General features: G+C 42.9%; 3 protein-coding genes across 3 annotated transcripts; 2 read left to right on the top strand and 1 right to left on the bottom strand.

Moving 5' to 3' along the window:
- Positions 1-5,612: 5,612 nt before the first annotated feature.
- On the bottom strand, positions 5,613-6,917 carry LOC308285295 (uncharacterized protein; the record flags this gene model as incomplete). Its single annotated transcript, XM_080726011.1, has 1 exon — positions 5,613-6,917. The coding sequence occupies one exon, from the start codon at positions 6,915-6,917 to the stop codon at positions 5,613-5,615; it is 1,305 nt and encodes a 434-aa protein (XP_080582137.1).
- Positions 6,918-7,603: 686 nt separating this feature from the next.
- On the top strand, positions 7,604-8,593 carry LOC308285294 (tRNA methyltransferase 10 homolog A-like; the record flags this gene model as incomplete). Its single annotated transcript, XM_080726010.1, has 1 exon — positions 7,604-8,593. One exon carries the CDS (start codon positions 7,604-7,606, stop codon positions 8,591-8,593), a length of 990 nt encoding a protein of 329 aa, XP_080582136.1.
- Positions 8,594-43,818: 35,225 nt separating this feature from the next.
- LOC308285293 (nitric oxide-associated protein 1-like) lies at positions 43,819-54,733 on the top strand (the record flags this gene model as incomplete). Its single annotated transcript, XM_080726009.1, has 4 exons — positions 43,819-43,825; positions 44,310-44,391; positions 46,165-47,211; positions 53,638-54,733. 4 exons carry the CDS (start codon positions 43,819-43,821, stop codon positions 54,731-54,733), a joined length of 2,232 nt encoding a protein of 743 aa, XP_080582135.1.
- Between the last annotated feature and the right edge of the window lie 17,356 nt (positions 54,734-72,089).

Raw genomic sequence — 72,089 nt, 5'->3', positions numbered from 1 at the left:
ATGCACTAGGTCCCAGAAAATATGCAAGTCGAAGTCCGGCTTAAATACACATCAAAGGGCCTGCCTCAGAAACAGCTGAAACCTAGAGCCAAGCACACGACAGTCTTATGTGGTGTGCAGAGTGAAAGCCATTTTGTGAACAACCTGTGTCAGCTCATTTTGTGCTCCAGACATGAACGGGTTAAAATGTACAGGCTCCGTCCGCGGCCAGTCTCTTATTTTGAAGGCCGGAAGTCGATTGCGCAAACAATTCCTTCTTGATGTCATTTACTTGACGACCGGAAGTGATCATCGTCCCATGTGGGTGCAGTAATGGCGGATCGTTGCCTTTCAGCTTGTGCTATTTTAGCGAGAATCCAATGCCATCCTTGGCTTCAAAAGTGTTTTTTGGAGAAAATGGACATCAAAGATGAGATAGACTGTCGGCTTCCATGTTAAGGAATCACTATTATGTGCACATGGATGCGCGATGATGATGAATCGGCGAGTCCATCCGTGCCAGCACTTTCCAACGGACCGTACGGTAAGCTTGCCAGCTTTACTGTATATGGGTCAGTGACGTGACGCCCCAAAAAATGTGTTTTTAAAAAAACTTTAAATTGCAGGCATAAAAGTTATTTACTTTTGTTCTACTCACTCTCAACCTTATGGAAATACATTTTGTTTTTAGATATTTTATTGGAATCAGACTTTATTCAGCAGTTTGTTGTACTTGTGCCTAAAATCATCATATGGTGTGACATGAAAATAATTGTTCATAAAATGAAAATGGAGTACATCTTTCTTAAGTTACTCACTTTATCAAAGTCCTTTATCATAACTAACCAGTGATCCACTATAGTTTTTTGAAAATTAATTATATCTGTATATTCTTTTCATAATCGACACTCTGTGTGAGGCCCATGTTCATGATCTTACAACATATTTTAAATGTATTCTGTCAAAACTTTCTCTAAAATTACACAAATATTTGTGACTCTTCCTGATAATATTCTCTATGTAATCCATAAACATTTTTTTGGTTTAATCATTAATGAAGGTATGATTTTTCACTATTTGGAATGTCACACCAAATGATTTAGTGTCACACCGTATGATCATATCTTCATGTGTCAAAGCAAACTGTGTTTTAACCTACCTATTAGTGAGTACTGAACTTTACTGATTGATTAAACAATTACCCAGGATAACATGGCCTTAATATTTCTGAACAGGATATTATTGTAGAGCTTTAACATGGGATAAGAAAGAATTGTAGTAGTAGATGGATGATGAGGATGTGCACAGGAATGCTACGCACACCTAAGTCTTCTGCCGGCCCACGGCAGAAGGATCCTAAAGAGACAATAAGGCGCATAGCCACACTTGGAGCCAAGGCAACATTTTATTAACACCAATTAGTGGAAACAGAACTCAGCATTCAGGTAAATTGCTTTTTTCCGAAGTCTCCTGAACTTGAACACAGCATTTTGTGTTGAACAAATGTAATTAGGAATCATGACATTACACCACATCTCCACTAGCTAAAGAGTGCTGGGTTGCTCAACTCCGAAAATAGCTGATCTACAAGCTCTCGCAGCACAACGTGTTGAGAGCTTGTAGATCAGCTATTTTCGCTAGTTTTGTCTCGGGTCCTACCTTAACACTGTCCACTGTCCAGTCCAGTGAGTGAAAGTACAAAAGTATTAGATCAGATTAGATTATACATTTAGACTGTATTGTACATCAGCCAGTCGTATTTGGTGAGGGTAGCAAACCGGCTGCCTTGTTGTGGTTCTGCTATGCCACAGACAACCTCCTGCTCTTCGTAGAAAATGCAGTCTCGCCCCTTTGGCTCCTCTCTCCTTGCTGGGTCATTGTTTAGTTTCTCCCTGTACTTTCTCGTTCTCTCAGCACTCATTTTCCAGCTGACAAAAGAAAATGGAATGTATAGTTTAAGACAAAGAGAAAATATTGTTTAGATTGAAACAATATGTTAAGGTTTCTGTGAAGGGGTTTCTGCTCTGTCTGATGAATTTGAAGTATCACTGAATGAAGCTAAATTACATTTTATGTAAAAATGTTTAAAACAAATGTTTAAATGTACAAAAGAAACATGGAACTTTGTTATTTATTGTTATATCTGTAGTTAAATACAGTATAAATCATATGGTGTGACAATCAAGTCATATGGCGTGACAAGCAGACATGTCACACCATTATGATTAAGTGTCACACCATATTACGTTTTCTGCATTTAGGTTTACCTTGAGGCTACTATGTACACATTAGCATGCTAACAGCATGCTAGCTATAACAAAGCAACCTAGATCTACATGGAAATATGACCAAAACTTCAAATAACTTAAGCTTTTTTTAATGAAAAGGTGTCACACCAACAGACATCCAAAGTGGTGAGTTTGTCAAAGTTTCAACAAGATGGCATTTCATGAAAATGTTAAAATCATAACTCACCTCAGACACCTGTCTTGCAGTTGTGCTGGGAGTGCTGAATAGCCTTACAGAAGAAGGACCTCTCTAGCCAATAGGTGTCCAAATAATTGCCTGTTTAATTTGTCCAAACTAGTGTCACACCAAATGATTTTGGTTTGGGGGACAAAATGTTTTTGATCAGAAATGACTGAAAACATTATGCTTTGAATTTGAAAAGATATAGGCTCACAAATAGACATTTTTTTTAGCCTAAATTCATTTTCAAATGATTTTTAGCAATTCTTTTTCTTAGTTTTATTCAAGTTCCCACTTTGAGAAACAAGGTCAGGACAGTCACACCATATGAGTTTTGCCATGTTTGGTTGAAAATTCTGAAGAAATGAGGAATGAAATGTTTTAATCTTGAGTAAGTTCACATAAAGCTTAATGTCCTGCACAATATTCAGAAGGTTTTTGACAAATATATTTTTTATTTATACATGTTTGACACCGAGGACAGCGAAAACGTTACGTCACGTCACCCACCCATATACAGTATATTTCGCGAGTATTCGCAGGATCGGCACTCTAAATACTCGAGTATTTTTCACGAGTATTCTCGGGATCGGCTACAAATGGGTTAAAGTCCCTAATGACACTGTCTATAGGACTGAGCAGTAGACTCACATCCTTGTATGAAGTGCGATGAAATGGTGTTTTCTTTCTGAAAGAAATAAAATAAAATAAAAATAATTATGAGGAATCATGCCAGGCATGAGTATCTACACTCTAGGACAGTGGTTCTCAAACTGTGGTAATGAGAAAATGATATAACACCGTTGAGTTTATGTTAGCTTTTTTTTCTTTGTGTTTCTTATTATAACAACTTTGATTTAAAATACATTTTTATATACAGAGGATACCATCCCAGTCGAATCCCAGAAGCTCCACATTTATACGAAGGCAAACATTCCGTTAATGTTGGGTAAGTGCGAACTTTGCAAATAGCTGGAAATCACCTGAAAATGGGAGTTAGATCTTAAGCCTTGATCAAATGCTATACAGAATAAATATATTCCTTGTTTTCAGCCTCATTGGATAAGACATTCCGAACAAAGGACTTCAATCTGGTTCAGGGCTTGATAGCAGCCCACATCATAAATGAGGTCGGCCACCGTCCCTCAGTGTTTGAAAATCTCACACCTGAAGTCGTCCTGCACGCAGTCACGCCGATGACATTTTTTTCAGGTTGAGTCAAGGTCGATTGCTTGATAGTCTTCACACAGTTAACTTCATGTTATATCTACTCATAGTATGTATGACTTGAGAGAACGTTTATTTAAAAAAGTTCATAACCCTGATATTAACTTAATAGAGTATGAGAATGGTGTCCTAACGACATTTTTCGATTATGTATTTGTATTTGTGGAATATCTTTTTAAAGCATGGGATAGGAGGAGAAGGGTGACCTATAGAATAATTTAAATGTTGACCTTGTTGTGCTTTATGACATGTGCAGGCCATATGAAGTCATGTATTCTTTGTATTTAGCTGTTGGCGGAATTTGCACTGGAATGTCCGTGTTTGTTTACATGTACAGTATGTATTTGATGTGTCTGATAATCCCATATGGGATGGGTCAAATATTTGTCCAGACACGGAAATAAAACATTCATTCATTCATTCTTTCATTCATTCATGACCACTTTTCAAGAATAAATTATACTCCTTTTATTACGACCGAAGGTCGCAGTATACCATGAGAAATGTCGTAGCTTGTCTCTGTCTGTGTCAGTACAGGAAGTGATGTCACGTGACATCACCTATTAAAGATCTTCAGTCAGTCCTTCAGTCAGTACAGGAAGTGATGTCACGTGACATCACCTCATCAAAGCTCAAACCCTGGATATCCATACTGTGTCAGTCAGTCAGTCAGTCAGTCAGTACACATTTGTACAGTCTATGGGTTGGTTCCTTTGTCACATCACAGGTGATATCACAGGTGACATCATATATGTAAAAGTCCACATATGGGTATCTCTTTTATGCCCATATATGAAGATCCCTGATGTCAATGATATATATCAACGGCCAGATGGCAAAAGCATGGCCCATATATGTGTGGCCACTGGCTGGTTCAGATAGGGATCTCCATGTATGGGCATAACATATATTGTATGTATATGGATAAATATTATTATTATTAATAATAAAGGATAAAATAACATAAAATGTCCATATATGGTCATTCTCAGAAGGGTGCATGCTTATGCACAAATATGGAGATCCCAAGGCATCAAACCCAGGCCCTAACTCACCATGGCCCTGCTTGGCTTTACTAATTAACATACGTTTGATGCCCATATATGGAGATCCCTGTCCCAATGTTATCAATATTAAGGATATATCTGGGAATGCCCATATTTGGTAATGCCCATATATGGGCATGTTTTGATATAACATTGTTGACTATCATGCAGGGGTCTCCATATGAGTAACTGGTCCCATATACTTCACTGGCCAGATCCAAGAATTGGCACGACCTCGAGGTTGCATGTCGCCCTGAGGCGTCTTACTAGTTACTTTGTCCTTGAGAAAGAAAAAGGAAAAATAAAAACTTTTGAAGATACTGTAAGTGCTTTTCATCTGGCAACAGATATTTCCTTTATATATTTATTTGCAAAGCAGATACAAGTGGATGTGGGCCTGTAGGGATAATTATTCAAGTTTTCACTAAACATTTAATGCAATTCTCCCATTCTAAACGTTGACACCTTTATCCAACACGGCAACTTGATTGAATTTCACCTTCCAACTTTCAGTGATTTCTCATGTGTTCATCTTATTTTATGTTCTTCTGTTCTTTAGACATTGTAGAATATTCATATTAATTACTACTCCAGAGGTACTGGTTTCTAGGATTAGGACCCGCCGCAGTGGTGTCCGGTAAGAACTCAACCGAGATGTCAAAACCCTCATGCTTATGAGATATCTGAATTGTAATGGAGTTATAGGTTGTCTGGGTCCAAATATGGGGCTTGTGACTGGTCAGACTTGGTGAGATATGTGTCGGTTATCTCCATATATGGAGATTCAACATTCAACAGGTAACTATGGCTACCTAACGACTAGCCACGTGACGTGAAGGTGAGTGAGGGTCTTTGTAACATACATAGACCAGCCAAGACCACACTCTCTGGTCAGTTTCTGCCTTGTCGGAGTGAAGACAAGATGAGAGGCAACAAGTTGGGGGCAGGCCGGTGTTCCTGTACCCCAAGTGCCACCAAAACCCCTGTTAGCAGTGTGGTCACCCTGGGCAAAACTGGAGGCTGAACCTGCATCACCTTTTCAACTTTATGACAATGTATGAGTCCGTCATGCCCGACGTAAAAGGTAGAGAGTGCATCGTATGTCCTATAGAGGTGAGATTTGTCCTTTCTGTAGAAACGCAGCAGAAGTGTGTGGACCGGCAGGCCTTTGATCCTCCAGCGAGCTTTCACCGTCCCATCCTCCATGTGTTTAGTCAGCTTCAGAACCTCCAACCGGACCTCTGCGTAGTAACAGAGACACAACAACCGCCAGACGGACAGCATCAGCTGGTACGTCACACGGCCTCTGGTCTTGGTATTGATAAGCCCGTTAACGAATTCCACATTACTGGAGTACATGGAGTAATCGTGACTCTTCAAAAAGAAATTAGGAAGCTCTATCCTTAGCTTTTCATATAACAAGGCCAGTTTCTCCTCTCCTTCACTCTCCTTTTCGTTATGGCCACCCTCGGCTCTCCCTGCGTGGCTACACAGCAAGGTAGACAGCAACAGAGACAGGTCTGTGGATTTGTTTTCAAGTCCAATAATATGTTGGGATATGGTCCCACAACCAGGCGGATTAGGTGCTTTCCCCGGGCAGTGAAAGCAATAGAAACTGGAGCCATTCATGAAAGGTGCCGGGCACCCTTCTGCCTCGAAAAGGCTTCTGAAAGAACCGTGTTCTCTCGCCACAATGTCACTATCATTTCCGTGCGGGCGGTTCACTTTCATCCCGACACTGATGTCGTCCTCTGTGCTTCCGTCCACAGTAGTCAGCGGGAAGAGGAATTCCATGGGCTTATTGGCCCCCGGAGCGAGAAGCTCTCCCAGTTTGGTTTGGCCAAAAAGCGGAATCTCCACCAGCGTGTGCTGGCCGTCAAACTCCCCGGGTCGCACCAGCACACGCACGCTGAGCGACTCCTCCCAATCCTCCTCAAAGAAAGTCGCTTTCTGCAGCTGACTTGCACGTTGAAAGGGGTGTGAAAGGGCAGGCTGCTTTACACCTTGATATCTCAAGCTGTTATGGGGGACCAGGGCCCACGTCACGCTGCTCAGAAGCCGGGTCTGTCCAAGGCTAAGCCACTGCCAATCAACTGCCTGTGCAAGAATCCATCTCTGCTGTTTGAGGGGTTGAATGCAGCCATGGCTCCGGACATATCCCACCCAGAATGGTATTCCACATCGACACACAGCCATTCACATCAGGGGCAGGGGAAACCCAGTCACCAATTAACCATCACCAACCTCACAGATACTCCTTGTTGTTGTTATCTATTTGTTTTTTCGGCAGAACCCAGTGCACGCTATTCAAGCACCGTTCCACACAAGTGAAAAGTAGGCGATTCCTCCAGAGTGCAGTCCTTGTACAGAGATCCTTGGTGCGTTGAAGTTAATTAACAAGCTAACTTACACAAACGTCATTCCATCCCCAGATGTCCTTGCCTTGCCTACACTGGCGTGTGTCTGCTGCGCGTGACTAAGAAACATGTCACTTCCCGTCTTAGACTTCAAAATAAAACTATTTATCAGAATGTATTATGTATTACACCTCTGACCTCACACTCATGTCACCATGACACAGCCATAACCATATAAGGAGTTTTGGTTGAACAAGCAACTTCTCTCAAGTTCCAAGTATTTGTTTATGTTTTATATCAGTCTGACAATTATTAATACTTCGATTATATAAAAGTGATTCAGTGATTGAGCGACTTTAGGACGTGCAGGAGTCTAGAGAGGGAGAAATCTGTCCTGTTTGTTTACATTTCATCATCATCAGTACCAGGCTGTTAGCTGACCAGCTAACAGCTATAGCTACAGTACAGACAAGTGATTATTATTATTATTAGATATTTAGATTGTTTATTATAATTTAAAAACAAATGTCTGGTGGTGAGAGAGTAGAAGCTGCTCCATCGCCTCGGGAGGGGGAAGAGAAGGACAGTCATGGACAGAACAGGACCAGTAATGGACCAGTAACTGCTACCAGTGATGGGGGACGAGCAGTGACTGGTACCAGTGATGGTGGACCAGTAGTAACTGGTACCAGTGCCACCAGTAGCAGTGAAGTGAATGGAAGTGCAGCAGCAGCTCTCTCCAAACGGCAACGCAAGAAGCTCCTGAAACACCAGAAATGGGAGGAAGAGAGAGAACTCAGAAAACAGAAGCGTAAGGAGAGGAAGCAGCAGCGCAGGGGGGACAGACAGTCCAGGAAAAGGTTCCGCAGGCCTCTGGAGACCAGCTCTCTACGCCTGGTGGTTGACTGTGGCTTCGACAGCCTCATGTCGCTCAAGGACATTCGAAAGCTTCACAAACAGATCCAGCGGTGCTACGCCGAGAACCGGCGGGCCTCACACCCAGTTCAGTTCTATCTGACCAGCGTGGGCGGACCGGTGAAACAGCACATGGACGACAACGACAAAGGCTGGGTCAACTGGAAGGACATCAGCGTGAAGACAGAGCACTACCACCAGGTCCTGTCCAAGGAGCAGGTGGTCTACCTGACCTCTGACTCCCCCAACGTGCTGACCCAGCTAGACCAATCCAAAGCCTACGTTATAGGAGGCCTGGTCGACCACAACCACCACAAGGGTATGACCTTTGAGAAGGCCATGGAGCTGGGCATCGAACACGCACAGCTTCCACTGAGCAGCTTTGTCAAGATGAACAGTCGTAAAGTGCTGGCTGTGAATCACGTGTTCGAGATCATCCTGGCCTTCCTGGAGAAAGGAGACTGGCAGGAGGCCTTCTTCACCGTGCTGCCTCAGAGGAAAGGAGCCACGCCGCTGGAGCAGGACGGCCAGCCCGCCATGGACAAGGACTCTGACACCGAGGCAGCCGCCTCAAGACAAAGACTGACAGTGACTCTCTGACACCGAGGCAGCCACCTCAGAGGCTGCAGAGGCAGCCACCTCAGCCCCCTCAGGACGAAGACTCTGACAGTGACTCTGACACTGAGGCAGCCCCCTCAGGACTCTGACTCTGAAGGGCTTTGCACACAGGCCTGTCGTGTTTTTTTTTCTTCTCATGATTAAAACACATTGGATTTGGTGTGCAATGTAGTGCGGAATCTTCACTGCGGAGCCGAAAAGGAGTCATAAATGGAGTCAATGAGTTTTTACCTCATGCGAAAAGACGCACAAATTGAACTGGGTTCAATCGGGGGAAAAAACGCACTGGCGCAGCCACTTGCCGCACGGCATATTCGCAGCAGGTGTGCATGCGGTCATAGAGAATCATTGAAAAATCGTGCCTGTCTGCAAAGCCCTTGACTCTGACACCGAGGCAGCCCTCCCAGTCAGCTCAGGATAAATAATCTGACAGTGACTGAAGAACACTTTGTTTTTCTTCTTTGTTCATTGTGTCATTGTTCTTTTCTTTGTTCTTTTCTGCTGTTTGAAAATCTTTGAAACTATGGTTATGTTCATAGGATAGGCATTTACAAGCTTTAAGCTTCAGCCTTTTCCCTTTGATCACTGTAACAGTATAACCGATGTATGATTTTGTTAATGTATTCTTTACTGTGATGATGATCATATAAACTTAAAACTTAAACTTAAACTTAAACCAATGCAGCTGCGCCCAAATATGGAGTGTGTTGACAGATACAGAGATCTCCATATACGTATACGTGACGGTCGCACTTACGTAAACTTAAACCAATGCAGCTGCGCCCAAATATGGAGTGTGTTGACAGATACAGAGATCTCCATATACGTATACGTGACGGTCGCTTATCTCCCGATTTAGGGAGTCTTACTGGTATATTAATTTGAATTAATGTGCCTGCTATGTGACCTGCATCGCTGTAAGTGTAGCATCGCTGTATGCCGTATTTTAACATTGAGTCGGTACTTGGTGCAAAAAGATTGAGAACCACTGCTCTAGGATACTTCAGTAGTTTCCATGAATCGAACCGGAGATCCTGAGAAGAGCTTTGTGTTGGACTGGATCTGAGCATGGATCTCCAATAAATGTATTGGGATCATTAAAAGACAACACCAACATGGAAATCACAAAAAAAAAGCTAAAACTTGTTTCCATTGTGGTCCACTCAAAAACACTCAACACATAGCTCAAGTCAGAACAATAGTGCAAACACAAGAAGTAATATAAACAGTTTAAACAATTAAAACAAACATAACAGGGTTATCTTTGTTTTCCCACCAAGGGATTCTGGATAGCCGATGGGCCTGAAGCTGTTGAGGGGTCAAGGAGCAGTTTACTTGGTCTTGGTCCAGTCCGGTCTGGGGAATTGAGAGGTCGGGCGCGTATCGATATGTCGATGTGCCGTTGTGTCGAGCGGCAGTAGTCCAAGGCTAACCTGCCGCCGCGAGTGAATGCTAACCTGCCATCGCGGGTGAATGCTAACCTGCCGATGCTGGTGAATGCTAACCTGTCTCCACAGGCAAATGCTAACCTGGTGAATGCTAACCCAAAGCCTAAACCTTAACCCTAAACCTAACCCTCACCGGAGTATTGGGTATTTGAAGCAACGGCACATCAAAACATCAAGATTTTGAGTGAGTAGTCGACTGCTGAGATTGAGAATTCAACATTTGACGAATTAATATAGACTCGCTCGACCTCCTGTCCACTGTCAGGCTGACATGTCTATAATATCTGTTTTATAACTCTTCTTCAAAGCCGGAATGCTGCACAACATAGAGTTGGAGATGCACTACGTGTTGTGGATCCACCAAACCACATAGCACGTACTAAAGGAATTACAAACCTAAATCTCAAGCCCTACAGTGCACACTACATGGGTCAGAAGTTGCACATGGATCAAAATGAGAAACTGGTGAAGTATGACGTGACCTATGTTTTGGCCATAGATGGATACAGTGGGAAACTGGTTGGACATGCCGTGATCCCAATAAAAACAATCTCATTATACACAAGGAATGACTCTGCACCTTGCTTTCCCTCACCATGTTTGGCTTGTCTGATGGTGTGAACTTTTATTGTATGCCATTAAACACTGACGATCTAGTTTGACTATTTATTCAATAATATGATAATCCACTTCCTCTCAAAACAAATGCTTGCAATTGATTCAGAATTATGAAGAATCCCTAGTTTAACCCCTCACATGCTACCTAAAGAGATTTTTTTTTCTTTTTTAAATATGTTTATGTTCCTGTGTAGTGGATTCAATGGGACAGTGATTATACAAATGGCCAACGTTTTTGTGTTTTTCCGTCAGAGCAGACCTCTCATTCTGTGGATCTTAATGACCAAACTAATAGATAAAACCGAAATAAAAGGTACAGCAAGACATCACAGTTCATCTCACATTCTGGGTGAGTGGGTCCCTGGCTACCATCAATGCAGCTGGATATTGTAGTTAACCGTCTGAAGAAAGCAGCAGCCGCTACAGAGGAACTAGCTAGATTTGTTTCTGCAGAAACATCTGCCAAAAAAAAAACTGCGAGAAAATGAATGTGAAAGATGTACTTTAGCAGATGAGGCTGAGAGCAACCAAGAGACAGTTCTCCTACGAGTCTCATGATGCGCAAGAGAAGTGAGTGCTCACTAAAGAAATGCTCACTAAAGAAAATGGAAATGTCCTTTGTCAATGTCGTGGTGGATTCAATGCTCTACCAATGGGAGGCATTGTTTAATCCAGTTCAAAATACTACACCGTCTTCATTATTCCAAAGAGAGGTTACACAAAATATATCCGGAGATTTCCCCTACTTGTGATAAATGCCTATCAGCTGATGATACTTTACTTCATAGCTTTGCTTTATGTCCCAAAGTTCAAACATATTGGATTAATATTTTCACATTGCTATCTAAAATACTTGAAATAAATTTAGAACCAGATCTCCTCATTGTCATTTTGGGAGTATCTGATCAGAGTACAAAGCTAACAAAACATCAGCAATGTTTCTTATCTTATGGTCTCATAATTGCAAGGAAGTTGCTTCTTATGCATTGGAAGAAAAAAGATGCGCCAACCACAAAGATGTGGCTTAGTGACCTTACCAACACATTACATCTTGAAAGGATTAGATATACTCTTGGGGACAAACTTTCATATTTTGATAAAGTATGGTCGCCTCTCATAGCATACCTTGCATCAGTAACATAGGCTATACTTGGATGGTCGGGGGTGTCAATGACGGTGGAGTAGGGACGGGTGGGAAGGGGATGGGACTTTCAGAGATACTACTTAGGATCATGACTTGTTTGTTTTCTATTGTTTGTATGTATATGCATTATTTATTTATGTTAACTGTTTCATTGTGTGTTTTTGTAAATGTATAACTTTTGATTTTGTGTGGAAAAAAAATTGAAAAACAAAGAGCATGCATTGTTGCATTTATCTCTGACTTACTGTAATTTGCTCGAATAAAAAACATTTGAAACAATGTGGTGGTGGATGTTTCTATTGCATCACTGAACGATTCCAGACCATAGATGAAGTACAGGAACACAGGAACTTATAAGATAGTGGATTTACAGAGCAGTCTGTGGGGTTTGTTGCATGACTTCCTGGCGCCCAGCTGTCAAGACAAAGGACAATCATGGAATATGTCCGCAGAGGTGTGAGGTTCTTCATGGAATATGTCCGCAGAGGTGTGAGGTTCTTCATGGAATATGTCTGCAGAGGTGTGAGGTTCTTCATGGAATATATCCGCAGAGGTGTGAGGTTCTTCATGGAATATGTCTGCAGAGGTGTGAGGTTCTTCATGGAATATGTCTGCAGAGGTGTGAGGTTCTTCATGGAATATGTCTGCAGAGGTGTGAGGTTCTTCATGGAATATGTCTGCAGAGGTGTGAGGTTCTTCATGGAATATGTCTGCAGAGGTGTGAGGTTCTTCACTGAACGGTGGAGGAAACCACAGCGCTCAGGTTTGCAGTCTGAGCTAATGAAGGAGGCGTGTCAGGAGCAACCAATGGGGAATTGTCGGAGGTGGAACATGGCAGTGTGTGGTTTGTTAGGCTCCTCACATATCCCTTTCTTTTGCTTTATCCTGCAATTATTTACGGTTATAGCCATTGTTTTTATACAAACATCCACCAGTGAAAGAACATGCTTTAAACAAAAAAGCATTTTAAATTGTCAGCGCAGAGAAAATCTAAATGTTTGTGCATTGCTGCTCTGCTGTTGGTTTCTGCTGGTCCCGCTTGGACAATGCTTTAATATGAACAATGCGGAGAAACAAAGGCAAGGAATGGCCGATGACCAGTCGACGCTTCTAAATGAAACGCAGAGAATGAATTTCCTCGGGTATGGATACCTTGTGATTTATTCGACCACCAGACCGAAGGAACGCTGCCACGGTACACCAAACAAAGGCTGTGTAAAAGAAGTCGTGGTACGTTTATAAAATGCTACTGCCTCTACTTCTGCTATCCGGCGTTGTACATCTAAACCCCGGCCCATCAACCAACTTGGTCCCGGTCTCGGAACAAACAGCAGTAAGTGGACCGAACGTGGGGCTACTGAATGCAGACACCAGTAGGCTTACTGGGCTGCCAGCCCTACCCGGAGCGGCGGACGCATATGGAACAATGCGCATCGGAGTTGGGCCGTTTGGAGACGCGGACGCACGGCTGGATACGTCTGGGCTGAGGTTAGCTCAGGATGCGGTGCACACTGCAGCAGACCCACGGGTCCTCAGACCACCTGTCGGCCCTGTTTTCCATCTGACAGGGCAAGAACTGTCTGGAGATTCTGTACAGTCACACGCCAGCGGGTCACTGCGACCGCCAGAGCGGGTGATTTACGCAGCCGATGGAACTAATACAGTTATCCAGTCGACACGAAAACAACGCGCATACAGATTCTTCCAGACTGTCAACCATGCTAAGGTGATATGGGAGCCAACGTCTAAACCTAAAGGTATCCTGGGTGGTCACCTGAACATTCAGAGTATGAGATCTAAAGTAGATGGAATAAATCATCTGCTGATGGACTCTAATTTAGACTTCTTAGCGCTGAGTGAAACCTGGCTTCATAATATCGCGACCAGTGTGATTGATGTTCCTGGCTATGATTGTTATAGAAAGGACAGATCATATGGAAGAGCAGGAGGCGCATTATTGTATGTCAGAAACACTTTTAAATGTAATGAAATCAAACTGGACACGTCCCTAGAATGCTTAGCTGTGAAGTGTGAACATAATATTGTCCCCCAAAATGAATTTTAATGTCGTTGTCCTGTACAACCCACCATCACATGATGTATCATTCTATCATGACCTTGATGAATTGCTTAAAATGTTAAACTGTAAATCTGAAACAATATTTTTGGGAGATATATGTTAACTGGCTTTGTAAAAGTGGTAGACAAAAGCTGAAAATGTTAATGTCAAAACATAACTTTAATCCGATGGTAAAGGACCCAAAAAAAATGTAAAGGATACATTTTACAAAATAGTGAACTGGACAGCTGTTGTGTCACTCTAATGAAAACACTCACGGATGTAATCAATAAATTCACAAAGCACTTTAAAGGTAGGCAACACAGAGCCACTATGCCATGGCTGACCAATGACATTCACCAGTTGATGAAAAAAAGAGATCTGGCCTTAAAAAAGTCACTGACCACCAAAATAAATACAGACCGTCTTATTTTCACGGGGCTGAGAAATTTGGTGGTCAGGGAACAGCGCAAAGCAAAAACAGAGTCAAAAGAAAATAGTTCAGCACTTTGGAAACATTTAAACACTCTCTCTAAAATTAAAACCAGTCAACGAAAAGCAATAATGGAATTGGAAATAAATGGAGTGACTAGCACAGATAGTGTACAAATTGCAAACTAATTTCATAATTATTTCATTCAATCGGTAGCCTTTTCAATAAGAAGGAGAGTAAATTGTGAACTAAACATTAAAATAGATCAAGAGGTAATTGAGGAAGTCAATGATTTCAAATTTCTTGGTGTCATTCTTGACTCTTGAATCTGAACTGTTTTAGAATGACCAGACAATATATACCACTGTACGCTGCCAAACTGTTTATGCATGCCATGATATTTTCCCATATGTCATACTGTGTTACTGTCTGGAGCCAGACAGCCAGACAACAATAAAACCAATTACAGTACATCGCTTTATAAACAAGCATTGAAAATAATGGATAAAAAACAAATGAGATGGCACCATTGCATAATTCTTCGAAAATACAATATGCTTAGTTTTGACAGTTTCATTAAATTCTCCTTTATCAAATTAATTTTTAAATGTGTAAACGATCTTGCCCCAGCAGTACTTTGTCCTCAGGTGAAAGGGACAGGTACTAGTAGAGTCACAAGGGGATCAGCAAATGGCGACCACAAGGCAGCAATCCGCAGCACCACGTTTGGTCAGACTTCATATTCAGTAAAAGGGATACACTTGTGGAATGCCCTACCGACTGAAAAAAATAATAAAAATGACCTCAAAATATTTAACGAAAAGGTTAAATGCTGGTTAAAATCAAACCAAAACTGTGATTTAAGAATGTTAATTGTTCATTGCTCTTTGATTGTAAATTGGAATGATTTGCTAATTTAGAGCTTTATGCATGTACTTTTTGTAATCGATTTTTGGATTTTTGTATAATTCTGTAATATATTTTAGGTAGATATTTTTTATATTTTTGTAATAGATTTTTAGGTATATACAGTATATGCATAGAAAGGCCTAACCAGGGACTGGAGTTGCAAATTAGCCTAGGCTACAAACCCCACATACAATGCAACGGTTTCATGTTTTTATAACTTGATACATTGCTTTTTGTATTGTCCCTGTCAAATAAACATAAATAAAAAAATATCAAAATCACAGGACATAGCTTTTTATTACGAACGTGAGGATGGCATTCTATGGCCAAATCAACATACATTGTGCTCTCAAATTATTTTATTTTTTATTATGTTGTCTGCCACACACAGAACAGAGTCTTTACTTCAGCTCTTAGACATCAGGAAATTATGGCATTTCATTTAGCTTTTTTCAAGCCAACTGTTGAAATGAATAAAGTAAAGGCTGTGATCGTAGCCTGGTTCACACAGACACTGACATGAAGTGACAACCTGACAAACAGAACAGAATCCACAGGGGCAAATATATAGGCAAGGACTAACTAGACACAGGTGAACTCCAACAGACAATCGACACTGGGATAGGCCAACAGGCAAACAAGCACAGGTGACTATAGGGTGGCCATACGTCCGGATTTTGGCCGGACAGTCTGGTTTTTAAGAGGCATGTCCTCCTCCCAGCTCAACCTGTGGCCGGACGCAATATTGTCCGGTTTTTCTAAATATCCCGTTAGAATACAGGTCTGCGCTTCCACTGCGCATCCACTGTCAATCAGCCAGCTGCTGGCTGGCCAGCCTGGCCTACATTTGCATATCACGGTAATTCTCACCTTTCATTGGTCTAAAACAGCTAGCAGCCAGCCTATTACGCCATGAGGTTTTTTTTGGGGGTGTTTTGTCATTGGCTCGCTCAACAGTCACTCACACTGAGAACGTCTCCACATGCTTCCACTGCTTCCGTGTTTACAAGCGACTGCACCTGCATGGAAGGGAGACTGACTCGGGAGTAATCATAGCCGGCTGGCGTTTCTATCTCTCTTCTATTAAAAAATAATTAAAGATGCCGAAAAGAAAAACGTCTTTTTGTGAGAAATGGACCAAGGAACTGGACTTCATTAAAAAGAGTCGCATAGACAATTTTCATGCATTTTGCTCCGTGTGCAGAGTGGATTTTGACATCAGCAGCAAAGGCAGAGGAGAAATTGAACGGCATTGCTTTGACGGAAAAACATCGCGCAAATGTAAGGAGTGCAGGTGCATCAAGCCTCTCATCATTTTTTCATCCTGTTGGATCATCTCTTGAAAACAAAATATCAGCAGCAGAGCTATGTAAAGTATATCACTCTGTCAAACACCATCAGTCCTATAGCAGTGTTGACTGTGGCATTAAAGTAGATAGAGAGATCTACAATGATTCAATCATAGCTAAAGGCATCACATGTGGAAAAACAAAAGCTCAAGCACTCTGTGAAAATGTACTGGCACCATTCTCTGTGGAGACCCACACTGATTACATAAAGGACAATGAGCTTCCTTTCTCTCTAGCCACTGACGCTTCCAACAAAGGCACAATAAAGTGCTTTCCCATCATGCTGAGGTATTTGCATTTTGAACAAGGCGTGCAGAATGCCCTTCTTAATTTCTACAGCGATAGTGATGAAACTTCAGCAGCCATCACCAATCAGCTTTTAACTAAGTTGGAAGAATCGGGGCTGGATTTGAATAAAGTCACTGCATACACTGCAGACAATGCAAGTGTGAACTATGGGAAGCACAACAGTGTCTATCAAAAATTAAAACTATCACAGGAAGATATGATTGCTGCTAACTGCTTAGCCCATATCCTACACAACTCAACAAAGTTTGCAGCTAGATGTTTTGATGTTGATGTAGAGAACATTGTACTGAAAGTATACAGTCACTTCAGTATATCTGCCTGCAGAACAGATCAACTCAAAGAGTTCTGTGCATTTTTGGAAGTCAGTGATTGTAACCTTTTGCGGCATGTTGTCACCAGATGGTTATCACTTCTGCCAGCTATTGACCGTATTTTGAAATACTGGGCACCCCTCAGAAGCTACTTCAGAAGTCTTGGCCAGGAAGATTGAATTAAAGTATTGTGGACGTGCTTTGGTGATGACGGAGATGCATCTGATATAGCAGAGATCTACTTCCTCTTCCTCAGTCACACACTGAAGCTGTTCTGTGATTGCATAGAGGCAAAGGCATTTAGCATCACCTCTGTGTTCAAAATGATGAGTGACCTTGACGGGAAACTAAAGAGGAGGCATGATGACCACTTCTTTGGACATGCTGTAAACACCAAGCTGCGTCAGCTGACTCCAGATCAGACCAGAAAGTGTGATGCTGACTTCACTACATTTTATATGAGAGCAAGGAAGTACTTGGGAGACAGGTATGACTTTGATGACAGCAGCCTTCACAGCAAAATCTCCAAATTGGATCTCTCCAGTGATGTTCCCTTTGAAGAGTTCAGTGATGCTGTCGAGGCCTGCAATTTGAAGGCCATCAACATGGATGACCTCTATGAGGAGTATGGGACTGTGAAGACAGTTTTGAGCTCTGCTGATATGAAGGCAGCACACAGTGAGGAGCGGTACTTGAAGCTGTTCAGCAAAAAAGATGTTAAACTCCCAAACCTCAAGAAGGTGGCTGCATTCATTTTCTCCATACCCTGCAGTAATGCCCACACTGAAAGGGTGTTCTCAATGATGACAACAGCATGGAGAGATGAGAGGAATTGGCTCCAAATTGACAGTGAGGAGGCAGAGCTGCAGATCTGTATCAACTTCACTGAAGATTGCACAGCCATGTACCAAGTGTTCCTGTCCAAAAGGCCACTCCTGGAGGCAGCCCGCAAAGGTGTCAAGTACAGGAAATATATTGTAAGTACTACTTATTTATTTCAGTTATTACTTACTACTAATTAATAACTGAAAAATGGAATGTCTACTCACTAAGCAGACATTCTATTTTTCAGTTATTCATAATTCAGGATTGTAAGCACACTTTGAATGAAACTATGTGTCACTCCTTTCAATAACAAGCAGGTAGTTTGTTGCACAGATGTTTTATTTACACCGTCAAACTGTTAAACAGAAAAATAAACAAATCAGGAAATGTATATAAACACAAACGACTCATAATAATGTGTAACAGAAAATAAAAATACATTGATTCAAATTACCTCTCTGGCTGCATAATGAAAAGAAAGGAATGAAGGGGGGGAATGTCCAGTTCCCAAACAATCACAAGAACTGAAACAAAAATATAAGTACAAAACCCATCAATGAAACTCATAATAAAACAAAACGAACAACTTAAATATCCACTTCAAAAAGAATATAACATTGACACAAAAGGAGAACGAACCTTGTCACTGGCTGTGTAACACGCACAGAACATTCATGCGTCCTTCCCTCAGGGCGACATGACAAGACTGGAAGCTACCGGCATACGAGTGACTGTTTCCCTATATGTTTCAAAGGCGGAAATGAGCGCAAAGTAACATCCGGTAGCTGACAAATAATTACAAGAAAGTAGAAAATAAAATATAAACTGCGGCAGCCAAACTCCCACCAAATCAACCTTGATGATTTCTAAATGGGTTATAACAAATGAAATTAGTTTGACTGTGTCAAGGTTCCGCTTCCAGTAGTACAACAATCTTCTGCACAGGTATATCAAGGTAGACCGCTTTACTTGTTCTTTTTCCTTGGTCGTTCAAAGTTGAGTCACTCATTAAGAGCTTAACCTTCCTAACCCTTCCATCAGGGCTAGGATAAACCTCTACGACTCTTGCAATGTTCCAGCGATTTCTTGGTGAGTTCTCCTCTTGTAAAATGACAATGTCATCGACTTTAGTGTTCCTCTTGTCCCTTTGCCAGACTTGCCTCTGTTGTAAGTTCAGAAGATACTCCCTTTTCCACCTCATCCAGAATTCATTTGTTAGGAACTGTACTTGGCGCCATCTTTTGCGCAAGTACACGTCTTGACTGACAAACTGTCCAGGAGGTGGCATGATAATGCTGGACTTCATGGTGAGTATATGGTTAGGTGTAAGGGGTTCCAAACTGGTAGGGTCATTCAGGTGTTCCGTTGTGAGGGGTCTGCTATTAACAATGGCCATTACCTCATACAAGAAGGTCCTCAGTGAGGTACTGTCGAGTCGCTTGGATGATTGATCAAGAATCACAGTCAATACATTACGGATTGTTCGAATTTGTCGTTCCCAGACTCCGCCCATGTGACTGGAAGACGGAAAATTCATGAGAAATTCACATCCATAGTCCTTTAATTGTTCCTCGTTAAGGTCCTTCATTGCCTCCATGAATTCTCTCTTGGCGCCGACAAAATTTGTCCCTTGATCACATCTTAATTGCCTAACGTTCCCACGTATGGCAATAAACGTTCTTAAAGCATTGATGAATGCATCAGTCGTTAGGTCGTCAAGCATTTCTATGTGGATGGCTCTACAACATAGACATGTGAAAAGTAGACCATACTTCTTCAACTCCTTTCTAGCTTCCTTTACATAGAAAGGACCAAAGCAGTCAATGCCACAATACGTGAAAGGTGGGGTCGTTTCCATTCTTTCCAATGGCAAATCTGCCATTTTTGGATCTTGAGTTGACCTCCTGTACTTTCGGCATTTCGTACATTTTGTAAATGTGAGAGGCAACAGCATTGCTGCATCCTGTGATCCAAATTCCTTTAGATCTTAATTCGTTCACAGTAATTCCTCTTCCTTGATGATGTACCTTTTCGTGATAATGCTTGATAAGTAATGAAGATATATGACTTGTCTTGGGTAGAATGGCTGGATGCTTAACATGAGGGTGAAGACATGACCTTGTCAATCGTCCTCCCACCCTTAGAACACCATGATCATCAATGAATGGATCCAAGGTGTGTAACTTGTTCGTTTTGTCCTTAACTGTTTTGCGTAGCCTGATACTTTCAAGTTCACTTGCAAATGCCTCCTTTTGTGCCAACTTAATTAAGAACAGCTCTGCTTCTTTACGTTGCTCAATACTTGTGGTTTCACTTTGAAATGAAAGAACCTTTAATTTCTGAGCACGGCGCTTTAAACAAGCAATGGCCTTGACAGCTTTTTCCCAATCAGAGAACTTATTGAGGCGGTCCAACATTGTCCTGACTTCCTTTGCTTGTACATCGTACACTTGTGCCTTGCGAAGTTCCGGATCATCAATTACCGCTTCCATCATGTTTTCTCCTTCTTGGGGTAGCTCTCTTTTCCAGAGAAAGTCTGGGCCAGTGAACCAATTCGAAGTCATAAGCTGATCTGCGGTTAAGCCTCTTGACGCATGATCTGCAGGATTAGATTCAGACTGAACGAAGTGCCACTGCTTCGGATCAGTTAAAGACTGGATTTTTTGGATTCTGTTGGCAACAAAAACGTGAAACCTTCGAGCATCGTTATTCAAATATCCAAGCACAACTTTGGAGTCTGTCCAAAAGTATTCTTTAAGGTTGTCCAATTCGAGCTAATTTTTGAGCATGACACTGATTCTTGCGGAGACAACTGCGGCAGATAACTCCAGCCTAGGTACAGTAGTTATCTTCGTAGGAGCAACTCGTGCTTTCCCCATAACTAGAGCGCAATGGACGTCTCCATTGTTGTTAATGGCTCTGAGGTAAGTGCACTCCCCATAACCAATTACACTAGCGTCTGAGAAATGATGAAGCTCGTACTGATTGACAGCGAAATCTGCAGGAATGTAGCATCGCTTGATCTTGATAGTGGACAGTGTCTTAAGATCTTGTTGCCATGACTCCCATTGAGCTCTGAGGGTCTCTGGGAGTGGATCGTCCCACTCAAGCTTCTCTGCACATATGCTGTAAGATCAATTTACCCAAAAGGATAAAAGGAGACAAGAAGCCCAAGGGATCATAGATTGAAGCTACGGTGGAAAGTATGCCTCCCCTAGTTAGTGTGCATGCTTGGATTGTGACCTTGAATTGAAAGTTGTCAGAGGATAGGCACCACTGAACTCCGAGAGCTCTCTCCAATAGTGGTTCTCCAAAATCCATATCCAAATTCTTAACACTTTCGGCACATTCTTCTTTAGGTATTGACTTTAACACATTGGTGTTGTTTGAAACGAACTTATGTAGTCTTAGTTGACCTGTGAGACAGAGTTCTCTTGATGATTGAATGAGCTTTATAGCTTCTGCTTCAGTTGAAACACTCAATAGCCCATCATCGACATAAAAGTTCCTCTGTATGAACTTGACAGTAGCTGGGTCAAAGTTCTCCTGACCTTCAGAGGCGAGATGTTTAAGCCCAAAGTTCGCACAACCAGGAGAAGAAGCTGCCCCGAAGAGATGAACCTTCATACGAAAGACTGATGGTGGGGATTTGATATTGCCTTTCTCCCACCACAAGAATCGTAAGTAATCTTGGTCTTCTGGTTTCACTTGAAACTGATGGAACATTCGCTCCACATCACACATGATGGCTATGGGGCCTTCGCGAAATCGACAAAGGACTCCCACCAAAGAGTTAGTGAGCTCTGGACCAGTAAGAAGGTGGTCGTTCAAGGATACATCTCTATACTTTGCAGAGCAATCAAAGACCACACGTATTTTACCAGGCTTCTTTGGGTGATAAACCCCATGGTGAGGAATATACCAAGCTGGTTGAATGTCAAGCTGTTCTTCTGGGACTTTCTCGGCATCGCCACGAGATATAATGTCCTCCATAAAGTTCACATAGTCATCATAGTATTTCTGGTTCCTCTTAAATTTCCTTTCCAAACAAGAGAGACGTTGAATTGCACAGGCCTTATTAGTCGGTAAATTGGGACGTTCCTTTTTGAAGGGCAAGGGCATTTCATAATGACCATCTGCTTTCTGTTTGATCCCATCCTTCAACTTTGTCAAGAAAAGCAGATCTTCCTGAGAAACCGTTGCTTCTTCTCCACTTCTCTCATTGAAGTCTGACTCCAACACTTTGATGATGTCATCTGGCACAATCATTTCCTTTATCTGATTTTTACAGACATAGTGAACTTCTCCTTTAAGGTGAACAGTCGGCTTCATTTTAGGGGTTACTTGTCGTACTGTGATGCGATGGCTTATCCCTATAGCATCTCCATGATACTCACAAGGGTTCCCATAACTGATAACGCTCCAACCCAGATCAGTTCGTTGGGCATATGGCTGATTTCCTTCACCGCAAATGACCTCTCTGGGCATGAGAGCTAGCGGGCAATTGTATCCAATTAAGAGAGCAATTTCGCATTCTTGATACGGTGCTATTTGACTTGCAAGATGTCGTAAATGAGACCAAGCTTTAACAGTTTCAGGAGTTGGAATATGAGACTTATTGGCTGGCATAAATTCACGAGTATATGTGAGCGGCACTGTGACTTTAGTGTCGGCAAACATTCCTCTGACTTTAAGACCTTCAAGTCTCTGACATGATACGATTGTACCTTTGCAAGACATAGTAGACAATTTAAGCTTCACAGGTTCTGAAGAGACACCTAGAAGTTCTGCGACTTCTTCAAGAATAAAGGAACATTCACTTTGTGCGTCGAGCATAGCATACACAAGGATCTCATTTTCAGCGTGTTCTGAGGTTGAGACATAAACAGGTACAATAGATGATGTTTGCATGCTTGTTCCTTCTTGAACAACACTGTGTGATATCTTGACATCTGATTGACTTGATGTTGCCTGTCCCTTTCCTTTGTTGAAACTTGATTCTTTGTTGGCTTGTAAGTTTGAGCGATCATCGTCGTGGAGAGTAGGGTGTCGTTTATGGCAAGTGTTGCATGTCAATCTATCTTTGCAACCCTTTGACTGGTGTCCAGGCATTAGACAACCAAAACATAGTTTTTCGCTTCGTACATACTGCACTCTGTCAGCCAGTGGCTTAGACATGAAATTGTGGCAGTTGTATAGTCCATGTCCTGGTTTATTGCATAAGTGACAGTTGTTAGGTTGCTTTTCAATAGTGGTGGTAAATATCTTTGCATTTGCTGTTGGCTTTTTGGCATAGACAGTTTGAGTTTTGGATTGATGGCGATCATCATACTCACGTTGTCTCAATGCGCTATATGAAGTGATGGGGTTACATGCAATACTGGATTCAAGGTTGAGAAAAGTAACGAAATATCTGAAATTGGGGAAATGACCATGTTGTAGTTGATATGTGGTGGCTGAACGGTTCCATCCAGTAATCAACCAGTCTGGTAGTTTTGTAGTGAGCATTTGATTTTCCATTGCATCATTTAAAATATTCAGATGTGGATTATGAGCAATGGCTGATTCACAGCTTCTTAGAAAATCAACGTACTTCCTTAACTCAACACCATCTCTTTGAGTAATTTTCGGCCAACTTTGTAACTTGTCCCTATATGCCTTGGCAATGATAAATGGGTCACCATATCGCTCATCCAAAAGGATCCAGGCAGCATAATACGCTTCTTCACTTTCCATTAAAAAGTAGCCATTGATAGCCTCCTTGGCTGCTCCACCAACATACCTCTGTAGGAAAAATATTTTTTCCACTGTGGGCACATTTTTCCTTTCGATTAATGTTTGGAATGAAGTTTTCCAAATATTGTATGTTAACAGATCTCCTGTGAATATGTTGGGTTCTGGTATGGGCAGTCGGTTGGCTGTGATGGCTTCTGCAAGTACTTTTACCATAGCTGTCATGTCTTGTACATTTGCACCCTCTAGTGGTGATGGTGTGTGCTGCTGACCCATATTGCTGTGAATTGAGATTGGAGGGGCTGGTAAATTAGCCTTGATTGCACTTTGCCTTTTAAGTTGTTCCAATCGTTCCACTTCTCTTTTGATTGTTTCCATTTCTTGTTTATGTTGAAGGTCTTTGGCTTCCATTTGATCCAATTTCTGCTGCTGCTGTTCTTGCTCAGCCATGATTTTTATGAAATCTTGTGTTGCCTTGTTCTCAGCTGCCTTGTCTTTATATTCCTCTTCTGGCAAAGATAGGCTTTCAATTGTGGTGTCAAACACAGAACTTACATCGGGCCAATCCAATTCCTCACCAATCTCTTGAATAAATATTTTTGCATTTCGAACAACATTTGCTGTGACCTCATTACATTTGTCGATTTTGCGACGCAAGTCGTTGGTTGGTGTTTCAATGCTACGGTGTTCATCATAAATATTATTCAACCTTTCCAAGTCCCCTTCAACAGCTTTAATGCGTGCCTTCAAATTTTCAAGTGGGGCCCGGTTAATCACACACTTTTTGGTTCCTTTTGCTTGGCTTTTCCACAAATCATAAATGCAATCAAATTTAGACAACAATTCCTTTAACTTTTTACTTTGGAAACCTTTTCCTTTTTCAGTTAGGGTACGCGGTCTTTCTCCTCTTCGAAGGGCCAAAAACTGAGGTTCTATCATTGTTCCATCATCCTTTTTGCTTGGTCTGGCGTCCGTTTTATTGGGTCCTGGGTTGGTTGGTTCCTTGGCTGGTGGTTCTTTGGCTGGTGGTTCATTGACTGGTTCGGTTTGCGGTGTTACTTTAGGTTGTGTTGATGGTTCCATTGCCCTTTAGATGTCTTTGACACTTGTGACATCTTTAACTGTACCCCACTCTCTTAACCATAAATGTACCATACACTTAAAACCGTAAAATCACCATCAAAAACCAGTTAAAACCATTTCCATGAGCCACGTATAAAGTGTCGAATGCATGCATTTAATTCAACCCAACAAATATGCAAAACACTTAAAACCAACCCTTTGTCAAATAATAAAATAAATCGACCGAAAACAGCGTGTTCTTGGGAGCCGAGTTAAAGTGCTTTGTGAATTGTTTGGGGGGAGGGGGGCATGAAGTCTCTGCACCGACTAGCAGCGTTAGCCACCGCCGCTTGTTGCTTGTTCAGCTGGGCTGCTGGCTGCTCTCGGGTGGACCTCTCGCCGCGGCTGTTGTTTGGACTCTCCGTCGTAGATGCGAGAGTTTGACTGTCACTCCTTTCAATAACAAGCAGGTAGTTTGTTGCACAGATGTTTTATTTACACCGTCAAACTGTTTAACAGAAAAATAAACAAATCAGGAAATGTATATAAACACAAACGACTCATAATAATGTGTAACAGAAAAGAAAAATACATTGATTCAAATTACCTCTCTGGCTGCATAACGAAAAGAAAGGAATGAGGGGGGGGAATGTCCAGTTCCCAAACAATCACAAGAACTGAAACAAAAATATAAGTACAAAACCCATCAATGAAACTCATAATAAAACAAAACGAACACCTTAAATATCCACTTCAAAAAGAATATAACATTGACACGAAAAGAGAACGAACCTTGTCACTGGCTGTGTAACACGCACAGAACATTCATGCGTCCTTCCCTCAGGGCGACATGACAAGACTGGAAGCTACCGGCATACGAGTGACTGTTTCCCTATATGTTTCAAAGGCGGAAATGAGCGCAACGTAACATCCGGTAGCTGACAAATAATTACAAAAAAGTAGAAAATAAAATATAAACTGCGGCAGCCAAACTATGCATTATAAAATGCATAGTTTGTGATGTGATTCTATACTGTCATTTTGACATACTGTAACAATGTGTGTTGTATTGTTGTTTTGTGTGTTGCAGGATAAAGCCAGCATGAACAGTACCAGGCCTTCGGTGTCAAGACCCCATTCTCCCTCTGCTTCGACTTCTGGAGGCAGCCCACCAAGGGGTCAAGTGCAGGAAATAGCTGGCAAGTACTATTTATTTCAGTTATTACTTACTACTAATTCATAACTGAAAAATAGAATGTCTACTTACTAAGGAGATATTCTATTTTTCAGTTATTCATAATTCAGGACTGTAAGCACACTGTGATTCTACACTAATTTTGACATAACAATGTGTGTTGTATTGTTGTTTTGTGTGTTGCAGGATAATCCAGCATGAGCAGTACCAGGCCTTCAGTGTCCAAGACTCCATTCTCCCTCTGCTTTTAGATGTAGCAATTACATTTTTGATTAGTTTAGATTTACATTGGGACAATTTACCAAAACTTACCCTTGAACTGCATAAGAAAAAAAAGAAAGAAAGACATTGATTATAATGTGATGGTCTATGTGGTTCCCTAGAATAAAGTTAAAGTCAGCAAATAAAAGTGTATGTGCTTTACTTTGTTTTAAAAACACGTGTGAGGGTATATATACATATATATCGGCATATTTCCTTCCCCGCAAAAGTGTCCTCCTTTAATTCAGAGATCTTCCTGGTGGCCACCCTGGGTGACTAGGGTTACAATAATACAGGGAGGTGAGACTAGGCAGGTAACAGCAAACAAGGCAGGCAGGAAACACTGGGAGCAATACTACAAAATAAGATACAAAACAACAAGGCACAACAGTGTACGGAAATACAGAACAACAAGAAAACATAACAGAACACGAATACCAGGTTAAAAGTCCCAAACTAATAACACTGTCACACAAGTCCAAGGGCTCGAGGAGCGAACAGTGACATACATTTATATAAAAAGCTATAATGAAAGCAAATTATTCACAAGTTTACCAGAGTTTCAAGATTTATTTGTTTGTTTCAAAAATAGTAGATGTACAAGTTCGCAGCGAAGCACAAAGTGACACACTGTCAGCTTGTAGATCTGCTATTTTTGAATAGCCAACAGTAAATGGATACAGTGGTTAAAGTGAGTGTGATGCTGTGTTAAGGGATATTTCACTTTCGAAAAAACTTTTTGTCATTTTATCATCTAATCAGGCTTTTGGGAAAACCCAGGACAGTTTTTGAAATATTTAGATATTTGATATTCATTTCCCCCATTTCCCCCCTTCTAGGACCTTCCTATACAAACCCATTATAACGTCAAACTCCATTTTAACCATGATAGATTCAATGAAAACAACTGTCCTTTTTTTCTGGTGACTCCTGACACCCCTGAATACGTGAGCAGGACGTGTTTTTTCGATAACTTTTTTCATTTATTTTTTATAATCTTTTATTGTATAAATAATTTTCATTTCCCCAAAATATTAATAGAAATCAATGATACTCCAGCGACAGCTCAGATATCGTTGTTGTCGGGTGAAAATCTTGTATGTTCATAACCGTTCGTTTTGCATTTATCATTTTAAAAATGTTTTAAACTAATGAGAACAGCCGATCTACAAGCACACAACGCCTCAAGGTGCTTGTAGATCTGCTGTTTTCACTACTTTTGTGCGACGGCCTTGTATGATTTGCGAAAGAACGTACATATTTGGAGATATGAGATTTCCACATGACAACGACGATATACTAGTGTTGTTGCTGCTCTTATACCACCATTATTACTGGGGTTGGTGGGGGCCAAAGAGTAGCCCCCCATGGGCCGCAAATGGCCCGCGGGCCGCCTATTGGGGAACCCTGCTCTATGGGAACTCAGGCTTATCCTCCATCTGAGAGGCGTGATAAGTGGCGTGATAAGCACTGGTATTTTGTTTAAAGCCATCTCAGGAACTGCTCCTCGCTTATATTTGTTCACTGTTGAATGTGAACCCTAGTCCCTATCAGACACGTTCAACAGACTTCCTGATGCTCAAAGTTCCATTTGCTTACACAGAGCTAGACAAGGGAGCATTCTCTGCCAGTGCTCCATTGGATTGGAATGAGCTCCAGAAGTCTTTAGGTCAATTCGAGACAATGGTTTCTTATACTTTTCGATTAGATTGTAACTGCTTTAATTATTCTCTCTTTTAGTCTTTTTCTTTTATTCTGCCCTCTGATTTACATTTTAAATAGTGGCATATTGCTCTATGTAAATGTATATTGCTGTTGATTAATGTATTGTATTGCATCTCGGCTATATTGCAAAATGAGGGCCTGAATTATATATCTCAATTATACTCTGAGTTTAAATAAAGGTTATGAATGAATTAATGAATTACGAATGAATGCATTTTTATCTGAAGTGGAATTTCCACCTGAACTTACATTGTACCTTAAACACCTTCAAACTCAACTGTAATTGATATAATGCCATGTTTGAACATTAAAGGGATATTCCACTTTCAACAGGAGCACAGCTTATGGGCTTTTCTCCACACACACACCCATTTTAACTTCAAACTCAATTTTAACCATGATTCATTCATTAAAACACCCATTGTTTTTTCTGGTGACTCATTTTACCCTCCTAATACGTGAGCAGGCCGTGTTTTTTCGATAACTTTCTTAATTTCTTTTTTTGAGCGGTGGTAAACCGCTCCTATACGTGGCTGTGCGTGTGTCTGTAGCCTTTTTCCTCAGCGTTTTGCCATAGCAAAATGTGTGTACGTAGCATCATGTTTGTCTAGTGATGTCATATGTCGTATGTCTGTAGCCTTTTTCCTCAGCGTTTTGCCATAGCAAAACGTGTGTGTGTAGCATACCCTGTACATCCAAGACTCAAATCCTAGTCTGATGACGTTATGCAAGCATGACCACCGCTCACTTCACATTGGGTGTGATTTTTTATAATTATTTGAGAAAATGGAAAAAATGAAATACAGAAAATAATTATTAAAAATAAATGAAAAAAGTTATCGAAAAAACACACCCTGATCACGTATTATGAGTTACCAGAAAAAAAAATTATAATAATGGGTGTTTTTAACACATTGGATGCCCACGTTAATTCAGGGTTTACCCTCACAGGGGCCCATCGTCTCCATGGCAACACGTCATTTACGTACCTTCGCTTCGTGGAAAAAGTATTCGTAATACGTTGAGTAAATGTAATCCAAGTATGTCCAGTTTATTTTCACGATGATCTTTTCTTTCAGTCAGGACAGCTTTTTACCAATCTTGGGCCACAGCGTGTGTATCACGGGCGGTAGAAAGGGTCGCGTTTTGAACATGGTGATTGAAAAAGCTAGACCAGGAGAGGAATCCGCCATGTTACGTTACCTCCGCAGCGTCACTGGGAAAATAGTATCCATGATACGAGTAAATGTAATCCACGGATGTCCTGTTTATTTTTACGATAAAGTTTTCTTTCAGTCAGGACATCTTTTTATCAAACCTGGGCCACAGCGTTTGTGTCACGGTAGGTAGAAAGGACCGCGCATTGAACATGGTGATTGAAAAAGCTAGACTAGGAGAAGAATCCGCCATGTTACGTGTATCTCCGCCGAGACTCCGTTACTGGGAAAATACTAGTATCCATGATACATAGGAGTCGTGCTAGCCTGCGAGGGGAGGACGATAGAGTGCAGTGCAGGATAGGAACAGAAGCTTGTGATTGGCTGCAGGGAGACTGCACATCCTGGTCACATGTACCGCGCTGCATTTTGGGAAATGTAGTGTTTTTCCCATATTGTTGGCGTTTGATCACCGTGGTAGAGCCTTCATTGCGGTAGCAATGTACAGTAACTACAGTATTGTAAAACGCGCCAAACGCGTCGTGGGCACTGGGGCTGGGCGTCCAGAGACATCAAAGAGATTGGCGTGTAGACACCTCGTGGGCACCCGATGTGTTAACAAACCTCCGATCCAGGTCCTCCCATCCCATCCCACCGTACGCTCACCCGAGCCATAGGCTACTCTCACACTCGTCACCGCTCCTCAGCCACAGCCGCACCACCCCGAACACCAGGTCGGTTGGTTCCGACCATTCCCTCTATTTTCCGTTGGACTGCGGCCGGTTTCCAACATTTGCAACTTGAAAATCCCCATGCAAGAAGTATTTTTTTATAATCGTGTTGAATCGTGGAGCTGCTCTGTTTTCAAGGCTCTGCCGGGGATTCCTCCAGCAAGCTAGAGAGGGCAGCCCTCGTTTTCTCTGATAGTTTTTTGGCATGGGACTGGCATGGGGGACCCTAACAGCATACATTCAAGGAGATTAGGGAGAATGGCGGTGCTTATTATTATTGTGATCGTTTATAAGTATTTATTTTTCTTTGTATACTATATTTAGTCCCAGTAGATCACTGTCTGAATATGGTGGAGGTAATGGTGCTGATGTATCCCAAGCTATCCACGACAAAATGGCAAGGAAGTAGCCTACAGTCATAGCATATAGCATAGACCAGCAGGAACAAGGTCCGGCCATGTTCTAAAAGTGAACCATCACAATAATATAGATCTAAGCATTCAAGTTGTGTATGCATATTAAAATCTTTATTTGACAATCATCAAGGCATATTGTTTTAATTCAGCTCTTCTCCCACCTACTCTACTGTGTTTGCGGCGACATTCGGTGCAGACATGCTATGTACAACTCCAAGGAGTTGGAGTTGGCTCCATCTCAAAACTAGTAAGCAATGACTAATTTTAACAAAACATTTGCCTAAGTTTGCCCTGCTCTTTTTGTCTATAGCCTATCTTTGAGAGCCAACTTAAGTAGTGTTTCCCGATGCCAGTTGGGTCGCATGCTGTGCTCTTGAGAACCAGCTGCTACAAATGAAGTCTTCTTATGCTACGATCGGATAATTGGTTTGCTGCTATACGCACGGTCTCTACGCACATGCCTAAGCTAAGCATACCCTCAATTCAAAAAAAAAAAAAGAAAAAAAAAAGAAAAAAAGAAAATACACTTTTGGAAACCCGGCCAATGGATTGCATGGCGACGGTTTGTGTTGTGTGTGACATCAAACCAAAGCTCTTGTCAGCATATATAAGATGTGCTCTTCTATAAAACAACAGTATGTCCGAAAGTCATGGTGAGGAATAGAAATTGAGACTATAGTCCGAGTATAGCATTATATGAGTATAACCAAGGTAAGTATTCTACTCAGGCACACTATACTGAGGCAGCCCGAGTGAGATAGACAGGGATATAAAGGACGGATCTTCAAGCCCTAAGAAAACCTCTTAGGGCAAAAAAACTGCTGGGAAAAACAATGTCAGAACTCTCAAACAGACGCAATACTCGCAAACCTAACGAGAACGCTGCGGCGCCATTGCCCTCGCAAGACGGCGGCATCATGGAGGAGGAGGAGAGTGTTTGTAGCGTGGCGGAATTAGACCCCGGGCTTGCTAAAGCGTTTGATTTGATGATCAGAAAACTGATTTCGGCTATTGATGAGAAGCTGGATCCTCTGGCCCAAATGGTCCTATCGCACACAAAAGAATTAAAGAGAGCTGCCGACCGACTGGACGAGGTGGAAGGAAGGACGCTACAGCTGGAAAATACACCCGAGCCATACGCTGCCAGGTTGCTGGACATGGAGAAAAAGGTTGATTCACTCACTGAACATGTGGATGAGTTAATAAACAGAGGAAAGCGCAGAAAACCTCTGACTCCTTCCACATCACAGTCCATGGATAGAAGCAGCTTTGACGATGAACCAGTGGCCGTCCAAATTCCCAGCCCTATGACCAGCCAGAGAAAAGGAGATGGAACTGATGAATCAAGATCTGACCGATGCTTGAACTCAGCCAAGAGAAGTAAAGATAGATCTGATGACATATACAGGAAAGAAAACCACATACCTATATGTAAACAGTGCGGTAAGACATTCAGTACGTCGGGTAATCTGAAGAGACACATGCGTGTCCACACTGGAGAAAAATCTTTCAAATGCAAACAGTGTGAGAAATGTTTCAGTGAGTTAAGCTGTTTGAACATACACCAGCGTATCCACACCAGAGAAAAAACTTTCTGTTGTAAGCAGTGTGGCAAGAGTTTCAATCAGTTAGGTCATCTAAACAGACACCAGCATATCCACACTGGGGAAAAAACCCTTCCTGTGTAAACAGTGTGACGCAAGTTTCATTGTGCTGTGTGACCTGAAGAGACACCGGCGTACACACACTGGAGAAAAACCTTTCGACTGCAAACAGTGTGAGAAATGTTTCAGTCAGTTAAGCGCTTTGAAGACACACCAGCTTACACACACTGGAGAAAAACCTTTCGACTGCAAACAGTGTGAGAAATGTTTCAGTCAGTTAAGCGCTTTGAAGACACATCAGCTTACACACACTGGAGAAAAAACGTTCGACTGCAAACAGTGTGAGAAATGTTTCAGTCGGTTAAGCGCTTTAAAGACACACCAACGTACACACACTGGAGAAAAACCTTTCCGGTGTAAACAGTGTGGCAAGAGTTTCAGTACATTAAGTTACCTGAAGACACACCAGCGTATCCACACTGGAGAAAAACCTTTCCTTTGTAAACAGTGTGGCAAGTGTTTCAATACGATAAGTAATCTGAAGATACACGGGCGAATTCACACTGGAGAAAAACCTTTCAGCTGTAAACAGTGTGGCAAGAGTTTCAGTGAGTCAGGTACTTTGAAAACACACCAGCGTATCCACACTGGAGAAAAGCCTTTCTGCTGTAAGCAGTGTGGCAAGCGTTTCAATCAGTTAGGTCATGTTAAGAAACACCGTAGAACTTGCCTACCCTCGCTGACCATATAGGCTTATGCAAAGGCTAAAATGAAATTTAGATACCATTTTTATGTAGACTGATGCCAGCAAACGTTTTACTTGGCATCCTATCGTACATCGAAGCTATAGTGTGTATAGCTTTGAGGTACAAACTATTGATTTTTATTTTAATTATTATTATTTTTACTTTCCTTTTTTTTCCGTTTTGGTTATTCTACTGTTAGACTGACGATAGGTTCTTGGTTTACCTAGTTTTTAGATTAATATTCATATACTTTTGATGTATTACAGAATCCTCGTATGGTATGCCCCGATTGCCTTAAAGTTAAAGCTCCAAACATCCCAGAACAAACGGATTGGGGTCGTGCGTGGTCTTCCTCCTCGGGCCCACCTTACCGTTTATCACCACATAAGCGCAGGGTGGCTCAAAGTAGCTGACGAGTTAGGGTGTGAAATATGTTCCGACCCTCTTGCCTAGACCCTTTGGTGAGGTTCATGACATATTTTGGGGGCTCGTCCGGGAAAACACAAAACAGAGTCACTCTCTGTCAGTAAAATATAATCGAGCTTGTTCACTGTTGAGGAGGGTTATCGCGCGTTGCCCTGCGCTCATCAGTGAAAACAGTTCAACATTTTAATGACAGAGAGTGACTCTGTTTTGTGTTTTTTCGGAGAGAGTGGCTTCGTATTTTTCTGAGCGGCGGAGTGGCTGGCTCTGCATTTCTATTGTTTGAGATATGTAACAGTTGGTAGGAAGCGGGTACGTTGCTTTTTTGGGGGGGATACGGCTTGTTTTCTTTTTGCGCCCGTTTTCCGGAGATGGAAGATTTGCCAAGTAATGAGTGTGGGATACTCTGTTCCAAAAGAATGGGGTTAACTGCCTGTTTCTGAGCTAGGACTGTGTAGTGATTTTGACAATAGCTGTTCAGAGGGAGTTTGGCTGGGGACAAGCTGTTTGTTTTTCTCCCCCATCCCTAGTTCGGCTGTCTAGTCAAAATGTTGTAAAAAAATTAGGAGAGTAAAAATGGCTCAGGCCTTGTGTGTTTTTGGTAACAGTGGCGTATTGGCTTCTGGCATCGGCAGGTCCCACGCTTTGTTCCCCGACAGTGACGGCCTGCCTTAAACTCAGCTGGTGCGAGATTCCGACGTGGTGCATATGGCTGATTTGCCATTCCGTTTTTGCTTTTTGTGCCGTTTAAACAAGCGTGTACGAGTGGACATTATTGCGTGGTTTGGGAATAACACGGCCGGTTGTTTTCAGATACGTTTAGTTTTTTGTCAATCGTGTGGGCTCGACTTATTTGTCACTAAATTGTGTTTTGTGTTGGCAGGTCTTGTCTACGTGCGTCGGAGACCTCTGCGTTTTTTTAATACCAGGGTTGAGTGCAAGGTTTATTGGCATATTTTTCTGACACAGGGCAGGAGCATATGGGTACTCCAAAATGGCTGTAGGAGACTGTTAATTGTTTAACGCCTGTAAGGCACTTCTTTGTTATAGCACACTAGTCCTGGCGGCGCCGGGGTTCCGCGCTGGAGGGTGACACGTCTGGCAGCGGAGCAGGTGCGGTGTGGCAGCAAGAAGATGGGCCAGGGCATCGACCGCCTCATCTGCTGCTTTCAAGAAGCTTAGGGGGGCACAGTGTAATTGTAGTATGGAGAAGAGGGCATTAACTTTATTCTTAGCATTACAGCTCTTTGTCGTATGTGGGATGGAGTGTATGGCCTGTTTTCGTTGATACAGAGTACATTCCCACTTTCTTTTTTTTAAACAGATGGAGAACACTGACTAAAGGTTGATGTATGGTCACTGCTTATACAGGGTTGCAGCATCGACAGGACTGAGCCAGGATGATGTGATGGTGTGAGCTGAAAATTAAATATTTTCTCTTTTTCTCTATTAGGTGGTGGAACCTGAAGAGAACTTGTATTGGGGGGGTACAAGTTCTCTCTTGGGGTAGATATAGAGATGTAAAAGGTTCGTATCGAAGATATAATATTTACTACTATGAGGTTAGGAACTGTTACTGGTAGAATGAGATAAAGCTGTTTACAGAACTATGCAAAAGCGGCACGAGGCCGCGGTCTAGGTGAAATGCTACCAAACAATAACAATAATGACACAGAGGTGGTCCAAACACAAGTTAACAAAACTAAATAATAAGCTAATTACAAAGATAACGAAAAGGAATCTCAACTTAACCAAAAGAGATCTTCCCGAAGGGTCTGCAACACAATAGTAATTCAAACATAAAACAAAAAGGTGCGGCTCAAGCGGGGAGTCCTGAGCCGCGTCTTTCTCAGGTTAGTGAGGGGAGTGGGAATCGTAGCGTCAACCCGAGCCCTCAATCGTCGTATCTCTCTCTCGTTCAAACCAGTTCAAACCGCTCGTCCTGCGACATTTTTCTCATCGAGCTCTGCCCCCCGGGGAGCATTGGCACAGTCTATCCATCCACCACTTACCCCCTCCCTCCCACCAGGGTTTTCTAATACGGAAAGTTCGAGGCTTAAGGCCTCAGCCATCACATTCCCCCTTTCAGACATACCTAAAAGGCCTTTCACACTGAGTTGTTGAATTATGTCCTCCAGTAGCTCTGCTTTCCGATCACCCGCAAAAATATCGATAGCGCATAATCTCGCCATCTACCGACACGCCCACAAAACCACTCACCAAGTTCTGCAGAAATAATAAACCAACCAAAAACCGCCGTGCTGCACATGAATTACTAAACCCAAAATTAGCTTAAACTAACATTTACAAAAAAAAACCTAAAAGAAAAACCTTTTCAAAGCAAAAATATTCACAATACTTTACTCAACAAAAAGGCCAACTTTTTGCGCTTTGGACCAACAACGAGATGACAAATTAGACACAGTTCACCGGGAAGGACGAGGACATGGTTCTCTTGATGTCAACCATTTGTTCTCTTCCCTCCAGATTCATCAGAAATGTACTGATTTTCATTATGCTCCAAGATGGTCATCATTCTGGAGACAGATATCATGTCAGTATTGATCACCATAGTCTCTGTAATTGTTATCACTGCACTATCTATGAGAGTGGTTCTCAAAGTGGGGTCCAGGGACCCCCAGGGGTCCTTGGTCGGTTCCAGGGAGTCCCTAGCAAAAGTAGTTAACACAGCATCACAATCACTTATTGTATATGTTGGCTATTCAAATATAGCAGATCTACAAGCTCATTGTGTCACTTTGTGCTTCGCTGCGAACTTGTACATCTACTATTTTTTAAACAAACACAAACATCTTGAAACTATGGTAAACTTATGAATAATTTGCTTTTATTTTATTTATATATTTTTGTATAAATGTATGTCAAGGTTCGCTCCTCGAGCCCTTGGACTTGTGTGACAATGTTATTAGTTTGGAACTTTTACCTGGTATTCCTGTTCTGTTATGTGTTCTTGTTCTGTATTTCTGTACACTGTTGTGCCTTGTTGTTTTGTATCTTATTTTGTAGTATTGCTCCCAGTGTTGTTTCATGCCTGCCTTGTTTGCTGTTACCTGCCTAGTCTCACCTCCCTGTATTATTGTAACCCTAGTCACCTGTAGCCTGGCTCCAGCCAATAGACCCGCCCACTCTCTGAGTGAACGGCATCTCTTGGTCTGGATGTGTCATATGACGTGGCTCTTGCTAACGAAAACCTCTCAAACCGAGCGAAACCGACCAATGAATTCAAAGCAAGAGAGAGGGGGGGTGGGGTGAAAATCAACAGAAACAGTGGAGGGAGGGGTGGCTGCGTGGCTCACCAGAGTTCTTAATTGCTCCCTTTGAACTTCAAAAGGGCAGTCATTGATTGAGCCATACAAGTGTCGAATAGCTCGTTAGTGATTCTCTCTAATCAGTGAAACATCAAAGACAGTGACCTGTTGGGTGCATGTCATTGAGGGGAGGGGGAGGAGGGATTGTTTTGTGTGCAAAAGTCAAACACAACCCCTCCCACCAGATCGCTTGTGATTGGGAATTTCAAATTTGAAATCCCCTCCCCTTTTCAATCAAATAGTATGCAGACAGGCTCAGACTCTTAAGCTCCAGCGTAGAGTCTTGAAATCAGGCTAAGTCACCTGTGCTCGTTTGCCTGTTGGCCTATCCCAGTGTTGATTGTCTGTTTGAGTTCACCTGTGTCTAGTTAGTCCTTGCCTATATATGTGCCCCATGTAAATTCAGTTCTGTTTGTTAGGTTGCCACTCCATGTCAGTGTGTTTGTGGATGAAGCTACGATCACAGACACAGTCTTTACTTTATTCATTTCAACAGTTTGCTTGAAAAAGGCTAAATGAAATGCCATGATTTCCTGGTGGAGCTGAAGTAAAGACTATTCTGTGTGTGGCAGAAAATAATTATTATAAAAATGTGTTTGCCTTCGAAAGGCATTGTCCACATCAGAAAATGGACAACAGTTGACGATAGGTTCTTGGTTTACCTAGTTTTTAGATTAATAACGAAAAGGAATCTCAACTTAACCAAAAGAGATCTTCCCGAAGGGTCTGCAACACAATAGTAATTCAAACATAAAACAAAAAGGTGCGGCTCAAGCGGGGAGCCCTATTTCCCAACAGACTCCCCGCTTGAGCCGCGTCTTTCTCAGGTTAGTGAGGGGAGTGGGAATCGTAGCGTCAACCCGAGCCCTCAATCGTCGTATCTCTCTCTCGTTCAAACCAGTTCAAACCGCTCGTCCTGCGACATTTTTCTCATCGAGCTCTGCCCCCCGGGGAGCATTGGCACAGTCTATCCATCCACCACTTACCCCCTCCCTCCCACCAGGGTTTTCTAATACGGAAAGTTCGAGGCTTAAGGCCTCAGCCATCACATTCCCCCTTTCAGACATACCTAAAAGGCCTTTCACACTGAGTTGTTGAATTATGTCCTCCAGTAGCTCTGCTTTCCGATCACCCGCAAAAATATCGATAGCGCATAATCTCGCCATCTACCGACACGCCCACAAAACCACTCACCAAGTTCTGCAGAAATAATAAACCAACCAAAAACCGCCGTGCTGCACATGAATTACTAAACCCAAAATTAGCTTAAACTAACATTTACAAAAAAAAAACTAAAAGAAAAACCTTTTCAAAGCAAAAATATTCACAATACTTTACTCAACAAAAAGGCCAACTTTTTGCGCTTTGGACCAACAACGAGATGACAAATTAGACACAGTTCACCGGGAAGGACGAGGACATGGTTCTCTTGATGTCAACCATTTGTTCTCTTCCCTCCAGATTCATCAGAAATGTACTGATTTTCATTATGCTCCAAGATGGTCATCATTCTGGAGACAGATATCATGTCAGTATTGATCACCATAGTCTCTGTAATTGTTATCACTGCACTATCTATGAGAGTGGTTCTCAAAGTGGGGTCCAGGGACCCCCAGGGGTCCTTGGTCGGTTCCAGGGAGTCCCTAGCAAAAGTAGTTAACACAGCATCACAATCACTTATTGTATATGTTGGCTATTCAAATATAGCAGATCTACAAGCTCATTGTGTCACTTTGTGCTTCGCTGCGAACTTGTACATCTACTATTTTTGAAACAAACACAAACATCTTGAAACTATGGTAAACTTATGAATAATTTGCTTTTATTTTATTTATATATTTTTGTATAAATGTATGTCAAGGTTCGCTCCTCGAGCCCTTGGACTTGTGTGACAATGTTATTAGTTTGGAACTTTTACCTGGTATTCCTGTTCTGTTATGTGTTCTTGTTCTGTATTTCTGTACACTGTTGTGCCTTGTTGTTTTGTATCTTATTTTGTAGTATTGCTCCCAGTGTTGTTTCATGCCTGCCTTGTTTGCTGTTACCTGCCTAGTCTCACCTCCCTGTATTATTGTAACCCTAGTCACCTGTAGCCTGGCTCCAGCCAATAGACCCGCCCACTCTCTGAGTGAACGGCATCTCTTGGTCTGGATGTGTCATATGACGTGGCTCTTGCTAACGAAAACCTCTCAAACCGAGCGAAACCGACCAATGAATTCAAAGCAAGAGAGAGGGGGGGTGGGGTGAAAATCAACAGAAACAGTGGAGGGAGGGGTGGCTGCGTGGCTCACCAGAGTTCTTAATTGCTCCCTTTGAACTTCAAAAGGGCAGTCATTGATTGAGCCATACAAGTGTCGAATAGCTCGTTAGTGATTCTCTCTAATCAGTGAAACATCAAAGACAGTGACCTGTTGGGTGCATGTCATTGAGGGGAGGGGGAGGAGGGATTGTTTTGTGTGCAAAAGTCAAACACAACCCCTCCCACCAGATCGCTTGTGATTGGGAATTTCAAATTTGAAATCCCCTCCCCTTTTCAATCAAATAGTATGCAGACAGGCTCAGACTCTTAAGCTCCAGCGTAGAGTCTTGAAATCAGGCTAAGTCACCTGTGCTCGTTTGCCTGTTGGCCTATCCCAGTGTTGATTGTCTGTTTGAGTTCACCTGTGTCTAGTTAGTCCTTGCCTATATATGTGCCCCATGTAAATTCAGTTCTGTTTGTTAGGTTGCCACTCCATGTCAGTGTGTTTGTGGATGAAGCTACGATCACAGACACAGTCTTTACTTTATTCATTTCAACAGTTTGCTTGAAAAAGGCTAAATGAAATGCCATGATTTCCTGGTGGAGCTGAAGTAAAGACTATTCTGTGTGTGGCAGAAAATAATTATTATAAAAATGTGTTTGCCTTCGAAAGGCATTGTCCACATCAGAAAATGGACAACAGTTGAAATTGAGAGTAGACCACAGTGTATGTTGATTTGACCATATAATGCCATCCTTACGTTCCGTAATAAAAAGCTATGTTCTACGATTTTGCTATCAACAAACCACACTGCAAATTCTGGGCCCTGGGTACAAGGACAGACTGTTTAACCCATTTAGACTGGGAACGCATTATTACTCATTATTTTGTGCTTTAACTATTGAAAAATATCAGATATCTTTGAATATTTCAAAAAATATATATATCAGATCTAAAAGCACACAGCACAGCACTCTGTGCCACGATGTGAGCTTGTAAATCTGCTATTTTTAAATAGCTAAAGTATAAAATAATTAAGGTCCCTCCACCTTGGACCCTAGTAACTCAGTCCCACTCCACTAATATTTTCAAGTAGTTCATTATAACAAAGGTTCTCACCATTTTGAATGTTTTTCCTAACATAATCTCTAATTTGCAAATACTGAGTGAATTAACACTAAAATTTGATACTGGTATATTGTATGTTATACAGAGCTTCAAATGACATGAAATGCACTTCCAAAGTATAAGTCTCTTATTTATTTAGTGCCCTTATGATTCCAGCTATATTGGACTATCAATATAAGTGTTTGGTGCCTTTGCGTACAGCCTAATTTGTTTCCAGACTTTAAGTGTATTCTTGATCACAAAGTTATCACGGTAAACTGCTTTATCTATTTTGTTAGGACTGTTAAGAAGAGCAGGAAGGGAGGTCCCCACACAAAGGGAACGTTCTAAGGCCATGGCTACACGGAGCAGGATATTTCATATATCCAGGTTTTTCAGATATCCACATAGAAAAATATCTAGGTCCACACGGAGCTGGATATTTCATATATCCTGGTTTTTCAGATATCCACATAGAAGAATATCTAGGTCCACACAACAAAGATATCTTGGTCTAACAAGCACACACACAGTAAAGTCTTCAGAGATATCCGGGTTCCCTGTCTACACGGATCCAGTGAATCGGATATTTTTAAATCTCTCCACTTTATTTATCCGGTTTCAAAAATATCCAGCTTCGCAGCCGAAATATCCAGCTTCATGTGGCTGCAAGCCCCAACAGCACAAACAAATGTCTAGCTTCAGAAATATCCAGCTCCGTGTAGCCATGGCCTAAAGCTAGCCATTCCGGGCAATCATGCAAGCTGTTCACTGAACCTTTTTTTCCACCATGACATAGCCTACTGTTCAGATGGGCCTGCATTGCATGGCAGGCACACTTAATTATAATTAGAGAAATGAAAAGGTTAGTGTTAAAATGTGTTCTTTTTGTTCCGTCTTTTTAGACACAATAAGCCAGCGATTTCTTTATGACTATTTACAGTAACACTACTAGCCCCCATAAATCACATATGCCCATGATATATTGCAGTGCATCTTGGGAATGAGCCACTAAACTAAACACAGCATAAACAACATAAAAATCCCCAATACAGTGGGTATGTGATGTGCAATTCAATTAAAACGTTATCCATCTAAAAGGTACCAACATACTATACTGTAGGTAAAGTGCCATGGTGCAATCCTTTCAAAAGTTACCAGCACAGTCTAGTAAAGTGCTGTTGTGCATTCCAAAAGTGCAGTCATGTCTAGTCCAGTTTAGGTCAGTTGGCCCGGGGGGAGGGTGGGATAGACAGGGGGCACAGTGTGTTTCGCATCCTGCTCGTTCTGGCCTTAATGCTCCTGTATCTCTTCCCAGAGGGTAGGAGGGCAAAAGGGCCATGGGCCACTGTCTTAACACTCATCAAACAATGAGGACTGAACTGAAGAAATGAGACTGTCAGTCTCCACAAAGGTAGATTAAATCGTTCGATAAAAAACAAAGACAACTGAAATAAATTATGTATGGGATACATTCATTTATTGACACACTTACCCTTCTTACTGCTAAACAACAATACAATATTGTTGTCTTCTACCACTACTGATTGGTTCTAGGCTAGTCTGTCGATGTACCCTTATCAGGTGTGTCCTTAGATGGTCCTTCCTGGTAGACGTCTTGGGGCTCATAGGGCATTTCCCTGTTGTTGTTTTGGTCACCGATACTGATGCTCCATCCCCTAGCGTGCACAGCGACTACAGTTATAATGTACTGTGTAGCCAGCTGCAGGGGATGGAGCATCTCCCTGGTTACGTGACCCCCCACCGTTTTAACCACCTCTTCTCCTCCGGCCGTGGGCTTGTACTTCATACAGTGCTGTTGGATGTCGCCCTCTGCCGGGTCCCAAAATACATCCATTTTTGTGTAATTGTTGACGAGGTCGACTGTCAGATGTTTCACCCGTCCCAGGGGCTCTTGTGCTGGAGGAGTTTGCCTCTGTCGACGAGTAGCTTGACGAGTGGTAGCTCGACGAGTAGTGCCTCGACGAGTAGCTCTGGGGGTGAACTACTCCTTTAAAAGGTCTTGAAATTTAAGTGGTAAAATCCCATTCCAAAATACCCTAAAGCTACGAAAGAAATGAAGGCATAACGAATGTTGTCAACATTTATTATAAAACAAAGTGCTAGAGTGCACATGCCGGTAGGCCAGAGAGTGTTACAGTAGTAAAACTTTTGAGTAAACACATTTACTAAGCACTTATTTCTGTCTCAGTTGAATTTGCCATATTTGTAGGAGCAGCAGCTGCAAGAGCAGCAGCTGCTGGAGGAGGAGTAGGAGCAGCTGTAGGTGTTTGGTGGTGGCAAGTCTAGATCCTCCCACCGATCATCATCCTCCAGCTGCTCCTGTCCGGGCGCAGGGTGCTCTCCAGGTGATAAGGGGTCCACCCATTGGACGACAGGTGGCCTCCTTACAGGGGTTAACAGACGAGCCCGTTGCCGCTGTCTGGCAATTTTCCGGGGGAGCCTCGTCAATTCTTCGATGGCCTTGTTTTGGAGGAGGTCCGTGTTCAGCGAGCTAACTGAACATAGCAGTCGTAAAATGATGTTGTAACGTGTTGGCGCCTCCTCCATTAGCTCAACGAGTAGTTGTCCTAGGCTAGCACTTCCACACCTTCTGTATTAGAAGCAGAAGGTCTAGCAGCAGCTGTGGTGGCGGGGATGTCCTGAGGTTCCACCGGGCTCCCGCCCACAGGACGTCGTCCACTCCTGAGATCGTGACGGCCCTCTCTTGGCCTCACCACAGCATCGTGACGGCCCTCTCTTCCATCTCTGTGTAGTTTCCGGACGTTGCCATGGACAGACTTCTTCTCACGTATGAAATCAGCGACAGCGAGACACAAACGGATCCAACAGACAAAATAAGTCTAACAGACTTTGATTTGATCGCTTACTGAGTGACGGTCAAAAAATATATATATATGTCATGAACCTCACCAAAAGGTCTAAGCAAGAGGGTCAGAACATATTTCACACCCAAACGGAGTTGCAAACATATATATAATTTATTACAATATAGTTTGGAGTGGTTTAGTTTACAAAGTGTTTTCTTTTCTTTAAAGGACAACTTTAGTTTTTTACAACAAGGCTTCATATTTTAGATTGTAATTAAAGAATATAAAAGATGAGTGTTAAATTGATTTCATTTGCCTCTTTCTATGGTTTTAGAGACTCTTATTTCAGTGGTTGGGGGCATGCGTACAAGTGGCTTAATATGTAATTTTACACAGAATAAGCCCATTCCCAAGATACAACGCAACCTTTCATGGTTGGATGTGCCTTATGGGGGCTAGACATGTTACTGTAAATAGCAATAAAGAAACTGCTGGCTTATTGTGTCTAAAAATACATATTTAGCCACTTGTACGCATGCCCCCATGCGTACGCATGCCCCACATTTTAGCAAGGTAAACGCGATAGAACAATAGAAGGAAGCAAATGAAAACATTTTAACACTCACTTTTTCTTTTCTCTAATTACAATCTAAAATATGAACCCTTGTTGTAAAAAACAGTCGAGTAGAAAAAATACTAAAATCTCCTCTCTCTCTCTAAAGAGTCTTTCTGGAGCCTCTCCTCATACTCCCGCTGCTTCTGAAGTCTGCGTTCCTCTCGTTGCTGGAATCTGTCCTCCAGTCATTCAAGGTCTTCAAAGTTCTGCTCTCTCCGGGACTTCTTCCCACTGGTCTCTACAGGAGATGCTAAACACACAACAATCATTAGTTAACAACCACAGTTAAGCCACAAACGTCAACTTGAAATATCAGACCAAATGAATGAGGTTTGCAGTTTTATGATTGACTGAATGTAATTAGAGAGATATGTATATACTATAAACTATACATTATTTTGGTTTTATTTATTTAAATAATTAATTATGTGTGGAGTGAGGCCTACCACACAAGTAAACCACACTAGACTTGCGTTATCCTTTTAGCCTTAGTGTCTAAACACTGTGTCGTTCAAGGTCGTCAAAGTTCTGCTGGGATCCTCCACTGGTCTGTACAGGAGATGCTAAACACAGAAAACAGCAATCATTAGTTAGCAACAACTTGAAATGTTACAACAGTTAATGCTATGCTAGGTGTGGAATGAGGCCTACAACACAAGTAGCCACACTAGGACTTGTGTTAGCCGTTATGTCTTCTACGCTGTGGCATTTACATTTCTGCCTAATAAAGTTATCAATTTTAAAAACCCATTTTTTTAATTAATTGGTTTAATTCATCCTACACCAGCCATGGTGAGGACCAACACAGTCCTAATCAGGACAAATTGGACAATTGAAACACCTGTTGGTCCTCAACATGGCCGTGTTGGACTACAAATTAAACCCATGAATATATGGAATCTAGATTTGCAATATCACCCATTGACATCCCTATGAGCCCAAATAACAGAAAAGGCCTGGTTGTATTAAACAACGTTAAACTCAAACTCGTTAAACTCAAACTTGAATTAGCCTCTTTCTGTGAAATGTTAACTAGTAAAGGTCGTTTATACAATCAGATAGACGATTAAACACTACATACTACATAGTACCTTACCTGCTCTTGAACCTGTGGCAGATTCCGAGGACGATTCCGAGGACGACCCCTCGCCGCCGCTGCTACACTCCCCGGTGGTGGTTTCGGTTGTCTCGGAGTCAAGGTCAAGGCTTGCACTGATAGACGCTGGTGTGGTCAGGCGACTGTTGCCCCATATTGAAAAACAAAGGTCATAGTACAGCCAGGTGACACCTGCGTTTCCACTTTTACCTTTTTCAGAATGGACTTTCTGGAACTTTGCTCGCAAGGTTTTAAGCTTGCTAAGGCACTGGTCTTTACTTCGGGTTATTCTGCGTTCTTTTAACAATTCAGAGACCCTCTCGTAAGTTTTTGAATCAGAGTTTATGCCCTTTATCATGGCACATATTGCCTCGTCGTGTCTTATCGACAAATGTTCACGAATTGCCCGCTCCATCCAGTGTCCTTGTCCAGGCATGTTCATTTTTATTTTTTATTTTTTTCGTTTCTCTCGCTCAGGGAAGGGAGGGGGGAGAGAGAGAGGAGTGAACGAACACCAGGCTTTCCCCCAGAAAGCCTGATGAGGCGAGGTTAGCTTAGCTGCGGCGAGAGACACCGATGATAGGCCAATACAAAATAAGCACGACTTTAGCTGTGCCAAGAGCCAAAGACAGCAAAGAGCACGAGAGCGAGAGAGAGAGAGAGAGAGAGAGAGAGAGCAGACACTGACGATATCTATAAGCATGACTTCAGCTGGGCAAAGCTGGGCAAAGCAAACGAGAGAGAGACTACAATGTCTGACGAATCCGATATCAATAAGCACGACAGCTGGGCTAAAAAGCAAACGAGAGAGAGACAGACAGCATTGTCTGAAGATAACAATACCGTAATTGCACGACTTAAGCAAAAAAAAAAAAAAAGAGAGAGAGACACACATGGCAGGCAGGGCTTCTCCAGGGGATTGTTGTCATATGTGAGGCACATCGGCGCAGAATTTATAGCGTCACTTCCTGAGTTGCAATTTAACGGCATGAAAAATAACATTATGCTTTTTCACTGCAGGGGTACTCCAAAACTTCCGGAACAGAAAATAAATGTTGCTCAATGAAAATGGGGCATTATATTGGCATGTTACTTTTGTGATGACCACTGTTTACAATCTACTCACAAGGCAATTTTGAGAATTAAGTTCAAGTTGTGTATCTGGGGCAACGCGCATAAATGCCCATATATAAATATTCATGATGCGTTATCAAATCAATAATGATGGGAACATTGATAAAGTGCTATGAAACGACAGATATGGACATGCCCGTCGCCAGCACAAATCGTGACATCACACGTGACGTCACATGATACCCAAATTATGACCAAATAAGGAGTCAGTGACTGATTTAATGTTGATGCTAGCCCCTTTAGTACTCAATCAGTTTAAATAATTGAGACACAATGCAGCTGCTTACTCATAACCAATTGGTGTTGTTTGAAATGGTTCTGTTGTTATGAATACAGGCCTATCAATGGATCATCGTCCTTGATGATTGGTTGGCGACACTTTGATTAGAAGCATTAGGTCTTCACTCTACAATGTCAGAACAGCAGATGCTTGTATAACGTTATCAAACGTGAAGACCCCTCCCAGAATGACCAACCTTCAGAATAATGCTGAACAGATGTCGGCACACTGCAGAGCATGTGTCTGTTGTTGTCATTCTTTATCAATGTGAACTTTAAGTCTCCATTCATTCATTCAGACAGACAGACACACTGACTCAGTGATTGTTCCAGTGTGATGAACATAACTCTTTATTATAAACAACATTATGATAACTTTAATACGAGCTCCGCTTCTGAGAGGCTGTTGTTCCAGACACGTTTGTTGTCGTGTGTCTGCCTGCACTGTGGTGTTGACTGACAGCAGACAGCGGGAGGCTGGGTGGACGGCAGCCCAGCGACCTGCCTCTGTTCCCGGGCAGACTGTCCAGCGCGAGGCCAGTCTGGGCGCCTGGAGGACCAGGGCCTTCAGGTGCTACAGTTTCCGCAGAGACAGAGCAGCGCCCAGGGAAGCTGTGGACAAGAAGAGGAGTCCTAACAGCTACACCTCCATGGTAGACCAAGACCGAGAGGAGCAGTTTGTGTTCCTGGACTATGTGGAGGAGGAACATCTGATCCAACCCAACCCCACCAACACCACCACGATGGCTGCTCAACCAGCACAGGTAACATTGGACGAGAAGCATCACAGGACCCTGGAGCAGCAGCTGAATTCTCTCAGGTCAGGGACTGAGGAGCTGGTGGAACCAGACCCGTCCACCATCCAGTTCACCGATGTCCACTTCCCTCTGGACCCAGACCAGCTGAAGACCGCCAGGACAAGGAGGAAGAACATGAAAGGCAGAGGAGAGCAGAAGGTGTTCGGCACTCCGGACGCGGACGAGCCTTGCAGCAGTATGTGCTGCTCGGGCTGCGGTGCCGTGCTGCACTGCACGGACCCCGACACGGCGGGCTACATGCCCTCGGAGAAGTTCAAACCCCTGCTTCAGGAGGCCCAGGAGGACGGCCTGGGCCTGAGGAACTCTGTCTGCCAGCGCTGCTACCTCCTCACCCACCACAAGAAGGTGCTCGCGGTCAAGATGTCCAAAGAGGACTACAGGAGCGTGGTCAGCGGGATCAAGTCTCACAAGGCCCTGGTGCTGTTGATCGTGGACCTCCTGGACCTCCCGGACTCCATGGTGCCAGACCTGCTGGGTCTGGTGGGCAGGAACAAACATCTGGTGGTCCTGGGGAACAAGGTGGACCTGCTGCCCGGGGACTCCCCCAACTACCTGCAGAGGATCCGCCGCCAACTGGCCCAGTACTGCTCTGAGGCCGGGCTGGGAGACAACGTCAAAGACGTCCACCTGATCAGCGCCAAGACGGGCTACGGCGTGGAGAAGCTGATCTCCAGCCTGCAGAGGTCCTGGAGGTACTGTTCCGTTATTTTCAAGCTTCGCCCACGGAAAGGGCTTGACAGGACACACACTCGTTTACAATTCGTGCTTGGCTTTAGTTGTTATTTATTGTAACAAATTGCACAGATTATAAACCTGAAATAAAAGGAAATAAAACATTCTCACAATATATTCATACATTTGCAATAAAACATAATGCAATAATACTACCAAAATGAAACATCTACAGTATGTCACTCCTCTACTAGCTCACATAAACACACAGTGTATAATAAACTAGCAAACAAACACATGTAGTTCTATTGACTCCTACATACATACAGCACGCAGAGCTCATAGTGTAGTTCTCACACTCTCACTTCTAGCATTACAAATGTGGGCTCGAAATAATAAGAAACTACACTACCCACAATGCTTAGCAACACAAACGTGCTCAGACACTTGTCACTGATTGACGTTAATGTGCCGGCTGGCTACGCTAGCATGGTTGCTAACTAGAAGCTAACCAACAGTCACACACAACCTACAGTAATTAAGTGTCTTAAAGTGACCATTTCAAGTTGTAATGCAAACGTTTTTACACAGAAACACTAGATCAAGCTTTGTACATCACTAGCAGGCAGATGTAGTTACAGAACATAAATTACACTCTAGCATTGTTTTACATACCAACGGCCAGTGTGCTCCTGTCAGAGGTCTGAAATGAATGAACGAAGCTTTGCACTCCGCGCCACCTAGTGACTGCTAGTATGAACTGCGCATGCGCATAAGTATACACTGTAGAGTACCAGATATGTAATCTTAACATTAAACGTATGAATTATTTCAATACAAGTAGAAAATGTAAATAGAAAATATATAGAAATAGTAAATTTAAAGTATAAATATTTTAAACTGTTCCCATTTCTTTTATACATGAATTATTTATACCCATGAATTATTTTAGACCCATGAAATTATTTTAACAGGTGACAATTATTTAAATATTAGAGCAAGTGACCAATCCGACAAAACACCTCCCACTTGGTCGACTGATCAAAGATCCAAGGAGACCACACAAAAATATCAGTCACTTGAGTGTCACATTAGCTTAACTTAAAGTCAACCCTTGTAGGTATTTTCAAACGAAAGTAAAGTGCTTTCCAAAACTGAAGTGTCCCTTTAAAGTTATCATTAGCTCAAAACTCACTAAGGAGGGAGGCACCACCACCTTTCCTCCTACTGAGTGTAGGTTTGCCCTTGCACCCAGCCGCCTCCCAGGGTTACCCGCTAACTAAATAAACAAAGTTCACAGAGTCTTTTGGGTACCCATGGTGAGGACTTATCCCACCTTCTGCCGGTCTTCTACCGGAATCAGCACCACCAGCCGCCGCACATCTCTGCGTAGGACGATGGTTGTGGGCAGAGTTGAGCCCTTCCCCCGGGTTCTGGATACGAGGGGAACAGGAAGGCCGATGCAGGTCGAGACGTCAGCATCCCGGACGACTCCCATCTTGTCTGGATACGTAGAGACGATCCTGCCGAGCCAGAACTGTCCTCTCACGGCGTTCTGGTCTGCCTGAAGAAAGCTCTCAGAAGACTGGTTGTTGACGGGATCAGCGTGGACGGCCCTGGAAGCCATGCAGCAATACACGACTCTCCAGACCTTTTTCTTAGTTCTTTTCTTTACAGCATCCCTCACTTTCAAGGGGCCGAAAGGGTCTAGTGTGTTGTAATCTTTGGTCACAACTAAGCGGTTAAAGGTTGTGTCCTGAAAGTTCACACCGTCTTGGGCTGCAAGGGCTAGGTCTTGGAAGGCCTCTGCTCTCTCTTCTGCAGACAGCTTAGGGCCTCTCGCCTCCCACTTTGCTGAACCCGAGGCTTGGTATTTTAGGTTTAGCCAGGATTCTACTGCTTGTCGAACCCAGGCGATAGTTCCACATAGTTTTGACAAGCTGCTGAACCGTTTGGGCTCTACAAGCTGCACAAGAGCCACTCCCCAAGGCTTCCTCTTCTGCTTTTCTGCTGATGGAGTTGAACCTGGGTCTTTTGGTGGCTGCAGCGTAGAGTCTGTTGGTTCTGCATCAGTGTCAGTGTTGCTTGGATCTGAGACCTTTTTTGGCTGAGCCCTGGTGACTAGGCTTTTGATGTTGTCAGCGACGTTGGTCACTATCTCGCTGGCCACCTTCACTGGCCACTCAGCTTCAGTCCTTTTCATGAACTCTGGGTCTTGTTGCCATTCTGACTCATCATCGAGCTTCTCGGGAGTTGCTCCCCTGGTGATGTCTGATATGTTGAGGTTTCCATCAACCAACCTCTCTGGTTGGTAGCCGACTCCAAGTGCCTTGCTTTCTTCGTCCCTCATCTGGTTGGGTAACACCAGAGTCTTGGGTACAGAAACGCTTGTCTCACTGTTACTGGAGTTGGCTTCGGTTCCAGACCTCCCACTTTGGCCCGATACGGCCCGCGGCTCAAGTGAGAAGCCTCCATCCTTCAAGATCTTTTCAACTTCTTTGTTGGTAATCGCCGTACTCTGAAGGATTGTTTCTCCAGCTTCCAACTGGGCTGTCGGGTCCAGTAGGATCTCTTCGTACACCCTCGCAGCTGACCTCATAGACCTTGCAAAGTGAGTTTCAGATCGGTGCGCTGCCAAGTCTACCTCTTCGAGGAGGTCAGGATGGGTCCCACCGACCGTTATTCCTAGGGGGCCGTCCCAGAGGACTAGGTCTCCCTCCGTTTTGGTTGGCTTTGGGACCAGGCGTCCCTCTTTGAGACTAATGAGCAGATCGATCTTCTCAGGTCGGACTAGGTCTTGAGCTGCAACATCTGGGAAGAATTTCTGCAGTTGCTGTGGTGTTACTGCATGGTTCACCTTTGCAACGCTTTCCAAGCCGTAACAGAGGATTTTATGCTCCACCACTGTACCTTCAGGCGTCTTCACTCTCAGCCTTAAAGTATACTTTTTTGTAACAACCGTCTTCTTCATTCCTCCAACTCCTTGAACAATCAACTTGAAGTTCTTGCCTTTGAGATTGAGACGCTCAGCAGCTTTGTAGGATATGTAATTTGTATCTGAAGCGAGGTCGATCAGAGTACCGATTAGTTGGCCTGAGTTTGTTGTCACATCTAGCAGCATCATTATAACGGGATACTCTTCTGGTTCACCATCTGTGCTAGTGCACACCGTTGTAGAGATCTTGTTTGAGAAAGCTTCCTTGAACTTAGCTTTCAACTCTGGTGGGAGTTCGGCAAGGAGCTCCTCTTGTTTATTTGTCAGTCCAAATCCCTTTTTCTCCACTTGTGACTTGCTCTGCTCTCCGTTTTCCTGCTCTCCACCCCTTTTATCCTTCTTCTTGGTTGGAGGCAACGGGCAGAGTAAGTAGTTGTGGTCTGAAGACCCTCCATCCTGACAGTCTTCCTTTGAGCATAGGAATTTTTGGGTGCATCTGTCGTCTTCACCATGAAGGCGCAAGCACTTGAAGCATACTCCTGATTCCTTCAGCTGAGTTTTCTTGCTTGATAAGTGGAGCTTCTTGAAGACTTTGCAAGCAAATAGTCTACCAGCATGCTCCTCGTCTCCACAGGCGATGCAAGAGCTAGGTTGAGAGCCTTCGTTTCCTGACGTGGCTTTGGTGAATGCTCTCTTCTCATTTGGCCTCTCAGAATAGTCTGAGCTGGGCTGCAGCTGGTCTAACTCCTCGAGAATGTCCTCCTGCCTTTTCAGGTACTGCAGTAGGCAATCAAAGTGGTTACGTGGCGAAAATCCGCTTGCAGGATCTTTCTTATGCGTTAGCCACTTTTCTTTCAGGGAGTCAGGCAGCTTACTCTCAATCGACTGCGCCACCACCCGATTTTTGACAGCATCCTCTTCTCCCAGGACTTGGAGGTCACGAAGAGCTCTCTCCACAGCCTGAATTAGATCGATTGTCTTTCTTGGGTTGTTACCCTTTACGGGGGGCAGTCCATGCACCTCTTTTGAGATAAGCAGCACTATTTTTGGCTTGTTTCCATATTTGTTGTCTAGGAGCCTGAACACGTCGTCAGCGGATCCGCAGCTGGACAGCACGAGGTCTCTCTTGACTTTCTCGTCCAGGCTGGCTAGAAGATGGAATTTCTTTATATTGTCCAACCCATATAGGTTTCCGAGTTGCTGTAGATCCTCCCATTCAGCTTTCCATCGATAGTAATCTCTCACGTTACCAGAAAACATGGGCAGGCGTGCTCGTTCTAGAATAATCTGGGGCCTGAAGTTGTAAGCTCCGGGGTATAAACCGGAACCAGGTTGCAGTGGGTTTAGGGAGGCATGTGGCGTGTTAGGGGCATTATAGCTGAGATTGGGGACCATGCTGGACTGGTTAGCGGCATTATAACTAAGGTTGGGGCCCATGTTTGGTTGAGCGCCGCTTACGGGGGTTTGAGAGTTTGTGGGGTGGGACTGATTAGGGTTAGTACCACCCGGCGCTGCTTGTCCATCGGTATCGCCTTGTTGATTGCCTTGGCTTTGCCCCGCCGCAACAACTGGCTTCTCTTGGTCCGGCAGCTCCTCTGCGTCGTCAGACGGGACTCCCCGGCCTCGCCACGACCACTCATCCCACAGTGTCGCATGTTGATTCCTCAGCTTCCTGTAATGGTCTTTCACTTCAGTTATCTTGTCACTAGGAATCACGTCCATCCATTCATTCACTGCTTTATTGAGTTCGCAAACTTTTCGTTCCAGCTTTCTGTTCACCAGTTCACGCTCCCTCCTAGTCAGCTGCTTGTAGTCTGTTGCTTCGGCCCGGTCCAGGGCTGATTCAGCCTCTTTGGCTAGGGTAGTAATTTCCCTTTCAGCAAACCTGGTCCAGAAGCTTTGTAGGACGATATGCTCGGTCTCATCAAATTTACGGTCGCACTCTGGCGTTTTCTCGTCGACTTTGTCCGCCTTTTTTGTGGACTCCTCGTCGCCCGCTTCTCTTAGGGCCATGCCGTACTCAAACCCAAGATCTCTGACTCTGGCATGCTCCGTTCTGAGGTTCCTCCATTCACCTCTCAGGTCTACTTCTTTCAATGAGTTAGCCCTGGAGATGAGATGGTTGGCTCTTTTGGTGAACGCAGTTTGGACTGCTGTACGCCTCTGCTTTAGCTTCTCCAGCTCCTCCTCTACTGTCGTCATCTTGTTCACCTTTCTTGTGTTGAAATTATAGCTTTTAATGCCAACTGGGCAAGTTAGTCTTTTATTTTGACTATGTCGTTTCTTGTTATTGGCTTTTGCTATTTTAATTTTCAGCTTTGCAGGTTGGCAGATGAGCTGGCAGATGTGTAGATGGGCTGTTAGCTTACAGTCAGGTTTGTAGAACAGTCTCTTTAATTATTTTTGGTCTTCTGGCTTTGTCCTTGCTTCAAGGTCGTTCCTTTCATTGGAAAGCCTGGCATGGTTTATAATTGTTATGACTTCTGGTTTAAAACCATGGCTTGGTTTATAATTGTTCCGTTATTTTCAAGCTTCGCCCACGGAAAGGGCTTGACAGGACACACACTCGTTTACAATTCGTGCTTGGCTTTAGTTGTTATTTATTGTAACAAATTGCACAGATTATAAACCTGAAATAAAAGGAAATAAAACATTCTCACAATATATTCATACATTTGCAATAAAACATAATGCAATAATACTACCAAAATGAAACATCTACAGTATGTCACTCCTCTACTAGCTCACATAAACACACAGTGTATAATAAACTAGCAAACAAACACATGTAGTTCTATTGACTCCTACATACATACAGCACGCAGAGCTCATAGTGTAGTTCTCACACTCTCACTTCTAGCATTACAAATGTGGGCTCGAAATAATAAGAAACTACACTACCCACAATGCTTAGCAACACAAACGTGCTCAGACACTTGTCACTGATTGACGTTAATGTGCCGGCTGGCTACGCTAGCATGGTTGCTAACTAGAAGCTAACCAACAGTCACACACAACCTACAGTAATTAAGTGTCTTAAAGTGACCATTTCAAGTTGTAATGCAAACGTTTTTACACAGAAACACTAGATCAAGCTTTGTACATCACTAGCAGGCAGATGTAGTTACAGAACATAAATTACACTCTAGCATTGTTTTACATACCAACGGCCAGTGTGCTCCTGTCAGAGGTCTGAAATGAATGAACGAAGCTTTGCACTCCGCGCCACCTAGTGACTGCTAGTATGAACTGCGCATGCGCATAAGTATACACTGTAGAGTACCAGATATGTAATCTTAACATTAAACGTATGAATTATTTCAATACAAGTAGAAAATGTAAATAGAAAATATATAGAAATAGTAAATTTAAAGTATAAATATTTTAAACTGTTCCCATTTCTTTTATACATGAATTATTTATACCCATGAATTATTTTAGACCCATGAAATTATTTTAACAGGTGACAATTATTTAAATATTAGAGCAAGTGACCAATCCGACAAAACAGGTACCAGGGGGACGTGTTCCTGGTGGGCACAGCCAACGCTGGCAAGTCCACCCTGTTCAACACCCTGCTGGACTCTGACTATTGCAAGTCCAAAGGCTCTGATGTCATCCATAAAGCTACCATCTCACCCTGGCCTGGAACTACGCTGAACCTGTTGAAGTTCCCCATCATCAACCCTACTCCATACAGGATGTTCAGGAGACGGGAGCGGCTGCAGGCGGCCTCCTCGCAGACAGAGGGCGACCTCTCCCTTGAGGAGCTTAAGAGGCTGCAGCACTTCAGCAAACAGGGGTACTTAGTGGGTCGTGTAGGCAGGACGTTCAGGGTGCAGCAGGCTGCTCGGAGCAGACGCCTCATAGAGTTTAATCCAGACAGTCTGGCCTGCAGCGAAGAGGACAGTAGACCAGTTTCCGGTGTACCAGCGGTAGAGTTCACTCACAACGAGCTGAAAGACGCTCACTGGCTCTACGACACGCCTGGAATCATGAAGGAACAGGATCTGCTCAGCCTGCTGACAGAGGATGAGGTGAAGGTTGTCGTTGCCACCAGGGCCATCGTTCCCAGGACATACGTTCTGAAGCCCGGGATGACCCTGTTCCTGGGAGCTGTGGGGAGGATCGACTACTTAAAGGGAGAGAAGTCCTGCTGGTTGAGCGTGGTGGCCTCCAACCTTCTTCCAGTTCACATCACCAGTCTGGAGAGAGCCGACAGTGTTTACCTCAAGCACGCCGGACACGCTCTGTTGGGGGTGCCCATGGGAGGCTCTGAGCGCATGGAGGAGTTTCCTCCTCTGGTGTGGGAGGAGTTTACCCTGGAGGGGCAGGGTCACGTGACCGCCAGCGCTGACCTCACCATGTCCTCTGCAGGTTGGGTTGCAGTGACCGGGGTGGAGGGGGACCGAATGCTGCTCAGGGCCCACCGGCCCCGGGGCACCGGCCTGGGTCTGAGGACCCCTCCTCTGCTGCCCCACATCACCACCGTGAAGGGGGAGCGCGTCAGGAAGTCCGCCGCCTACAAGACGGCCAAGCCCCTCGCTCTGGTGGACACCACACTGCCGCAGAGACTCACCGTCATGAAGAAGAAGAATAGCACTTAAAGGTATATTCAGTGATTGTATTTCATTCAAATAAAAATATAATTGGTACATTTTCCATTCATTCTCCTCACTAGAATGTGTGCTGACCATAAGGACTTCCACCGTGGCCCATGTTACGAGCATAGCTAGATTCGGTTTTAAGAGGTGGCCAGCCAGTCCTCGACCAATCAGGGTAGAGTATGGCCATAGTTGTGTTATGATGTTTAGTTATGATGGTCAAAATAAAGGTTTTGAGAACCACATTCGCTCTGAATTAAGAACGTCTGCTAAATGCCTAGATTGTAAACTACTGAACTCTAAAATGCCACAGTCTCGTGGTAAATCAGTATCATACATATCCTGAAGCTGGAGACGTAGGCCTACCGATATTCAGTGATTGGGTCCAATGATCAAAACGAGAACATTATAATGGTGTAGAAAATCTAAACATACAAACTTACAAACGAAACATTTCCACGCTGTAAAGCCAGTAAGGGACAAGATGACCCCCGGCCACTTTCATTATCACTGAATACACCTTTAACACACTTACTGCCATTTAAATATGCCTTCTTTGGGCTCTCCCTGCCATAAATCTCCATAGACTTCCATGTAATTTATAGTGCACAGATCATGCACGCCCATGCACAGATCATGCACCATGTTTGTGCAGGCTGTTCACAGCTTTCAAACAAAAAAATCAGATTGGAAATCTGTTCAGGCATTCTGGAGAAAATAGCCATTATGTTTTACATGTTATGTAAGCAAAGATGGCTGCCCTGTATGAAAGATGGGGTTGTATGGGGGGTGGAACATGCAAAATCGCGATTGAAATCATGTTTACTAGATTTAATGGGGTCCAAAAAAATGTTTTCAGGGAAGTCCATAGTGAGATAGTTGATCTGAAAGTCGTTTGGCATTAAGTGAGTTAATGTAGCACTTGCTGCTACCGTCATTGACCATACATGTATTTTAGATAGCATGTTTTATTATAACGTTTATTATATAGAAAATGTGCTTGGTCATCTGATCCGTATTGATGTTGATGAGCAGTTTGTTAAACACTTAAACCCGTTTCTATCCTGGGATTTTTTAAAGATTTGCATGAAACATTCTACATACAATCTAAGGACCTTTATCTAATGTCCCCATGAAGGAGAAGTTTGTTTGTCCAAATGAAGCGTCCATGAGCCAATGGATATTATAAAAGGCTGGCTTTGTTAAATAAGGGAAGAAAACTCATCTTTATGGAATCATTTCTCACTGTGCAGGGCCTGGGAATTCACTGGCTCACCTGGTACAGGTGAATGAAATTGAAAAAGGTTATTGACACGGCCTGCTCACATATTAGGAGTAACCAGAAAAAAGGAACGCCATTTTCATTGAATGTATCCGTAGTTTTTCCACCTTCCGAGAACAGCTGGGAATAGAATAGTATATTGTTGTAGTATGTGTAGTAGAACAGATTCAAGCAAGATGATGCTTTGATTTTATCTTATTGATATACCGTTTTGCAAAATGCCACACATCATAGTGTTTCACCCCTAGCTTCTTATCTCTTAGGTATGCATTGACCAAAAGGTGTCTGTCTGTTATGAAGGTGTCAATCTTGACACCAGATCACTGAAGAAGTTTCAGACTGCGAACCAGGCCCTCAGATTCAGATTATTTCACTTTATTTGTCACTTAGATGCACCAGGGTACATACATGTGAAAAACGTATGCTCGGAAGCTCCAATACAATAATAAAAACATGAATAAAAACGTAAAAGACCTACAATAAAAGTACATAGTAAGCAAAGCAACATGGCATTATAATCAGTCCTAGAAAGTGCATAGTGCAAAGTGCAGAGAGTTATTAAACATTCACTTAGCATTTAAAAGTCTGATTGCTTGGGGAAAGAAGTTGTTCCTCAGCCTGCTCGTGCTTACTTTCAGGATTTTGTATCCCTTCACCCTTTTAGACTTTAGAGGGGGAAAAGTCCTTTGTGGGGGTGGGTGGGGTCTTTGATAATCCTCAGGGATTTATTGAGGCAGCGTTGGGTGTAGAGATCCTCCATACTGGGCAGCTCACATCCGGTGATCTTCTCTGCAGTGCGGACGACCCTTCTCAAAGCCCTGCTGCGGTCTCTGTCTGTGCAACTGCCTTACCACGATGTAAAACTGGTAAGTAGGCTCTCCATTGTGCCTCTGTAGACGTCCCTGATGGTGCTCCTTCTCCATGTTATTTGAATGCTTGACTTCATTACTCTGGGAAGACAGTAATTGTATCCACCTTGTTACAGTAATTACATACAACAAAATGTGCAAGGTCTTTCCCCAGTGTGGAGACGCTGGTGAGTCTTCAGGTTGCTCAACACGCTGAAACTCTTGTCACACTGTTTACAGCTGAAAGGTTTCTCTCCCGTGTGTGTATTCTGGTGCCTCTTCAGGTGAGTTCGCTGACTGAAACTCTTGTCACATTGTTTACAGTGGAAAGATCATGTATTTCACCATCTGAATACAATCTCACCTGCACCAGCTGAACATCGATGACATTGCCAGTTTCTATGTCCAAGACAGTGTATGATCCATACTTGGTATTGTGTCCTGGACTGTCTGCCCTCATGTCCTTTCCCAGGATGACACCATCGTTTGATTTCATTGTTCGCAGGAGTCCATTCTGGATGTTCTTCCATGTTGAATAAATACACAGATCCAGGTAGTTATACGTAGATGCCTGTGGTACGTTGTTTTACCAATGGTCTTTAGCTTGAGGGCAGTCAGGAACTAATGCATGGATATTGAGAAATTTGAAAAACATTGAGAATGAGAATCCAGAGAAATCAAGCCCTGGAAATGTAGATATACGTACAATAAATGTGTTGGCCTACCTTGTTCACCTGTGTAAAGGATGAGCCTGTGAATAAGGCCCTCTTAACACGACGCCGCTCGCCCGCTCCCATGAGAATTCCGCAAAATTAAATCAGATATGCCTTCCGTATAGACGACAACAACATTTTCGTGGGTTGAAAACAGAACGGTCTCCCCTCGCATCACCGTGTGACAGTGGGAAACGCAAGAAACGACAACACATGTGATGCCATGGCTCGCATACAGCCTACTGCAGCCACGTTACCATGGTGAATGGTAAACAAGCGCCTATCCTTGCGTCACTGCCACCTAGCAAAATCACATGGACACTACATTGTTTCCTCACAGTTTTCTCTACAGAGCGTTGTCGTCTGAACATGGCCTAAGATGGCAGCAGACAATTGGAGATTCCCTGCTGGAATACTCCCACTAATCGGTTGGCTGTTCCACCGGCGACTGTAATCACAATCTGGACAGATTTGCTGAATGGATGCATCAGTTCCACGCACAGAGGTCTTGACTTTACAGGTGTAGGTACAGACAGGACACGTGAAAAAGACTCAGCAGGCAATCCTCATATACAAGATAGTTTGTGAGGTCCTTGGTCTTGGACTGTGGTTCTGCACTGTACAGCAGTACAACACAACACAATCATTTCAGTCAGGACAGTATGCAGTTTAATTATATTTAGCAAATATATGTATATAGTTCTTCCCAAATGTGCCCGCATCATTCTTGCTTTTTTTGGCAAGGCGCTCAAGAGCGTTTAGACTGAATTCTGGAATGTTTATGTCAGGACACCGGTTCTCCATCGGAATGAATTGTTACACTTCAGGCTCGCCGAGCTGCTAGTCTGCCCCGCGTTCACGTGTCTCGTCGGACAGCGTGACGTTTAGCCCTCTTAGGGAGTGTACGTTATTTACCCACTAGGGGGTGCTGGTTGACAGGTGATATCTTTTTTTTTTTTTTTCATGGTCCCCCCACAACCTTAAAATATTGTTTTGTGGTCCCCCCTGTGTGACTTGAGAAAAATGCATGACCCCCCTTCCCAATAAACATATACATATATATATATATATATATATATATATATATATATATATATATATATATATATATATATTAAGCTATCGTGCTAGTATTTTTAATTTATCAGACATCTGATAAAAAATACCGGACATAATAATTTGAATGCATGGATGACAAGCAGGTGCAAAAACGAATGTAAAGGAGTAGTAGGCTGTACAACAAACATACTACAGCTTCATCTTGCATAAGGAAATTAATTATATTGGACTAATCGCACAGGCTGTGTTTGCACGCATACTGCATGTTTTCACAACAAGGTGTTTCTGTTGCATCATGTTTCAGGCCAACAACACATGTACAGAATAATGAGAAATAGTCTGAAAGTCGGGTCTGCGCAAATGTTTCATAAATTGATAGATTTATTTGGCCAGCAATTAATCAAATATATAGGCTACTCACTGGTATGGTCGAGTGGTCACGATGCTGCATACTCTGTTATGCAACTTTGAGAAGGTTGAAAGGGCTTTGGTGGTGATCTTGTACAGTTTCCATAACATCTCCCCATAAAGAACTTCAATCAAGTGTATAATGTTTGTTTTATATGGGTTGTTGTTAGTTGTCCTGCGTGCCTTCCATTGTGAGCTTGTAGATCTGCTATTTTTAAAATATCATTAAAGAACAGGACATTCTGCATAATGAGTACTTTTACTTTTGGGACTTTCATTTGACAATACTTAGGTACTTTTACTCAAGTACATTTTTTATTCTAGACTTGTAGTGGGGTTACAAAAACACTCCAAACTAAAGAAAGATTGAGTAACTGATCTATTTTCCATGATATTCATCAAGCAACCAAGTCAACAAAGTGTGCATGAGTCTTTTCTCTCTCCTTCTGACTCCAATTCCCACTTCGCAGCAGAGAGAGAGAGAGAGAGAGAGAGAGAGAGAGAGACTACACCTTTCTTTCTAATGCTATATTCCTCTCTTGGTAACAAATATGGTGGTTGTTAGCCTATGTATCCAGTCCAGCTGCTACGAGAAACTCCTGTGTGTGCACTGCACACTGTGCAGCGAACTTCGACAACACAGAGACGCACTGAGAGCAGCCGGAGGGGGAGGGGCCGAGGGATGTATTAGAACAACTGGAATGTACCAAGTCGATCAACTATGTAGGGGACAATGTATAGTTGAAACTGGGTATACTAACTTGATGATGTTATTTAGATAAAGAACAAACTAAGCATTTTTAATTACACAATTCGACAAATTAAAGTTGCATGGCCCCCCTAAAGCCAAAATGAAAAAAATCATGATCCCCCCAAGATCTAAAAAAAATATTTGATGATCCCCCCCCGTTATGGACCATACCAACCGCGCGTTAAAATCGCACACTCCCTTAGGCGCACGTTTTCTTATAACTTCCAGCTGGGAAATTCTCCTGGTCTGTCTTTTGAGTTGTATTGTCAGCTCATCCATTTGCTTGCGATGCAGGTCCTCAGCTGCTTTAGTTTTCTTCACAAGATCTCTTTTACTGAAGTGTTCTTCTTTGGCTCTCGCGTTGTCTCTGGCAGTGCAGGCCTCCTTCATGGAATTGATGTTGGCTTCATGGCTGGTTTGCTTCTCTCGCAGTTCAGCAATTTCATTTGAGAGTGTGGTGATATTGTTGTTGTCAGTCTCTGCAGCCTCCTTGAGCGCATGGTTGTGTAGCTTGATGTCATATACAGTTTGTTTCAGTTGAAAGATCTCACGATCTTTTAACCCCAGTAGCCGAAGCTCATTGGCTGGCTTGGCTGGCTGCTTAACCCCTCAAGCTATTTCTCTACCCTGAAATACAGAACAGAAAATGGTCAGTGATGTCCCTATAGTGTAGAAAACACAAATAAAAAATGCTGTATAGTAGCCAGCTTTCCTATTAATCATTAAACTCACCCCTCGTTTCTGAACCATTCGCTTGTGTGCCGGGGCCTTGGGAACTTCTGGCAAATTGGCTGCTGAAGTTGAAGGTGGAGCCACAGGCCTGCCCTGAAATACAGAACAGAACAGATTAAAAATAAATAGACTAAATAGACTAAGCCCATATACTTACCTCCCCTTTTTCACTGTAAATATCTGCTATTTCTTTCTATTGTATTTACCTGTTATGTCTTCTTTATGACTTTATGATTTTGGTTACTGATGATATTCTATGCAAAGTACTGTGGTGTCTGTCTTTCAATGTTATGAGATACATGAAGTGGTTCCTGTGTAAATAAGCTGAAAAGCTTACTAGGATCTCCTTTTGGTTGACCTTGTACCATTGATTTGTACCGTCATGAAACTGCACTTTTTCCTATGCAACCTTCCATGAATAAATTCTTCAATCAATTAAATACTCACATGTTTTACTTAAGTAAAAGTATCAATACTGCATTATAGAAATATGAGAATTCGAGAAACTATGAAAGTGTAGGCATCGAAATGTACTTAAAGTACCAAAAGTAGGCTACTAAATGTTTGAAAATAGCTGATGTGTAAGTTGTGAGCTTGTGGATCGGCTATTTTCAAATAGCCATGGTATAACATAGAGCTAAAGTGGTTAAAGTGTGTTTTATAATTATTATAATTTATATCTGAAAAGTATCTAAAGTTTTCAAACACATGTAGTGGAGTAAAGTACAGTATTTGGAGTATTGGAAATACTCGAGTAAAGTAACTGTACTTGTAATAGTATTAGACTATAGTTACTTTACACCACAGCCTACAATACAGAAACACACCGCTGTTTGATATGTAAGCAATTTACCCCGAGTGAGAGGACATTATGCTCTGATAATGTCCTGTGTGAGGGGGTGATCGGACGAGGCGAAGCCGAGTCCGATAACACCCTCACACAGGACATTATCAGAGCATAATGTCCGACCCCGAGTGGTAAATAGCTTTTCTACCACTTTTTCCCATATACATGAAAGAAAACACATAGTTGTAACTTGCAAAGTTCTTGAGTTTACAATCATTAATTGTTTCAGAATGCACATATACATCCGCCACAGCATATAGTCCCACAAGTTTGAATCAGACAACAGGACAAAAGGTGAATAAGTCAGCAGGGCACCGCAGGGAGTTGAACCCCGTCCCAGAGTAAACCAGGAGTACCTACTACCAGAGCCTTGTGCTGTTAACACATATGGTGCCAACCCCGAGTTTCCCGAGTTTGTATTGGTACTAGTGCTGTGCCAACCCCGAGTTTCCCGAGTTTGGGCCGTTTTTGAAAAAAAAAAAAAAAAAAAATTCAAATTTTTTTTTTGCAAAAATTTTCTTTGGACCTCCAGAAATGTATTAGGCATGATCGCGATCGCGAAATTGCATGTTTAACCCCCATACCAACCCATTCTTTCAAACATGGCAGCCATGTTTGTTTACATCTGAAGAAAACATAATGGCTGATAAATCATGAATGCCTGCACGGATTTCCAAGCGGATTTTTTTGTTTGAAAGCTGTGAACAGCATCTACACACGTGGTGCATCATCTAGGCATGGGCGTGCACTTTTTACACACTTGCACAATTACATGGAAGTCTATGGTAACCATGGCAACGCGGGACATTGGCCGTTAAAAATCATTGCAACATAAGTGTTAAACACCATATAGCCCCACTCCCAGTGATTGCAAAAACAAAAAATACATCATAGCCTAGGCTACTTGTTGTCATGATGTTCATTCATATTTATGGTGACATTTCCTGAAAAGGTGCAGTTATTAAAGTAGTTGTCAGGGGTAAGACGTTTTGCTGCTGTTGGTGTGTGGGAGTCCATTGGCAGAGGGCGTTTTTGTGGGCCTGCAGCAACCTCAGCAGAAGATCCTGCACCAACCCCAGCAGAAGATCCTGCAGCAGAAGCTCCTGTTGCCAGGATTGTGCTCCAGTTCCTCCTCTCCTTCATGTTTGGACACCAGTAGGACTGTAGAGAGCTCTCATTCTTGTGCCCTGTCACTGAAGATTTTAAGATTTGCAATAGAAAAAGCTAGTTTCATTTAACAAAAAAGAAGAAAAAAATATGAAAATGTAAGTATATACCTGACATGATTTCTCTCGATTCAAGTCCTGCATCTGAAAGCTTTTGGATAGTTGTTGCTCTTAAGGAGTGGTTAGTGTACACTGTCGTTCCAGCCAATTTACAAATCCTAGGCAGCATTTCTCCAAGGTAGTGTACACCCAGGGGTCTCTTTGCATACCTAGGAACAATAAACCGTGAAAAATAAACATTTGAGTCAATGAAGTGTAGTCTACACATAATGCAATTGCATAGTGACGTTGATACAGCAACCACTAGAGGGCAGTGAAAAACTGGACTATTTATAAAAAACAGCATAGACAAATTAAGGCAATGAACTTACCATGGACCCTTGGAATAATCCTTCTTTGGATGAAGGTAGAACGCAGGCGCTCCAGGTGGCAACAGTGAAAGATATTTCTCCAGAGAAGCCACTGGACACAGTGGGTTTCCGGCTTCTTCATACATGAATCCACGCAGCCTTTCTTTGTTTTTCTCAGAGTAATCTTTGATAGATAGATAGATAGATAGTTCTACCACATCTACCATATACACGAAAGAAAACACAGTTGTAACTACCTTACCTTTGTGATTCTTGGTCTCTTCATTGAACGTCAGCGTTGCATACTTAAGACCCTGTTCATCTCTACGTATGACGAATGACTCTGGTTTCAGCGCACGGTTTCCCTAGATAGATAGATAGATAGATAGTTTTATTGTCATTATTACACAGAACAGGTTCAGTGAACAACGAGATTAGAGCCAGTCCCACAAGGTGCATACACAAGTCAGTAGTAAAGTAATAATACAAATAATAATAATAAACAAACCTCATTTGCGCGTCGCCCCATATGTAGCTGTATATTGAACCACACTTTATGTAACAATCCATGGGGTGTTGCAGGAGACAGAGCACTGGATTGTTTGATTTTATTAAAGTCTGCTTCTGTTATGGATGGATGGTGGGTCGAAGTATCTTTTCCTTCCTTACGCAGTTTCTTCATCACAGCGACAAAAACAGAATTGCTGCTACTGAACTCACTGTCAGATATTATACTCCAGCCTCGGGACAACGGGGGATCATTCATGTAACGATTAATTCCTGCTCGCAGACCAGCGTAACTACTGACACTATATTCATCACCTTTAGCGTTTCTGACTGTAGCGTAGAATTCTCGTAGTATCTTATTTAAATCTTCTTTGCCGATGGTTGTCAAATCGGTGACAATTTTCTTCTGTGTGCACCAGGTCTGGAAACACCGCGTACTCCAGTTAGTTTGTTTGACGGTACCGGGCTCACTACGACATAACTCGAGCGCATCTAATTCCTTCTCGGATATATCCGAGTGTCTCTTACTGGCACTGGGTTTCTCTTCATCTTGTAAAGAATCCAACCACTCGTCCATAGATAATCCACCGAGTAAATCAAAGTTTATCGTGAAGTCACTCATTGTTGTTGTTGTTGTGGCACTGGGTTTGAAAGGTGTTCAAAATCCCCGGTAAGGAAACAAAGTACCCGGATGTGCGGAGTGATCTTGGAAAATGTGACAAGTCCTCACACAACTTTGCGGCAGTTGTTCTGTCATAACCTCCGGAATTTAGCCAATCAGAATCCAGTATTTGAACACGTGACTCGAAAAAGTGGTAGAAGGCGATATAATCACTAAACTCACCGCTCGTTTCGGAATGGGATTCCTGAGCACTGGTTCACTTGACAGACTCTTGACCCGGCCTCGGTTCAATGCTGCCCTTGTCTTTGGTCTGCTATGCTTTCCCAGAGCAGCCTTCTGTGCCCGGGTAGCCATTGAAGGGCACATCCTGGGGGGTCCAGCAGGATTAAGTTGTGCAGGTGTTGGCGTGGAAGATCCAGCAGATGACAGGCTGGACTTGACCTTGCGTTTGAGCGGCTGCATGTAGGACTGCTGCGCTTGGTAGCATGGGTAGAATGCTGTGCTCCATAAAAGCTCTTCTGCTCCATGGCCCTCGGCTCATTTATCAATGGAGTGTAAAAAAAACAGATTTGGCTCTGGGGCCCGTGGTCGATGGCAGTTCAATACTGACCAAGACCCCCCTTTGGAACCTGTAGAAGATGGAATACATGGAGAAGATCATTAGTTGATGCAGATGATGTTTATTTTATGCAATAGGAGGAGAAGGGGTGGGGGTGGGGTGCAAAAGTAACTGAGCATGAATGGTGGCAGCTGTGAAGGAGTATAAATACAACCATTGATTGGCCAGGTAGGCGGAAATAGGGGCGGATTGTGATCAGCCAGCAGGTGAGCTCTGGATGATTGATATCAAGATGTGATTAGGGGACTGTTGGTGGGAGGAGATTGTTTCCCTGTGTGGTATTTCCTCCCGAACCTACGTTGTACCAACTACATTTCACTAGTAGAGACCACACCATGAAACAAGAAGCAGAATGGTTGTATTTATTGAAAGAATGGAGGACAGTGGAAAGCGTCTCCATTTGGACATGATTGCACAGAGAGCAAGAGAGAGAGAGCGCGCGAGCGAGGGCGAGAGACCCACACATCGGCCTATATTATATTATATCTTATATTTACAAGTGGCTTAGAGGCCACGCCCACTTCAAGCAACGGACACAGGACACAGGACACAGGACAGTGGTGAAGCCTCAGTGGTGAAGCCTAAGCCAGCAGACGCGAGTGAGAGCGAGCGAGCGAGCAAGAGAGAGAGAGAGAGAGAGCAAGAGAGAGAGAGAGAGAGAGAGACAGTGAGAGAGAGCGAGAGAGAGAGAGGCTTGACAGAGAGAGAGACAGTGAGAGTGAGTGAGAGAGACGCTTACAGTCCCCGTGGGTCTAAACCGAAAGTGAAACTTTACAACGGCATGGAGAAAGGCAGCAGAACAGTCCTCAATTATTCATTATTTTCCTCACCGACACCAATGGAGTAAGGGGCGTGTTTCAGCTCAAACAGCCTTCATCTGATTTGTTCAAGATGCAACCATGGAATAATTATAACTTTAATTGAAAGCACTTGGTCAACTTTGGAATTGGAAGCCAAGCCCCCCCCCCCAAGTAAGTGCATGCATGTAAGACGCTGTTACGTGCTGCTGCTGTCTGAGCCTCTCCACTGTCCCCAGTGAGGGCGGAGAATTTCACGTAATCCCCCTCCCCTCTTAGTACTTCTCCGCTACTTGCACTTCAATCTACTCCCAACAGTACAGCCAACTTTCAATACTCTCCCCTCCCAGTATTTTTCCGCTACTTCCAGTCTTCCACTACAATCTGTAAATGTGAGCGCCCGTTAGGGCGCGATTTCTAGATATGAGCGGCCGCGTCAGCGGCCGCGATTTTCTAGTGATATACAAGTGACTCCAGTGGCACTTTCCTTCATCTAACTGTGAGCAACTCCTCACAAATAATACACTATGTGCGATCGAGGGAGCGGTGATCAGAAATTAAATCAATGAGGGGAGGAGGCGGCCAGAATGGTCAGAAATCTAATGACAGTAGACGGTCTGGAGGGGGATTTAACCTTTTATAAATAACTATGGATTTAACCCGCACATGGCTCTATATATTGCCTGTATTTGAGACGGATGGATTCACACAAACAGTGAAGCGTTTGCTGTAGCGAATCGAAACCACCGTTTTTTTGTGGATTTGCATTCGTTTCTTTGATTCGAAAAAGAATACGGATGTGTCTTCACACATGCCCAAACGTTGTGTATTTTCCGACAATACGTTAGAGGATTCGTTTTAATCGCAATGAAACGTGCCTGTGTGAATGCCGCCTTAGTCTGTTTTGAGAGACTGCTATGTCAGTGGTTCTCAAACCTTTTCATGTGAAGGACCCCCAAAATTATATGTATTTGGCCACGGACCCCCATCTCAAAATATTTAGTTCCAGGGACCCCCCAGAAGCAAAATTTGAGTTAAAAACGTTTGCTTTGAAAATACATATATTCAAAGATTTGCACATTTTCACGACTTTTTCAAAAATAGCAGATATACAAGCTCACAGCGCGGCACCGAGGGTTAAAGCATTCAACAATTCTAGGCCTAAATGGGTTAATGTCAACCCATTATGTTTTGTATACAACTGCAGTATTTTGAGACTGATCTGACTCCATAGATAAAGGTCTAAGTTCTGTCTCTGAACAGACAGACAAAACACAAGACAGGGATAACCCAACAAAACAGTCATAAAATTCATAACGGCTGGCTTTGAATTAACTTCATCTTCAATAAGGGTGTTCTTAGAACTGCCTTTCATTACATGGGTTCCAGACACTTCATGACTATTAATTTTTGTCTCTCTGGGAGTTACGCCATAAATGTAGAGGTAGAGGAATGTGTCATTCATTTCTAAACCAGTGTGATTCAAACCGAGAAACATTAACAAGTCACATGGGATCTTTTTATTTTTTCCTTTTTTTTCCCTGTTTTGTAAACAGGACATGATTAATATTTGGATACTGGAAGTGGAAACGTTATCACTGGCAAGAAAGATCACTCATGATAGTCTCCAGTCATATTTCACCATAAAGCCTGAGTTATAGATCTATACGTGATTGCGACCGAAGGTTGCATACCATGAGAAATGTCGCAGCTTGTCTCCGTCTGTCTGTCTGTCTGCAGTCTGTCAGTCCTTCCTTCAGTCAGTCAGTACACATTTTTAGTCTATTGGTTCCCTATCACTGTGACATCACTCTGACATCATGCACTGATGTCACTGTGGTGTAGGGGCTGGTCTGACATCATGCTCTGGCTTCATGTCCCTTTTATGCCCATGTATAGTCGACAATGTGATGTCAGAACATGCCCATATATGGGCATTCCCAGATCACACTTGCAAATTAATTACATCCTTGTCCGTTTTATGCCCATATATGGAGATCCCTGTCCCAGTGTCATCAATATTAAGGGCATGTCTGCACTTGCAGATCGCACTTGCAAATTAATTACGTCCTTGTCTGTTCTATGCCCATGGAGATCCCTGTCCCGATGTCATCAATATTAAGGGCATATCTGGGAATGCCCATATTTGGTAATGCCCATATATGGGCATGTTCTGCCAATCTCAACAGGCACTATTGAGATTGGGTAACTGGTCCGATACACATCACTGGCCAGATAGCCAAGAATTGGCACGAAGTTGCATGTTGCCCTGAGGCGTCTTACTAGTATGTATGTATGTGTATGTATCTCATTGGGAGTTTTTAGATCTGCTATTTTTGGCACGGGACACCATTCTACAACAGATGTATAATTAAGCATAACATGCAAGCAGGTGCACAGGAGCATAACCATGTGTGTGGTGCTGAAGTATCCTGCCACTGCTCAGTGATAACCATCTCTCCGTCCAGTCAGATCCTGACTTGTTATTTCTCACCTGTCATTACCCCTCACACACACAGGAAATAGATCATATCAAGCCTGCATTACTCAAACGATATTGGACTCAGTCGGGCTTCCCTCACAGAGCCGAGGATCGGTCAGTGAAGCCTAGCGTGGGAGACAAATTACACAAGCAAACATCCAGACCACAGACCATAATCATAGGTTTGCCTTCCTGAGATGTACAGTGAGAAAAGCTGGAAGCTTTTATGTGTCTGGATCTCATGTTCAAACAGACATCAATCAAAATGTGCCCCCCCACCCCAACCCGTCTTTGTGACACACTCGCAGCAAATCAAGTTATATCGAGGTTTGATAATCACAGACTGCCCTAAACAGGGCTGTATAACTAATCCCAATTATCAGATTTACATAGTGATGATTGATAAACGACCCTCACTCTATATTCAGCAATTCAGCCTGTCAGTGGAAGCAGAACTGCACCACAGGGAAGAAAAGGAAATGTGGAGAAATTACTATTCGTTAATTAATTTGAAAGTTATGGATGTACATAACCGAGAAACGGTTTAGTTTACTTACAAAAACATGTTTTTCAATTGCAAGTTTTTGGGCTTTTATGCCTTTATTGGATAGGACAGTAGACTGACAGGAAATGGGGGGAGAGACGGGGAGTGACATGCGGTAAAGGACGTCCGGATCGGGAATCGAACCGGCGATGCCGTCAGGCATCTACGCCTACAGTATGTGGTATGTGCCTGGACCAGTAGGCCAGCAGGAACCCCTTTCAATTGTAATTCATGACCAAGTCAGACATTAGCTATTGCATTTTAACAGTAGTTTGTTACCTGACCATACTACTTCAAAATCATTTAGGATATAATTTACCATATAGTTTCTCCTTTCATTCTCTTCTTCGGCAGCCAGGGCAAGAGTCCCATTTTCTTATGTAATTCTATATCTCCTGCATTTACAGTACATTCATATACATGTACACGGAGGGCTACCAAAACATGGTGTGTGGCCCATATACGTATACTATATATATAAATTAGTTTGATTTACTTAATTTGCTTTGCTGATTTGTTGGCAGCTTTGAATAACTCTCAGCTATGTAAACATATGTTTCAGGTCGTACAGGTCGGCACGGAACCGCCATGAGGAGCAAAGAGTGATACGAGATTAAACTTTGCCTAATGCAACTTCCGCAAATTCCATATGTCATCTTATAACTCAGTAATCCCTGAGGTACACCAAACTGTCATGTCTACTTACAACCCCAGCAGCTAAAGTACAACTGTTACATGTGATTACTGTTCTATGGTGGTTTCCACTGTGTATTTTCTCTTAAGTGTTTGCTATTGCAATTACAGTATGTCCGTTCCCATACCCACACTTGTAGAATAATAAATAGAGAGACTCAGCCAGTTCTTTTAAGTGTGCACCATTAGCTTTACAACTGGGTTTGGGCCAGCTTTTCAGCGTCACACAGGAAGACAGTTTGGAAAACATATTTCAGTCTAGAAAAAAGTCTAGAAAAGTAAGTGCTTGTCACGATATGACATTTTACATGACGATTAATTGTCACTCAAATAATTGGCGATTAACGATTTAATTTTGTTTTTGTCGTTGATAATTACATTTCTGTTTGGCTTTTAGGCTTTGAAGTTGTACATGGTAGATATGACACATAACCTAAATATACAAAGAAATTACTGACATATTTGACAACTTACTACTTAAAAAAAACTTTGATAGTGGAAATAGCCGATCTATCGTGACGCGTTGTGAGCTTGTAGATCTGCTATTTCCACTATTTCTGAAATTTTTCAACATTCACGATTATGACGATTATGACAAAATAATTGCGATAATGTCAAATAATCACGATTAGACGATTATGTAATAGCCCTATGCTTGCCTTAACCCAACTTGAGTTGTTTGTGTGACATTTTCTTATTACATTTATAATTTTTCCTATCTCTTCCACCCGATGAAAGAAAAATATGAAAAAACGAAATTAAATGACTAGCTTACAGTACCTTACCTTAGCTTATCGTTTGACACCGACTGTTATTGTATAGCTTTAACCTGGAATGAAATCAATAAAATGGCTAAATTAAAAGACAGACAAATATGTAATGTTTCTCAGTGGTTATGCAACTTTATTTCAAAGTGTGGGCGCCACTGTGGTTCCCATGGCAATAATACAAGGATCAGAACATAATCCCTGAGACACCATTCTACCATTCTACAACAGATGTATAATTAAGCATAACGTGCAAGCAGGTGCACAGGAGCATAACCATGTGTGTGGTGCTGAAGTATCCTGCCACTGCTCAGTGATAACCATCTCTCCGTCCAGTCAGATCCTGACTTGTTATTTCTCACCTGTCATTACCCCTCACACACACAGGAAATAGATCATATCAAGGCTGCATTACTCAAACGATATTGGACTCAGTCGGGCTTCCCTCACAGAGCCGAGGATCGGTCAGTGAAGCCTAGCGTGGGAGACAAATTACACAAGCAAACATCCAGACCACAGACCATAATCATAGGTTTGCCTTCCTGAGATGTACAGTGAGAAAAGCTGGAAGCTTTTATGTGTCTGGATCTCATGTTCAAACAGACATCAATCAAAATGTGCCCCCCCACCCCAACCCGTCTCATGGCAATAATACAAGGATCAGAACATAATCCCTGAGAAGCTAGTATTGGAATGAACTGTCTGAACCCTCCAGGTACTATATATATAGTTTTAACAATGTCAGGATGAATGAAAATTGTAAATGTCAATTTGGAAACTTACTATGCCATATCATTTGTCAACGAAAAAGAATGAAAACTGACCATAACATAACTCAAATACCAAACAGAACAACAACAAAGCGGTTACTGCGGCTCAGGAGGCGCACCATGGGGGGGGGAGGGAGGGAGGGTTGGAAGGGAGGGGAGGAGGGGGTAGGGAAAGGGAGCTAGACACAGGAGGGGGGAGAGGGGGCGTGAGAGGGAAGATGTGCAGAGGGCTTGTCGCCTGACCAGTCCCACCTGAGGATCTTTTCTGCCATTTTCATGGCAACCACCTTGAATTTAATGCTCGGTAGGTGCTCGTATGGCCCGGTGGTTCTTTTGAGAAGGATGGTCTTGAGATCCATTGCTTAAATAGTTTACAAAAATAGATTAGTTCGATATTGTTAACTTATTATTAATGCTTAGTTCATTTAATATACTAGAAGCTCTCGGCGACCTGGCCAACTCTGGAACGATGTAAATAGGGAACGAATGCCCCACCCTTTAATGCAAACCCCATTATGTTGTCATACAACCTGTTTTGACCATCTGTTTGCCCGTGTCCATTTATGCCCATATATGGATATATCTGTCTGTCTGTGTCCAAGTTAAGCCCATATATGGAGATCTCTGTATCTGTCTGTGTCCCTTTTATGCCCAGATATGGAGATCTCTGCCCTTTGATACAGAGCCGGCAGTACAACTCGGTGTCGAGAGCTCCCCAATAAGTGAGGAGGTTCCACTGCTGGAGCCGAGCTGCCGCTGCCGCCGCGAATTGTTTGTGGTACTGATAATACAATGTACCGCTTAAACGGACGGCCAAGTCCATGATAACTTGTAAATAATCGTCCAGCTCTTGTCTGCGAGCTGGAAGAACTGAACAAATGACGTTGCGGTAAATGGAATAGGCTAAGACAAATTCTGTGGGGGTGAGAATTGAGGTGGCTGAGGAGGAATGGAGTTCACGGAGGGTGCCTGGGTAGCTCAGTCGGTAGAGCTCTCGCCTTTGTACTGCAAGGTCATGGGTTCGATTCCGGCCACCGCCAACTCAGCGTATGAGTAGCACGGCTTGGCAAGTTGTGCGGCAAGTACTGGGAGCTGATGGTAGGTGTGGCGCTCCACCTCAGCAGTCCATCACCCAGGGGTCTAGCGCATTGTAACGGGGACAGACTCCCGCGTGTTACCGGCTGATACCGACAATAAGCCACTCCCGACCTACTTGAGGGTGATCACTACCCCCCTGACATCAACGGTTCTGGCCTGGTGTGAGGAAACAGAAGGTTTGCAGTAACGCAAAGTCGATGTCCGTACTAGGGATGTCCCGATACCACTCTTTTCACTCCAAAAT

The sequence above is a fragment of the Nannobrachium achirus genome, assembly GCF_963921795.1.
Source record: "Nannobrachium achirus genome assembly, chromosome: 5".
In the NCBI taxonomy this organism is placed as follows: domain Eukaryota; kingdom Metazoa; phylum Chordata; class Actinopteri; order Myctophiformes; family Myctophidae; genus Nannobrachium; species Nannobrachium achirus.
The sequence above is the reverse complement of the archived record's forward strand: the minus strand, read 5'-3'. Positions and strand labels throughout refer to the sequence as shown.